Source organism: Tamandua tetradactyla, chromosome 25, assembly GCF_023851605.1.
Source record: "Tamandua tetradactyla isolate mTamTet1 chromosome 25, mTamTet1.pri, whole genome shotgun sequence".
NCBI lineage: Eukaryota > Metazoa > Chordata > Mammalia > Pilosa > Myrmecophagidae > Tamandua > Tamandua tetradactyla.
In genome coordinates, this window is record NC_135351.1 from 2,515,968 (window position 1) to 2,588,056 (window position 72,089).

The 72,089-nt window shown below is 40.4% G+C and overlaps 1 long non-coding RNA gene across 1 annotated transcript; it reads right to left on the reverse strand.

Annotated features, from left to right (window-relative positions):
• Positions 1-29,099: 29,099 nt before the first annotated feature.
• On the reverse strand, positions 29,100-52,407 carry LOC143669322 (uncharacterized). Its single transcript, XR_013168859.1, has 3 exons — positions 51,893-52,407; positions 47,724-47,889; positions 29,100-29,237 (listed from the first exon to the last, which is right to left on the reverse strand). It is a non-coding gene; the product is annotated as an uncharacterized LOC143669322 (long non-coding RNA).
• Positions 52,408-72,089: the final 19,682 nt, after the last annotated feature.

Here is a 72,089-nt window from a genome sequence, read left to right on the forward strand (position 1 = left end):
CACTCACTGGCCTGGGGCTTGTAAAGGAGACTCCATTTGCTCTAGAGCCATGGTTCTCAGTCAGGGGTGATTCCACTGGAGACATTTTTGTTTGTTGCATGGAGAGGTGCTACTAGGCTTAGAGGGTGGAGGCCAAGGATGTTGCCTAACATCCGCCAGGCACAGGACAGCCCCCACAGCAGAGAGTCATCCTACCCCAAATATCAGCAGCCCCCAGGCTGTGGCAGAGGCTTGAGGTAGAAGGTCTCTGCTCTCACCTCCACTTTTCCCACCTTTGTAGGGAAGGGTCATTGAGATAGCATTGCCCATTCAGACATTCAAGTGGGTTAGCCACCTTCCTTTCTTGGTAAAGTCCTCATTTCACTCAAGATTAGGCACAGCCAAGATCCCAGGGGTAGAACCCATGTTCGTGTGGGGAATCTCATGAGCTGGGCTATGGCCCTGTCACCACCTGGCTGAACAACCCTGGCCCTGCCCTCCCCCTCTGGGCCTCGTTTCCTTCTCAGAAAAGCAAGGAAGGGGAATCTGAAGACCCCCTATTGGCTTTAAGAGTCTTTGGGTCTGATTTGGCACCTCTCTTGGGGGCCTTTCTGGGACTGCAGGTGGAACTCAGCTCCCCTCTCTCCCACATCTACCCAGTCATGACTGGTGTGGTAGGTTGAATCATGAACTCCAGAAAAACACATTTTTAATCTTCATCCATTCCTGGGGTGTGAGTGTGTGATCAACAGGACCTTTTGAAGATGTTCTTCTTAGTTAGGATGTAGTAAATGGAATCAGGGTGAATTTCAGTCTAGATTCCCAGAGTCCTTTATAAGCAGAATGAAATTCAGACAGCAAAAGAGAGAGAAAACCACAGGAAGACAAGAAGCTGGACATCCACAGAACCCAGAAGAGAGAGGAAAGGACACCATCATGTGACAGAAAAGCGAAGGATCAAGCGTTACTAGCAGCCAACCCATTGTAACGCACTTGCTTTAGCAACCGGGAAACTAATTCAACTGGGCAGTTGGAACCCTTCACGTTCCTTTACGTGATATTGTCCCCTTTGACAATATCACATAATGACTTGTCCTGGGCTCTTTGGTGGGCAGGTTTTACATATATATTTTATTTTATTTTGTTTTATTATTTATTTTATTTTATTTATTTTATTATTTTATTTTATTTATTTTATTTTATTTTATTTTATATTTTATTTTATTTTATTTTATTTTATTTATTTTATTTTATTTTTCATTTTATTTTATTTATTATTTTATTTTATTTTTATTTTAATTTTATGGAATAGAAAGATAGTGCTTGTAGGCCAAAACCTCCAGCTGTTTCTTCCTTCTGTGTGTGCATAGGTGCCAGGAGGCCACTGGCCCTGACAGATGAGTGCCGTGAATTAGGACTTTCAGTCATCCCAGAATTACTGCTATCAAGCTGAAGCCTGTCCCATTGTAGCTGCTGCCACTTGCCAGAGTTTCTCTTTCTCCTCTCTATATTTCTGATCCTGAAAACAGATGATTCCATGCTAATGCCTGAAAAAGTCTGAAAATGACCCAGGCTGCTGCTAGATTATTTCATAAGTGCCTTGATGAGAGAAAAAGCAGAAGTGAATTCAGAGGCCAATTCAGCATATTTTCACTGCATGACTTGATTTTCCCATGCTTTATTTCCTAATTACAGGGTGCCAGTAAGACATAATTAGGAACATGTTTATCATTTCATATAGGACCTCCTTATGGTTCAGAAAAATGCTTTTATATTTGATCCTCACAACATCATGAGTTAACTGTCATTATAACCTCTTTACAGAAAAGGAGAATGAGACTTAGAGAGATTAAGGGAAACACCCAGCTGTTAACATACCAAGCTCCAAGTCTGCCTCAGGGCCTTTGCACACATTCATTCCTCCAGTCTCAGTTTAAATTTCTCTTCCTCAGGGATGTATTTTTTGAGCGTTGAGTCCAGAATAGCTCAATTATAATACAATCTCTCCATTGATCAGATATACTGCATAACACTCCTTTTCCTTCATGGTATTTTAAAAGATTAGAATTAGGTGATTACTTTTGTAATTGTTTGAAAAATATGCATGCTCTGCACTGGCCTGATTGTTACTGAGGGGGTATTTTGTGGATTTAAAACATTGGCCAGTTGATTGCATCTATGGCTGATTACATCTACAATCAACAAAGGAGACTGCCCTAAGCAATGAGAAAAGTCTCATGCAATCATTTGAAGACCTTAGTGGGAGAACTGATGGTTTCAACAGACAGAATGAAGAATCTCTCTCTGTCCTACAGCCAGCCACTTTCTCCTGGGGATTACAATGTTAGCACTGAGTTTCCAACTTGCAGCCTGCCCTACAGAATTTGTACTTATCAATCCCCACAGTTGCATGAGCCAATTTCTATAACAGATCTCTTAACAATTGTGTGTGTGTGTCCTGTCAGTTCTGTTTCTCTGCAGAACACTAATACAGAGGGCTCTCAGGAACAACACCTGGGAGACAGAGTGGCAGGCAGAAGGGGAATTGAAGTGTGAGGAAGCTGCAGCAGAGGCTTTGGCAGATCTATGGAGAATGCAAAGTACAGGGGAAGCCTCAGAGTTATTCCAAGTCAAAAAATCATTGAATGTGGCCTGCATCATGGAAGACAAGGAAGTTCCCTTCAGTGGAAGACAAGTTACAGAGAAGTACTCAGCATGAGATCTCTGCAGCCAACACTCATGCAACTAAAGGGAGACCCAAGGTGACACCCCACGGTATCCACTACAGTCTGCCCTTTTATCACCTGCATCCATTTGATTACACTAGTGAGCTCAGCCTTCCTAGGAAAAGTTTCTCCAGCATCTGGGATGGTCATTTTTCTTGGGGAAACTTACAAGAGGAAGGTTAGTGTAGCAAAGCACAGATGCTTGGCAGCCTACCTGGTATGGTAGGTAGTCTGCCTGGTGGTGGTCTAGACCTTCACTCCTGGAAGTCCTGAGCTTTAAGCTGTGGCTCCTGAGTTTGCCCATTTATCATCACAATTGGGCAAGGGAGCACCAAAAGCTCAGTGGATCTGTTCTGTATTGAAGGCACTCTTTCCTGCACATTCCATTGAATATGGATGAGAATATACTCCTCCCATTGATGAGAACAGACTACACTGTCAGCATGAAGACTCCTTCCCATGCCTGTTAGTCTCGTGACCCAAGGAGGCAGAGTGACCAAGTGGCAGCTATAGCTGTCGTGTTCCTATTGTGGTGTCTTTTGTGGGAGCAACCAGGAATGCTAGATCCATGGAGCCTAATGTGGGGGCGGAAAGCACGACTCCAGGAGGTCACTAGGAGTGACGGTAAATGGAGTGAAACCTACTTTCATTTCTTAGTTCCCAGGCCCATATATGCTAATTACGCTGATTAGCATGTTCTGGAGATAAGTCTTCTTTCATGCAGGATATCATCTCCAGGATGGTACCTAAATTGTGCCTTCAAAAGATTAGTCCTTGAATCTATTGGGCTGGTGTCTTCTAAGTGAAGTTAGTGATAGGATCTGGAAGCTTCTGGGTGATATAAGAGGTGGTGGGATTGGTGGGATATAGCTACATTATATTGGCTATAAATTGGGTCCATTGATTTATGTCAGTATTATGCCAGATCCTGTATTCGTAGATCAAACAACCTTTTAATCCTTGGATAATGGTGTTAGCCAAGTCTCCTGCCCATCCATGGAATTCACGCTCCTTCTAGTCAAGAAGAATCTATACCCCTTCCTGTGTGGAAGGAGTCTGTGATGGATAGGTCTGTTTGTCAAATTGGCCAGATAATGGTGCCCAGGTTTCTTGTCAGCAAGCACCGGCCTAACCATTACTTTGAGGACATTTCATGGACTTAAATCATCAGTAAGTTGATTGCACCTATAGCTGCTAACATCACCAATAAAATAAGGAGGGTGTCTTCAGCATTGAGAGACATTCAATCCAATCAGTGAAGGGCTGTAAAGATGTGATGACTTCAGCAGTCAGACAAGAGAATTTTCATCTCTATTTCAGCACCCCAGCCTCTTCTGGGGAATTCATAGAAAACCTTCATCAGAGTTGTCAGCATGCAGCCTGTCCTATGGAATTTGGACTTAACCATCCCCTCAGTTGCATGAGACACTTTTATAAAATCTCATCTGTACAGACATCTCCTGTTGGTTCTGTTTCCCTAGAGAACCCTGACTAATAGTGCTTTGGTTCTTGACAAACAAAATCTTAAAAACGGGCATTTGAAAATGAAAAATCGTAAAACTGTAACTCATACTAAATTTAAAAAAAATGTTCTATAACTACTTGTTAAAATGTATTTGGAAATTTATTGCTTTTTTATATTTATATTTCACAATTTAAAACTTTTTTTTAAAAAGGGTCTTTGAAATTGGTTTTCTACTCTGATTAGATTCAAAAGCACTAATGACTCTATTTTCAATAATCAGGATGGCATTGACAGTGTGAGTTGGTTATAGAGATATGCAAAATATCAACATTTGATTCTGCTACTCATATGCTTCTATGAGGTAGGGCTCTGGGTGAGGGTGTTTTTGAGATCTTAACAGTATTGTGGAGTTAAAAGGTATAATGTTGCTGGCTTGCTGTTCCTAAATATGCTAGAAACAGTTATAAAACAAAAGGATGAGCTAAAGCCTTAATTTTGCAACTTAAGTGCTGTTTGAAAGATGTAAAAATTTCTATGTATGCCCCGAAAAAAATCTTATTTCCTGTGACTGCATACTTGTGATCTATGGAAACCAGATCCAGAGTTTCATTGCATATTTAGGTACATATTTACAAAGTAAGTTAATTCTAAAACTTGCAGTATGTCTGCTGTTAAAGTGAGGGCATTGATTGGAAAGGAGTGGGAGCCTGAAAATTGGGATGGGACATTTGAGTTGACAATGATGGCAGTGGGGACATTGAAATCCTAGATTCTGCTGAGTCTTTGCTATGTAAACCTGTAATGATCTGCCCTGAGTAAACAGGGCAGCCTGCAGCCTGCAGCCTGCCCTGAGGAAACAGCTACCCAACCTCTAACCTGCCTTGAAGAAACAGCTTCCCTGTCGTCAGTCCTCCCTGAGGAGTCTGCTGTCCAACCTCTACCAGAGGAGGTTAATCCCTCAGTGCCTGCTAAACCTGTAACCACCTCCCCTGGGGAAAAAGCCCTCACTCCTCTGTTTAAAGAGTTTAATCCAGTTTTCACCTGGTGAAACTGCAATGGAATGCCCTGAGGTCATTGGTTTAAAGACACTTCTGATTCTTTTCATGACCCACCTCCACTACCTCTCTTTCCTTCCAGAATTATAATTAGATAAAAATCCCAACAGCCCCTATAATGTGAGGTACCCATAAAGTATGACCCATAAGGAAGTATGCTACACTCCAGAAGAACTACATGGGTTTTATAATTTATATAGACAGAAATCAGGGAAATGTGTATGAGAATGGATATTAAGGGTATGGGAAAATGGTGGAAGGAATATAAAATTGTATCAGACTAAATTTATTGATATCGGTCCACTAAACAGAGATTCTGGATTCAATGGCTTTGACAGTTTGTTTGGATGGTTGGCCAAAATATGGATCAAAAGGTGCCCAACATTACCTGAGGTTGAAATGCCAGAACTGCTCTGATATAATGTAGAGGAGGGGATCCAAAGACTTAGAGAGATGGGAACGTTAAAGTGGATTTATCATGGCAGGCCTGTTCACACAATCAGGATTGTCCAGAGGACATACCTTTTATCACGACTGTGAGGAATAAATTTGTGAGATTAACTCCATCATCTCTGAAGAGCTCAGTAGTCACCCTTCTCTGTAGGTCAAATATTACTTTGGGAACTGCTGTCGCTGAGCTGGAATTCTTTAAAACAATGGGAATAATTGGATCCCGAGTTGGCAGAAGCCAAATGGCAGCACTGAATTGCCAAAGACAAGGTGGATGTGGCTACCATAATGGATAGCAGGCTCAAAGCAGCAATCAAAGTAATCTGACTAATAGATACCTATGGTGTTGGTTAGTAGATAATGGGGTACCTAGAAGTAAAATAGATGGGCAGTCTACTAAATTCCTACTTGATCTGTATAAGCAGAAGAATTTTAGGTCAAGTAAGCCAAAGTCTAACTTGAATTACAAAAATAAAAAGAATCACAGCTCCCTACTCAATTCTTAGACTTGAGACAGTTTAGACATCCAGAGCCCCTTGAATGCAAGGAATGTCAGATCCACTTGGAGAAGGACTCTAATACATGGCCAACAATTTCCACTGTTGCTCTTTCTCCTAGCCTTCCCCAGGGGACCTATGACCTATGCATGGTGGCAAAGGAAATGAAAAGACATTTCAGGGATTATTAGACACTTGTCAGAGTGTTATCAATTTTGGGTTTTATGGAGGTCAGGAGATTGATGGAGTTTTAGCTCAGATTCATCTCACAGTGGGTACAGTGTGTCCCCAGGCCAATTTTTTGGTTATTTCCTCAGTTCTGGAATGCATAAACAGAATAGACATCAAACCTCCACCAGAGGAGGTTAACCCTTCAGTGCCTGCTAAACCTGTAACCACCTCCCCTGGGGAAAAAGCCCTCACTCCTCTGTTTAAAGAGTTTAATCCAGTTTCACCATGTTAATGCATAATCCAAATAGACATACTCAGTAACTGGCCGAATCCCTACATTGGTTCCCTGACTGGTGGAGTGAGGTCTATTTTGGTAGGAGAAGCCAAGTGGAAGCTGCTAAAACTTGCTCTATCTAGTAAAATAATAAATCAAAAGCAATGCTGGATTCCTGGAAGAATTTCAGAGTTTAGTGCCATCATCAAGGACTTGAGGGATGCAGGGTAGTGATTCCCACTACATCTCCATTCAACTCTCCTATTTGCAGAAAACAAATGGGTTTTGGAGGGTGACTGTGGATTATTGTAAACTTAACTAAGTGATAATTCCAATTGCAGCTGTTGTTCCAGATGTGGTATTATTGCTTGAGCAAATCAACATATCCCCTGGTACCTGGTATGCAGCTATTTATCTGACAAATGCTTTATTTTCAACTGTTTTTAGGAAGGACCACCAAAAACAGTTTGCTTTCAGCTGGCAAGGCCATTAGTATACCTTCACTGTCCTGCTACAGAGGTATATCAACACTCCAGCCTTATGTAATAATCTTATCCACAAGGACCCTGATCATTTCCCCCTCCTACAAGACATTACACACAGATCCATTATATTGATGAAATCATGTTGATTGGACCTATTGAACAAGAACTTGTTCAGTAGACTTTTCATGTCAGAGGATGGGAGATAAATCCAATAAAAATGCAGGGTCCTTCTGCCACAGTGAAATTTCTAGGTGTTCAGTGGTGTGGGGGATGTCAAGATATCCCTTCTAAGGTAAAGGATAAGTTGTTGCATCTGCTCCCTCTTACAACCAAAAGAGAGGCACAATGCCTAGCTGACCTCTTCAGATTTGGAGACAGCATATTCCTCACTTGGCTGTACTATTCCAGCCTGTTCTAGTTTGCTAGCTGCCAGAATGCAATACACCAGAAACAGAATGGCTTTTAAAAAGGAGAATTTAATAAGTTACTAGTTTACAGTTCTAAGGCCAAGAAAATGTCCCAATTACAACAAGTCCATAGAAATGTCCAATTTAAGGCATCCAGGGAAAGATAATATGATTCAAGAAAGCTGATGACCTTCAACGTTTCTCTCTCAGCTGGAAGGGCACATGGTGAACATAGCAGTGTCTGCTAGCTTTCTCTTGGCTTTACAAAAAGGGACTCTCTAAAATGTTCCTCTTTCAAAGGATTCCAGTAAGCAACTCCATCTTCAGTGGGTGAAGACACACCTCCATGGAAATCATCTAATCAAAATTACCATCCACAATTGGATGGTCACATCTCCATGAGAATAATCAAAATGCTCCCACCCAGCAATATTGAATGAGGATTAAAGGACATGTCTTTTCTGGGGTCCACCACAGAGTCAACCCATCACACAGCTCATTTACCAAATGACCAGAAAAGCATCTAAAAAGAGGAGGCTGTGTGACAGGTCCAGGCTGCTGGACCTGCATCATATGATTCTCCAGATCCAATGCTGGTGTAAATGTCAGTGGCAAATAGAGATGCTGTCTGGAGCCTTTGGCAGGTGAATCACAATGCAGGCTCTTGGGATGTTGGAATAAAGCCTATCTTCCTCTGCAGGTGTCTACTCTCCTTTCGAGAAGTCAGCTTTTGACCTGTTACTGGACGTTAGTAGAGACTGAACTTAGTAGATACTTAACCATGGGCCACCAAGTTACCATGAGACCTGAGTTGCCTATCATGAACTGGGTGTTGCCTGATCTGCCAAGCCAAAAAGTTGGGTATGCACAGCAGCACTCCATCATAAAATGGAAACAGTATTTATAAGATAGGGCTTAAGTAGATCCTGAAGGCATAAATAAGCTACATGAGGAAGTGGCCCAAATGCCTATGATTCCAACTCCTGCCACATTACCTTCTATTTCCCAGCCCAAAGCTATAGCCTCTTGGAGAATTCCTTACAATCAGTTGACTGAGGAAGAGAAAGCTCGAGCCTGGTTTACAGGTGGTTCTGTACAATACGCAGGTACCATGAACGTATTCAGCTACAATACGCAGCTGAAAATGAACAGCTGCAGCATTGCAGCCCCTTTCTGGGATGTCCCTGAAGGACAGTGGTGAGGAGAACTCCTCCCAGTGGGCAGAATTTTGAGCAGTGCACCTGGTTGTTCACTTTTCTTGGAAGAACTGGTTGGTGTGTTTGTATACTGACTCAAGGGCTGTAGCTAATGGTTTGCTAAGGACTTGAAAGGAGCAATATTGGAAAATTGGTGACAAAGAGGTCTGGAGAATAGGTCTAGAAAAGAGGTATGTGGATAGATCATTCTGGGTGGGCAAAAAGAATGAAGATATCTGTGTCCCATATGAATGCTCAACAGAGGGTAACTTCAGCAGAGGAAGGTTTTAATAATCAAGTGGATGAGATTATCTGTTCTGTGGCTACCAGTCAGCCTCTTTCTGCAGCCACACTTGTCATTGCCCAATGGACTCATGAACAAAGCGGTCATGATGGTGGGGATGGAGGTTATACATAGCTCAGCAACATGGACTTCCACTCACCAAGGCCAACCTGGCTATAGCTATTGCTGAGTGCCTAATCTGCCAGAAGCAGAGACCCACATCCAGTCCCTGATACAGCATCATTCTCCAAGGTGATCAGCTCGCTACCTGGTGGCAGGTTGAATACATTGGACCACTTCCATCACGGAAGTGGCAGGGATTTGTTCTAACCGGAATAGACACATACTGTAGATATGGGTTTGCCTCTCCTTCTGCCAATACTACCATCCATGGACTTACAGAATGCCATCGTGGTATCCCACACAGCATTGCTTCTGATGAAGGAACCCACTTCACAGCAAATGAAGGGCAGGAATGGACACAAACTCATGGAATTCTCCAGTATTACCATGTTCCCTATAATCCTGAATTAGCTGGATTGTTAGAATGGTGGAATGGCCTTTTAAAGACTCAATTATGGCACCAACTAGGTGGGGACACCTTGCAGGGCTGGGACAATGTACTTCAGAAGTCTGTTTATGCCTTGAATCAACATTCACTCTCTGGTGCTGATTCCTCATACCCAGAATTCACAGGTTCAGGAATCAAGGGGGTGGAAAATGAGAGTGGCATTACTCATGGTCACCCCTAGTTAGCCACTAGAAAAGTTGCTGCTTCCCGTCTTTGCAACCTTAAGCTCTTCTGGTCTACAGATCTTAGTTCCAAAAGATGGAATGCTCCTATCAGGAGATTCACACTAATTCCATCGAATTGGAAGTTAAGACTGCCACCTGGCCACTTTGGGTTTCTCATGCCTCTGAATCAGCAGGTAAGGAAGGGGATCACTGTACTGACCGGGGTGACTGATCCTGGCTATGAAAAGGAAATAGGACTGCAATTACAAAATGGAGGTAAAGAAGCATTTTCCTGGAATACAGGAGATCCCCTATCGTGTCTCCTAATACTACCATGCACTGTGATTAAAGACAATGGAAAACTGCAGTAACTCAATCCAGATAGGACTACCAGTGGCCCAGAAACTTCAGGAATAAAGGTTTGGGTCACGCCACCAGGCAAAAACCATGGCCAGCTGAGACGATTGCTGAGGGTAAAAGTAACATGGAGTAGGTAGTGGAAGAAAGTAGGGATAAATAGGAATTATGAGCACATGACCAGTGTCCTTGTTTGTTAGCTGCCAGAATGTAATATACCAGAAATGGAATGGCTTTTAAAAAGGGGAATTTAGTAGGTTGCTACTTTACAGTTCTAAGGCCGAGAAAATGTCCCAATAAAAACAAGTCAATAGAAACGTCCAATCTAAGGCATCCAGGGAAAGAGACCTTGGTTCAAGAAGGCCAATGAAGTTCAGGGTTTCTCTCTCAAGTTAGAAGGCACATGGCAAACACAGTCAGAGTTTCTCTCTCATCTGGAAAGGCACATGGTGAGCACAGTCAGGGTCCTCTCTCATCTGGAAGGGCACATGGTGAACACGGCATCACCTGCTAGCTTCACCTACTGGCTTCCTGTTTCATTAAGTTCCCCAGAGGTATTTTCCTTCTTCATCTCCAAAGGTCACTGACTGGTGGACTCTGCTTCTCGTGGCTATGTTGTTCTGCTCTGCTCTCTGAATCTCTTTCATTCTCCAAAATGTTCCCTCTTTTATAGGATTCCAGAAACTAATCAAGACCCATCCAAGAGGGTGGAGATATATTTCCCCCAATCCAATTTAACAACCACTCTTGATTAGGTTAATCTCCAGGGAGATGATCCAATTACAGATTCAAACATACAGTATTGAATAGGGATTATTCTGCATTTATGAAATAGGATTTAGATTAAAACATGGCTTTTCTAGGGGACATGCATCCTTTCAAACCAGCACAACCAGTTACAGAAATAATGACTATGATTGTATGAACATTTCTTTCTTGTTCTGTTATGAGTATGTTTGTATTGTACATAAAACCTATGTCTTTGTTTCTTCTCTATCCTTTCCCCTTATCATATAAGTTGCATTGTATATGTCGAAATATTTAATTTATAGGATATCAAGTTTAAGAATGAATATTGGCCAAGGACTTGCACCCTATTCTGGAGAGATTTAGGGTATTTCCGGTTGCACCCAGGACAGCTGAGCGTTGTTAGTCAAAAAAAAAAGTCTGGTTTTTTTTCTTTTTTTTTTTGTATTTAAGAATTACGAATGGCTTAATGTATACTTGCCAAGCTGTCAAGGGTGGTCTGTGATAGATAGGTTTATGCATCAACTTGGCCAGGTAAGGTATCCAGTTGTTCCTAACCATTGCTTTGAGGACATTTCATGGACTTCCATAATCAATTAGTTGATTGCCTCTATGGCTGATTGCATCTACAATAAACTGAGGAGAGTGTCTTCAGCAATGAGAGTCATTTAATAAAATCAGCAGAAGGCTTTAAAAGCAGAGTGATGATTTCAGCAGTCAGAAGAGTATTTTCTTCTCTACTTCAACCAGCCAGCCTCTCCTGGGGAATTCAGGTTGAAAACCTTCGTCACAGCTGCCAGCTTGCAGCCTGCCCTATGAAATTGGGACTCATGCACCCCCACAGTTGCATGAGATTCTTTTATAAAATCTCATATGTACAGATATCTCCTGTTGGTTCTGTTTCCTTAGAGAACACTGACTAACATAGGGTCCAAGAATGGAGCCATGCTGGAGGCTCAACACTGGTCTCTGGTGCTGGCAGGGTGGATGATACGTGTGGCAGTAGCTCGATAACCATTGGTTAGTGGGAGGCCATGCTGCTGGGCAGATGTACAACCACACGTCCACACCTCTGCCGCTATGTCTAAACCATTCACGAACCCGTTGTACCAGCCAGGAGAGGCTTTCCAGCACAGGTGACAGTGCTGCTGCTTATTCCTGGCTGCCCAGGGCCTCTTTCACAGCGGGCGCTTCTGGTGGGAATTAGCAATGCAAAGATGTTTGCACACTGTGTACACTCCATGGGTCTGCCTACATGCACCTTTCCAGACCTCTGTGTTCTCAGGCTTCCAATATTGCTCTTTCCAGGTTCCTGAATGACCAGCCAGGCCATTCAATGTTGCCCATGTAACTGTAGATTCTTACCTCAGGCCACTTCTCCTGTGCGACGTGAACCTCTGTGGATGCCCTTGTGAACCCAGGTATGTGGAGACTACCTCCAGGAATTCTAGTCTGTTGCTCGCCCCAAATGTGACTACAATGCCGGCGAGTAGAACAGCCACCTTTCCAAACTGTGTGCTACCGAGAAAGGCCACCACTCTAACCTCAGTTCAGAGAGCCCACTCACGTGGGGAACAACCCCACAGACAGAGCAGAAGAATTGGGCCATCTCCAGAGTTCTGAAATTATTGTTTTGACCATTTTGCCAACATAACAGCTGCTTTAGGGGAAGCGGATTTATTGACCTCTCCTTCCGTCAAGCTTGACTTGAATCTTCATAGGTATTTTAATAATTATCTGATGGATGCTAAAGTCTGCTCCATGGTAGAAAGGACACACAGACACAGCTGGAATGAGGGACAGTCAGTCTAACGCAGTTCTCCCTTGTCCACAAAATGGGTTTGCGCAAAAACAGGGAAGGCCTATTTGAAGAACACTGCATCCCATAACTCCATCATAAGACCCTATAATTTTATCTCCCCCAGGTGAGATGTGCTGGCATGAGGACGTGCTGCGCTCAGGTGAGATGAGCTTGTATCAATCCTGATTCAGCAATGGGTCTCCTACTTCACCTGTCCTGGGGACAGATTGACAGGCAACACTGAGGCGCCGCCTCAATTTAAGAGAATGGGTGCAGCACCGATCATGCCAGCCCCTCAGCAGCTCTGCCCATCCTCCCATCTCCCCAGATCCAGCCTTCAGAGGAGTCCCATAAAGACTGTCTGTCATCTTAATGACATTAACTCAGAAGCAGGGGATGGCCGTTCAATGCACAGCAGCCATTCCATCTAAAACCCAGTCAGAAGAGGAAGGCTACAAAGTTGAAGATGACGTTTGACTACAGGTAGAAATCATCAGTTAAATATTTCTTAGGCTTAGTTTTGCTGCCCAATATAAAATAATCACCAACCCATCCCTTATACGCTAAAATATACCCAATATCTCACCTAAGCATAGTAAGAGTTAGGTCTTATTGTTCTAAGGGGAAGAATGATAACAGTATTCTGTACAAAATTTTTCCTTTTAATTTTGAGAACTATCTTATCTTTTTAACCCCAGCTGCTAAGGTAAGTAATCCTAAATAGAATTTTTTAAACGTCTATAGAACACAAAGAATATATTGGTAATTTTCAATGTATTTCAGTAAAAGTCTTCCTGATTTTTAAAAGTAATAAAATTGTTTAAATTGCCGTTTTACATCTAATTTAAAATATCTTTAAGCCATTCAGTAGCTTTACACTTTTATCTACCACAACTCTGTAGTTTATCATTATTTGCCAATTATTTTTTATTTTAAACATTCATCAGACATTTAGGACAATATTTCTTTTATGGGCCTCCGTGGCATCTATAATTTATGAAGTTCTAATTATTGCAAGTGAGGCTTTCACTAATAGTGGGTCAAAACTTTCACTATTACTATAGGTGATTTTTTTAATGCGCAGAAAGACAACAAATTTCAGTTGGACAGTCAGGAGTTTCACTTTTGAAGTCGATTGCAACTTTCAAGAATTATAATGTATTAATATAATTCATCTAGTTAGATAGGTTTAATACTCAGAAATCATTTATCTGTTTTAAAATGCTACATTGTTAATAAACAAATATCAAGTTTGTTTATGGCTATACGCAAGGAGGAGGAAAATATTTATGTTCACTGGTACTACTGATAAGTAGATAGGTACTGTCATACCCTCCTCCTGTATGCCATCATCCAAACAGTCACTTCCTGTGAAATCTTATCCAAGCTAAGGAAAAGAAAAGATGTTGGCCATTAAGGTACATTTCTGCTGTCGAATACTTGGCTAAGTCTGGCTGAGCTGGGCATGGCAAACCCTTTGATGGATGCAGAGAACCTAGACGTGAAACAGGGGTCAGCAGCAGCCACAGCAGCAGGACTCACAGGGAGACTGAGGTTCACAGGGAGCGGGGGCTCGGGAGCCCAGAGGGGATGGGGCAGTCTGGAGGAGTGAGCGTCCCCTGCCCAATTTTCAGCACCTTCACCTCCGAGGCTCAATCGTGATGACGTTAAAAATCAAGAATACTGTTCCACCCACTGTTCAGAAATTCTTTAACTCTGGCTTATCATGTCGGATCATGATGATGTGCCTCCCATTGTTTGGAAACATTCAAGTGGAGGACCCAAGCAGACACTATTCACACACTTCCAGCAGAGCTAATGGCAGCCTCCCAGACGTGTTCTTACTTGCTGCAGCAGAGCATTTGCCAAATAGTTTACTTAGAAGGCTGCTGAGCCTTTCAGAGACAGGCTCTTAAAGAACACTAACTGTCATCAAACAGTAAAGGACATTTAAAGCCAAAACAAGCAGACAAATACCCCTCAGTCATTCTGCAGTCAACATGCTTCTCTTTTATTTTTCTTGGTCTCTCAATTGCTCTCTATCTCTCTAGTCATATTTGAAAGGACTTTGGGTTGCAGTCGTCTCAGGCAGTAGCTTATTTTGAAGTAGCATTGTACTGGTTTAAGAAATAACTTGATGACTGACTGTGTTTAGCTGTATTAAAAGTCAAAGTTTTTTGGTTCCTCCATTTTCCTATGAAGAAGGATTCCAGCGTGTAGGTTTAGAGCTCTCTCTGAGGAGACAGGCTTCTGGATGGTGGTGAGGGTAGCGCAGTGTTCGTGATTAATCCCACCAAATGATATATTCAGGAATAGTTGAGGTGGGGAAGTTTATGCTGTATCTATGTTTCTACAATTAAAAAAAAACAGTGAAAGAAAGAGAACTAGAGAGACAATGACAAATTTAGTGCAATGTGGAGTCTAGGACTGGATCTAATAATGGAGGAGAAAAAGCTTGAAAGGACATGATTGTAACATATGAAAATGTTGGAATATAGGCTCTCAGCTTTATATTGAAACTGAATTTCTTGAACTTGATGACTTTACTTAGGGTGGTTGCGAAAGTGAATATCCTTGTTCTTAGGAAATGTACATGGAATTATTATGTGTTCAAGGAGCATCACATGTAAACTCTACTTTCAAATGTTTAGAAAATGATATATTAATAGAATGTAGATGGATAGATGATAGATGGATGATAGATATAGCCAGATAAATGATAGATACAGATAGATATAGAAATAGGTGATGATGAGATCTATAGATAGATGACTGATAGGTGATAGAGATAGAAAAATATAGATGATAGATTAGATATATAGGTGGACGGATATGGATAGATGATTGATAGATGAGATAGATGATACAGATAGATGATAGAGATAGGTAGATAGACAGATAGAATGATAAAGCAGATGTGGCAAAATGTTAAAATTGTTAAATCTGGGTATTGAGGTGGTTGGAAGGTTTGTGGGAGTTCCCTGTAGGGGTTTTGTATTATTTTTTGCAACCTTCTTGCACGTGTGAAATCATTTCAAAAAAATTTTTTTTAAACAGGTCAAGCTTGTAAGTCCAGAGATCAAGGCCCAGTGCTTTAGTAAGCAGAGCACAAGGAGAATATGGGAGAACCATTTCAGTTTCAGCCTATTTCACCTCTGTGGATTTGAGGGTTGACAAAGGAAATTCCAGAGTTAGAAACAGAGACTTTAGAATAAAATCTGGGCAGAATAGAAGTGAGTGTCCTGAAAAGAACACCCCTCCCATCCCTGGGAGATCAGGCTCATGTTTTGATGTCCTCTCATTCCTCTTCTCCTGAACTGCATTTCGAGAGGGAAGTTGCAGGGTCCAATTGCTTTTCCAGAACTCAGACACCCCTGGTGCCGTGGGGCCGTGTTATGACTGCTGGGTGGTGGTGCTTCAGCACACAATTCACTGAGTTTGGGTGATTCTTTCCTCTTGCAGATCCGTCTCTGTTCCTCCAAATCCTAGCAAACCTGGTCCACTGCTCTGCTTGAAGCCTGCAGTCGCTTAGCTCCTTTTGAGAGAAATAAACCATGTGAGAACATCCAGGCTGTCTTTATACTTTATAGCTCCTCCCCCTGGGAGCCTAGGGAACCTGCTTCTGTTGCAGGATACCTAAACACTGAGATAGGAGCGCTGTGTCTAATGTTAAAATAACAAACCCCATCTGAGATTTTAAGCCACCAACAATTTGTGAAAACTATGGGATTTGCATGAACCTTTATTTTATAGGACTTCATGGAATGCCTTTCTGAGAACGTCTGGTGACAAAGGGAAATCAGTCCCTAGAGGAAGCAGAACTCAACCAATACTCTTCCCTCTTGTCTTCCCTCCTTTCTTCCACCTTTTGAGAAATCCACAAATCTGAACCATAGTTATCCATCATTTGACCTTGTGAACATATCTTTTGAAGGTGATATGGATGACACACATTTGCTAGAACAGATGCTTACTCCACAAAGGTGATGTGGTGGCCTGGCCCTGTGAATAAGGACAGAGTCACATTTCCTAGTCATCCCTTGAGCTTCAGCAACACATGCTTTTCATCATTTGTTACAGGGGCAGGTTCCTAAGTGCTTCTGAGAATCACCTTACTTAACCCTCACAATGACACTCTAGATGAACACTGAAATTAGTCCCATTGAAGTGAGGAGACCTAAGTACAGTGTGGTGAAATGGTTGGCCCCAGGTGACATGCAGCCTTCACCTGTCTAACTACTGCTGGATGCAAGGACTAAATAGGACTAGTTTGGGTGTTACAATGAGTTCAACAAGGAGCCGGGAGTCAAGGGGGGTTTCATGGAGGAGGTGAACCTCAGCGTGGCCTTGAAGAATTTGCATTACTTGAAGATGGAAAGCATTCTATGTGGGTGGAACAGAATGGGCAGAACCCTGGAAGTGGTTATGAGCAGGGAACAAAAATATGGGGTGATGAAGGTCAACCACCAACCCACTGGCAAAGGATACACATCGGTGACCAGCAGGCCTTGTCATCAGGTGAGTAGCCACAGGTCAGTGTGGCAGGGCCTTGAAAATAGGAAATGGAGTCTGGATGCAATAGCAGGAGCAATGGCCACCACTTTAGTTTCAGTAATTCATTTATTCAATGATATTTATCTAGGACGTGCTATATACCAGCCACAGCTCTCTATGATAGGGATACAACAGAATAAGTTAGATTAAGTCCTTATCTTATATCCAAGTAAAGAGGGAGAGGCACATTAAGGAAGTCTAATAAATCAACTGAGTTTACCTTTAATTAACATCCTAATTCCAGAAATGTCCCTCTTCCTTTCTAATAGATCTTCAAATGGTGCCTAAGTCTTCAGCCTCAAATGCCTGTGCTTGACTCTACCCGCCCCACATCAAATCCAGTATTTCTCTCAAGCTATAAAGAATCACAATGTATTTGTGATGGGAGGACCCTTAGAAATCCCTCAGTGACCACTGTCCTCACCAAGTGACCTCACTGCCTGCTGCCCCTCGGAGACAGGGTGGCACAGTCACACTGCTTCCAACCTGTTGCTGCAGCTGCCTTTTCTCTCCCTGTGCCCTCCATCTTTCTCTTCTGGGAAATCCACTGTGAAAGGACTTGACTTTCTTTAGCCCTATTCCCACTTCCTAGGGACAGAGCAGAACTCTTGCCTTTCAGGCAGCAGCTGCCATCAAAGACACAGTTTCCTGTCCTTCAGGTGTCCTCCCTGCTGCCCTGGAGATCAAAAAGTGGTTCAATCCAGCCAAGACAGGAGTAAGACAGAGCAGGGAGACTGGGCTCCGACTTCTATTTACAACTACCGAAAATTCCTCCCTAAAGTGGGAGGGTCCTCTGACAAAGTGAATGATCTCTCCACTCATCAGCTTGATAAACAGGGATTTTTATATAGAAAGTTTATCCAGAGGAGCCACAAACAACTCATGTCACATGACTCCACACAACCTCTTGCCTAATGCTTTGGAAATGCACTGAGAAGTCTGGAATAGATCCATGAAAAGCTGGGTGGCAGGAGGGAGCACGTCTCGTCTCGGACATTTAACAAAATCTCACAGACAGCTGAAATCATCCCACCACTCAAATTCAGGAAGGTGTCTGGGTTTTCCATTGTCAGCATGGCAGAAAGGCAGGGGTTTTGCACCAGGACCATGTAAATATGCACTTACCAAAGCGAAGAACCCTTTGGCTTAACTGTTGGCTTGTTCCATCTGACTTATGCAGACCCTTCTCTCTGTTTCCTGGTTTCAGAAAATCAAAGAGGTTTTCCTCCCCAGGGACTGGACCCTCATCAGGATTCTCACAGACTCAGCACCAACCTGTGCTGTGGGGTCAAAAAATATCAGTGAGATTCCAAAATGGACTTGCTTAGTGACCTCCTCTGCCCAAAGAGAGACTGAACTCCATCCCACAAGAACCCAGCCCTGGCATTTGCAAGCTCATAGTTTATGGCTTCTTCTCCAGGCAGCCTGTTGACACATAAATTACAGGGGGAATGAAAACAACATATTGCCCTCAGCAGATTATTCTTTACCAAATAATAAGTCATCTTTTAACACTCCCCGTAAAAAATAGCTTTCTGCTTGTGGATTCTCTTGTTCTGCCGTACCTAAGAAAGCTGCACACATCGCGGCTAAGCCCATGATTTCAGAGGCCCAGAAATGTTTACCTTCTCTAAGCCAATAACATGCGCTTGAGTTTACGCCAAGTCTATACCTGAGGCACCCAGATGATAATGAAGCATGAAATTCAGAATGAGGCAGCTTAGAGCCCATTTAGACCAATCCTTTTCTTTGACAAAGGAATTGTCCAATGCGGGGACATTAAGCGTTTGGCCAAGACACCATGGCTAGTTAAAGGCTAAGGCAGCATTTGAACCTACGTCTTTTTTTTTTTTTTTTTTTCATGAGCAGGCACTGGGAATCAAACCCAGGTTTCCAGCACGGCAGGCAAGAACTCTGCCACTGAGCCCCGATGCCCACCCAATACGAACTCACCTCTTTTGATTTCCAACCTTCTAGCACACCTGCTTATAAGTCATACCCATCTGGATCTTGGAAATTGATACCAACTAAACAGACGTAAAAGCAGAAAAAAATTGTGCAATTGCTGCTCTCCAACAAACACTGGCACGTTTGTCAGACCAATTTTCTTTGCAATTATCCTTAAGTAAATAACAAGGAGCAAATTTTAAATACAGCCCTGTAGTTCTAAAGAATTAGAAGACCTGCCTTAATTACAAGTAGAGTATCTAAGCTAGAAGAAACAACCGTTTCTGGAAGACCTGGGTATGATGTGAAAGCACAAAACTATACTTGGTTATGTTTTTCCTGTCTGAGGAACCTTCGTGATGGAAACTAAGTGCTCCCGGAAAGACATGGGCCGAAATTGATCTCTTCTTTAAGAAAAGGTTGAAATGGGGAAGAATGGGGTGGAGAGAGAAAACCAGAAGAAAGTTTGCTCAGACAGATTCTGAATCTTCTGGTAGGCTTTTCCATTTTAGCCAAGCCCCTCATTTATGGCAGCTTGGTAATGACCTCTCTCTGTGCCGTGGAGGGCATCCCCGGGTGGCTCTGATGAAACAGGATTTCACCGCTGTTGCCTCAGGGACCACAAGCACATCTATGCGGTAGTTTTCTGGGCTGCGAGGACCCAGGCTGGCCAGGGGCTGGGCAGCATGTGCAGGCTCATGAGGCTGCTCCTGGGCGAGGAAGCCCAGAGTCCACCTGCAGACAGTGTTTATAAACCCAGCATCAGGGAACGATTGATCTCACAATGGGGCTGCCCAAGGCAAACACTTCATTCTTCTACAAAGGAACATGCCCAGTGCCACCTGAGGTCCTCCAGGAACAGGTTTGGGAAATTCCATTGTGAAAATGCCATGCAAATAAAAAGAAATAGAATCATGTTCCTGTGAACCAACGATAGCTTTCTAAACTACCCACAGAAAAATGATGTTTTTAACTTCAAGTTTTTTTTGTTTTTTTTTTTGTCATCTCTGAATACGATATGACAAAATTAGGGCAGCTCCCAGAGCTCTGAGATTCAGGGTTAATCTTCTTTCAACAGGGTATCTTGGTAGGTGTGTGACGGTGTGTGTGCACATGTGTGAATGCATGTGTGTGTCCCTTTGGGATTTCCTGACTTGGTAACAGTAATTTTAACAGGACATACCCAGGGAAATGTCAGGAGGTGATAATGCTAGAATGTATAAGTAGAAAGGGAATTAATACTTTCCTTATAATAACAAGTAGAGGAAGTCAAGTATGAGGAAAGAAAAAGAAAGGGAGAAAGTGAAAGAGAGAAAGAAAGAGGGAGAGAGAGAGAATGAGAGAAGGAGAGAAAGAAGAAGGAAGGAAAGGAAATGGAAAAGGAAAGAAGGAAGAATAACTTGATTTCAAAGATAAGCACCAACAAGTACTGTAGTTTCATACCTCCTAAACACTGGCTGGCAGAGTTCATTTTTTGGGAATCAATTCAGTGCTGGTTATGCTGAAGAAACAATCATTTGGACCAGACGTAGTTTGAAAAAATGTTATCTTCTAAACCAAGCTGATGCAAGGACAGCTGAGAAGAGAATTATTCCTAACAGGGCCATGCAAACAGGCCACAAGCCCTTAGCTGCACCCGGTACCTTCAGGAGAGGCGGCTTTAGCTGCATTTTAATTCTTAACTCCCTTAGCTGTGGAGGAGGGACAGGTCTCGGCAAAATGCAATTATCTTGTATTGGGGTATAAACAAACTCCACATGGCATAGAGATTTATGACCTCTGGGATTGCCTGTGGGTGCATGTATAAATTCAAATACTACAAGCTGTTTGCCTGCTGTACCCATAACATGACTACTGCGTGATTACACATCTACAAACTGAAAAATAAACTATTAAAAAGACCTCACTTTCTGTTGCATCAAAGGCTCTGGAATGTCATTTGGAATTGGAAGGTCAAGGATATAGGCTGCTTACTCACAAACAACACCTCTCTTATGCTGGAAATCCCTCTTTTTTTTCCTGTCTCAGAGTTATAATAATAGAGAAGAGTAAGAGTCAATTAAAAGCAGAGAGAAAAAACTTAACTCACACACAAAAAATGTGGTTTTGGTATAAACTTCATTTTGAGACCAGATTATTCAAAACTGTAATTTGATTATACATAGGCTAATGCTTAATCAAATGTGTTTTTGAGAAGACTTGAGATGTAGAAAACAATAGCTAATTTCCAGAGTTTTGGATTGGTAGACATAATGAGACTAAGAATAAGGACAGGCAACTCTGTAAGTGAAATCATTGCCCTCCCCCGTATGTGGGACATGAAATCCAGAGATGAACGTCTCCCAGGCAGCGTGGGAGATGACTCCCAAGGATGAGTCTGGCCCTGGCACCAAGACATCAACAATTCCATCCTGACCAAAAGGGGGAAAGAAGTGTAACAAATAAGGTCTCCGTGGCTGAGAGAGTTCAAATAGAGTCAAGAGGCTATTCTGGAGGTCACTCTTATGCAAGCTTCAGTTAGACATTGCTACCTATCACAACTTGCCAACCCTCAACCAAAACCATTCCACCCAATCCTAAAGAAAACCTAGGGTATTATATAAGATTCCACAAAGGTTCCATGTACTAGGGTAACTTTCCATAAACCTACAACCTCCAGATGGGCCCCTGGTCCAGATAAGTCCTGAAACCTAGAGGCCCAGCCTCTCCAGAACATCAGCAGTTCCATCTCCCTACCCCATATTAGTGACAGCCCTTCCAACATGAAAAGTTAAAGTGAAAATAGCCCAAATATCTCTAAAGAGTGGGAGAAAGATCAAAGGTGGTGGTGAAATTATACAGAGAAGGTAGGGTTTAACAAATGAGTATGATCACTGGATCATTGTATTGATATTTCTTTTAGTGTCTAGTATCTTAGAGCAGCTAGAAGTAAAAACCTAAAATTGTGGAATTGTAGCCTATACCAAACTCTGAAATCTGTTCTACCACTAATTGTTGTGCTGTGCTTTGAAATTTATTGCTTTTTTTCGTATACATGTTATTTTTCACAAAAAAAGAAAAAAGTGATGATAAAAAATATTTATTCCTTCTAGCCTCCTATATTCTGGAGCAGCTAGAAGGAAAAATCTGAGATGATGGAATGGTAGCCCATGACAAACTCTTGAATCTGTCCTGTAACTACTTGTTGAAGAGTACTTTGAAAACTATTGTTTTTTTTTCTTTCTTTACTTTGCATATATGTTATATTATACAATAAAATAAAACCTTAAAAAAAAGGCCATTGCCACACACTCACAAACACACACACACACACACCAAGAATAAGGGCAGGTAGAGGGTTGCATTTGTAGATTGCTGTTGTCTGAACTTTTTTGTTGTTGTTACAAGTGAGGAAAGCATGTTTTTTGTAATTGTACTATTAACTATAGTCTGTGGTTTAATTTAGGATTCACTGTTTGGATTGTGCAGTTCCATGGATTTTAAAAAATATCTATTTATTCTTGTACCATATTTACAACCTAACATTTCCCCTTTTAACTGCATTCAGATGTATAATTCAGTGGTGTTAATTACATTTCCAATGTTGTGCTACCTTCACCATCATTCATTACCAAAGCTTTTCTATCATCCCCAATAGAAATTCTGTACATTTTAAGTCTTCCTACTCCCTTCCCCCACCCTGTCCCTGGTAACCTACATTCTACATTTTTACTTTATGAGTCTGCTTATTCTAAATATTTCTTATCAGTGAAATCAGACAATATTTATCCTTTTGTGTCTGGCTTATTTTGTTCTTGGACATTTATATATTTTCTTTGGAGAAATATCTATTCGAGTATTTTGCCTATTTCTGTTAATGCCTACTTCCATGTTTATTTGTACCATTTTGAGATCTCTCCCATTTCTTACTGAATATACTTTTCATGTATTTCCTTTATGGTTACTGCGGTGTTAAAATTTAACATCCTAACTCTATACTAGTCATATTTGATTTTTGACACCAACTTACCTTCAATAATACACACATATACTGTTCCTAGACTCCTCCATCCTTCCACTGTTTTTGAACTCCATAAGACTGAAATCATCAATTGTATGCATTTTAATTTTAGCATCTGCATGAAGTAAGAAGTGGAGTCTCATAACAAACAATACAATACAATAGTACTGGCATTTATAATTACCCATACGGTTACCTTTGTTTCTTTATGCTGCTTTGAATCACTGTCTCGTGTCCTTTCCATTTAGTCTGGAGAACTACCTTAAGCATTGCTCATAGGACAGTTTTAGTAGTGACATATTCCCTCAGCTTCTTCATGTCCTACTCTCTCCCTCAATTTTAGAAGAAAGTCTTGCTGGATATAAAATTCTTATTTGACAATTGTTTTCTTTCATCATTTCCCATATTTTGTCCATGGCCTTCTTGCCTCCAAGTTTTCTTGTGAGAAATCAGCACTTAATCTTATTGAGACTCTCTTGTGCCAATATATATATATTATTACTGCCCTTTGCAAAAGCTTCCTTAAAGGTCTAGGGGTAAAGGTGAATAATCTCATCTTTTTAGAAGGACTTTTTATCTAGAAAAACATGCAAGTTAATCCTTATAGCCATCAGAATTAAAAATGACTCAGGTATGATTTAATTTATCCTTTTCTCCTAGCTAAAATATCATAGATAGTTACACTGATAAACAAATATTCATGTGTGTCCCATTTGGAATTATCTTCAACATTCTGCTAATTTATTTCTATCAACATATTAATTAATTCAACCACCTCCCCTAAATAAATGGAAGAAGGGCATGCCATGATGGATATGGAAAGCAAAAGCCCTCTAATTTGTTGCAGTCACAATTTAGTAAGGACTATACAGGGCCCCAGGTGGGATATTTACATTGAAATGGGTCTACAGTAGGTGTAAGGAATGCTTCATGCTTAGCTGAATCCAAAGATAATTGTGGATAAATTATGTGGCTCATACATTCTAATCTGGTAGGAGATAAGCCCTGCCATTTCTGACTCTTTATGGAAAAAGAGTTCTGAGAGGACAACTGCACGTTTTCCCAAAGGGTGAGTATTAAGTCTATCACGCTTACAGAACTAATTGAGAAAAAAAAAGCCATCTTTACAGCTTCGGTTATATTCTGTGTAAATACCAATACCTCAAACCCGGATTCCAATTCCTACAGGGCTCTTGGTACCTGGAATTTCTTCTACCTTGATTCAGGGATTATAGGGCAGTTTCAGGCCTCACAACCCAGCAATTACTTTCATGTTAGCACAGGGTTCCCAGCGTGGTACCAGATCAGGCTTCCAGTTCCCCAGGAGGACTAAGCTGGCTTAGGCAGGGAGGGGATAAGAAAAGACATCCAATGATAGGGAAGGACAGAGGGCCATTATCATTCAAGCACCCACATGCTAGGTTTCCAACTGTGCTCAAGAAGGTGGGTGGTAACAATGACCCTACCCCTACAGAGTTCAGGAACTTAGAAAGCAATAAAGAAGGATGTTCTGCAACGCCTTCTGAACAAAAGCAAATAGTTCCTCATAGGGAAATATTTCAGGGGTGACAGAGAAGTGTTTTGTGTGGCTCCTAGCTTCTGCTGTCACTGTGTAGGAATTCCTCTCTGGTACTTCACAAACTATTTCCCTTATAGGGAACTGGCAACAAATGTTGCTGAAACTCATTGCTTTTCCCTTTCAGCTGCCAGAACTCTCTCCTTGCTTTTGGTATTGGGCAGTTTTATTATTATGCGTCTAGGTGCGGTTCTCTTTGAATATATCCTGTTTGGGGTTCCCTGAGATTCTTGAATGTGAATATTCATGTCTTTCATTACATTTGGTAAGTTTTCTAACACTAATTCTTTGAATATTCCTTTTTACCCATTCTCTTTTTCTTCTCCTTCTGAGACTCCCATAATGAGTTTATTGGTATACTTGATTGTATCTCACAGGTTTCTTAGGTTCTGTTTGCTCTTTTTTATTCTTTTATCTTTCTGCTCCTCAACTTGAACCATTTAGCTCTCTTGTCTTCTAGATCATTGATTTTTTCCTCTTCCACCTCCAATCTGCTGTTGAAACTATGTAGGGAATTTTTCATGTCAGGTATTATTGTTTTCCTTATATCCTTTAGTTCCTTCCCTGTGTTTTCCTTTATCTCATTGAGCACATAGAGAATAATTATTTTAAAGTCTAGTCCAAAGTCTGGTCTTCTTCATTGATGATTTCTGGATTTTTATCTTGTTCCCCTGGATGCGCCATCATTTACTGTTTCTGTGTCTTCCAATCTTTTGTTGTTACACATTATACATTTTAATATTTTAAAGTGTTAACAATTAGGTTTAGTCCCAGAACTGTCCCTTAAGTTTGCATGCAGCTAATGATATGACAGAGATTTTCTTGAATTCCAGGAGCTAATCAAAACACTTGCCCATGTTTTAATTGGGTTGCCTTTTTGTGGTTGATTTGAAAGATTTTGTTATATATTCTGGATATTAAGCCCTTACTAGACATGTTATTTCTAAATTTTTTTCCCATTGTGTAGGTTGTTATTTTAATTTCATGACAATGTTCTTTGAGGCATAAAAGTTTCTATTTCCTTTCTATTTCCAAGCATCCAAAGGAAAAAAAAAGTTTTTTTTCCTTTGGATGCTTGCGCTTTAGGTATAAAGTCTAAGAAATCATTGCCTAACACAAGGTCCTGAAGATGTTTCCCTATTTCTTCTAAGAGTTTGATAGTTCTCACTCTTATATTCAGGTCTTTGATCCATTTTGAGTTAATTTTTGTATATGGTGTGAAGTAGGAGTTCACCTTCATTCATTCATTTGCAAATGGCAAATCCAGTTTTCCCAGCACCATTTGTTAAAGAGACTCTTCTTTCCCAGCTGAGAGGTCTTCTGTCCCCTAGTCTAAGGTCAATCGGCTATAAATGTGAGGAATCATTTCTGAGCTCTCATTTCTATTCCATTGGTCTACATATCTGTCTTTGTGCTAGTACTGTGCTGTTTCAGTTACTGTGACTTCATTTTTAGTTTTGGACTGGGAAGTGCACATCCTCCATCCTTTTTTTTCAAAATGGCTTTCTCTTCCATATCAATTTGATGATTGGCTTTTCAATTTCTGTAAAGACTGTTACTGGAATTTTATCTGGGATTGCATTGAATTTGTAAATTGCTTCGGATTGAATTGACATCATAAAATATTTAATCTTCCAATCCATGAACATGGAATATTCTTCCATTTTATTTAGGTCTTCTTTGATTGACTTTTAGCAATGTTTGTAGTTTTATGTCTGTAAGTCCTTTACATTCTTGGTTAGGTTTATTCCCAAATATTTGATTCTTTTAGTTGCTATTGTCAGTGGAAGTTTTTCTTGATTTCTCTTTCTGACTGTCCATTGCTAGTGTGTAGAAACACTACTGATTTTTGAGTGTTGATCTTGTACCCTTCCACTTTGCTGAATTCATTTATTAGTTTTAAGATATTTCTTGTGCATTTTTTTCACATTTTTCTGTACATAGAATCATGTAATTGCAAGTAGAGAATGCTTTACTTCTTTCTTTCTAATTGATGCCTTATTATTTCTTTTTCTTACTTAATTGCTCTGACCTGAACTTTTGGTACAATGTTGAATAACAGTGGTGACAGTGGACATCCTTGTCTTGTTCCTGATCTTAGTAGGAAGGCTTTCAGTCTTTCACAATTAAATATAATGTTTGCTGTGGGTTTTTCATATATTCCCTTTATCATGTTGAGGAAGTTTCCTTTATTCCTAGTTTTCTAAATATTTTTATCAAGAACTTGTGCTGGATTTTGTCAAATGATTTTTCTGCTTCAATTAAGATGATGATATATTTTTTTCTTCATTTTGATAGTGTGGTATATTATATTAATTGTTTTTCTTATGTTGAACCACCTTTGTTTGGGATAAATTCCACTTAATCATGGTGCACCATTCCTTTCATGTGCTGTTGGATTCAGTTTGCTAATATTTTGTTGAGGATTCTGCGTGTATGTTCATAAGCGATATTGGTTTAAAATTTTCTTTTTCTGTGGTGTCTTTATCTACCTTTTAAAGAATAGAGTATAATAAAGTCATAATGTTAAAATTAGGAGAGCTGAGTCAAGTAGGAAGCCAGAGGCTAGTCCAAGTAGGCTGCCAAACCACCGGTGGAGAAACCATCAGTGCTGTGTTTGATGTTGCCTGGAGAAAGCTATGGCAGAAAGAATAAGGTAGACCTTTGGGGAGATACAGATACAAGAGATGAAGTGAGTCTTCTTGGCTTTAAGGTAATGGTTCTTGGTTTTCCTAAGGCTCAACTCATTCTGGAAACCCTGGGCAGAAGAAAGGAGGCTTTCTGGAGTGGAAGCCACAAGTCAGGGAGGTCCTGATTGGGGAAGACTTGGACTTTCTGTCTTTGTAACCCCAGGTTCTACCCCAATGCCAGAAACATGGTAGGAATTCACTAAGTATGTGTTGGATAAATGAACAAATTAATGAATGAACTGAACTGGATATGATGGAGAATACAAAAGAATCATTCAATAGTCATCATAATAGTCAATACAGTTAAGGATCTTACAATCAAGTTGAGGAGAAAGTAACATTACCAAAAAGTTAAGATCAACACAAGCAAATGGAAGTGTCTTCCCTACCCTACCTCTTTCTCAGAAAACTTACACCCAGCTCAAGGTTCTGTTCCTCATCACACTACTTGGCTTCTAAGCCAAGCTCATTGGACTAAGGTTAGGCATTTGGTGAAAAGCTAGGCTGTGGCCTGGCACAAAAGTCTTCTCCCAAAATGGAATAGATGAGATTCTGTTCTCAAGAATTTGATTTGGGAAACACGAAGTCTTTAATTGGTCAACACTTCAGTTCGAAACTGAAAGAGTGCTGAGAAAGGCCACAAACAGGGCAACATCATAACAATTCCATTGTCGAGGGGAAGTATAAACTACACATAAATGGAGTAAATGGTGAGAAAGTATTTAGAAAGTAAGAATATCATTGATCACAGGAAAAGTATGAAAGCACACATGAAGAAAGTGAGACAGTGGTTGAATGTGGTGGTAATATTGTTGCACTAGAGTGATGAGCCAAAAATTCTTGCTTAAGAGGGTCCTAGATCTGCCTTAGGAACCAAATCACCTTCCATGGCCAATCTCCATGAGGCCCAGTTGTGCTATGCCATTTCTCTCCTCAAATTTCAATGGAATGCCAGTTTCCTTATTGCCATGCACAGCCTTACTGCAGACATTTTCTTTAGCTGTGTCTTGTAAGTACAGAAACCTTGTTAACACAAGGAAAGCACTCATGAGGCAGTGCATGAAAATGGTGCACTGAGATGTACGAGCACAGGTTCTCGGCATAGAAAAGATTATTCTAAAATCTGGAATGATCAGGAAAAGAAGTGAATTGGATATTGGAGAGGTAGAATGTGAGAGGACGATGATACCAAACCAGGCCTGCTTCATTAGTATGCACCTAGGACAGATATGAAGTAGCTGTGCTAGTCTTTGCCTTTCTGCCTTCGTATCCAGTCCCCACACTTCTCTGCCCACCATACATCACAGACAAGTATATTTTCTAGTGCTCCTTGCTCTCGGGTTTTCTGGTAGGTTTGGCCAATAGGAAGCATGGTTGGGAGACTAGAGGGCAGGGAGGAGGGAAAAGCCAGGGTATTTTTTCTTTTGTCTCTCTGATTCAGGCAGGATCACCAGTGGCTTCAGCATCTCCTTCTTTGGGCAGGACTGGCTTGGTTGCAGATATACGAGGCAACTCTGGCCACTATATTCTGGGAACCCCTCTCCTTTCTGCATCCTTCTAGCCCTTCATGTTGGTGATAACCCATGGATTGCCTCACTGGCTGCTTTTGGGCTCTTTAGCCATTCCATTCCATTTCTGTGCTACCATGACAAATACCACACAGTGGTTTGGCTTAATAAAAGAAATTTATTAACTCACAGTTTGAGTCTTGCTTCCTTCTGGCATTGGTAGCATTCCGGCTGGCTGGCAATCCTTGGTTACTTTGACTTCCCCCTCATATGCAGAGGTCCTCTCCTGGATTCCATTGACTTTCAGCTTCTATCTCCTTCCTTTGCCTTCTGCCTATAAGGCCACCAGCAAGAGAATTAAGGCCCATACTGCCTCAAATGGCCACACCTTAACTGAAAATAGCATCTTCACAAGGTTCTATTTGAAATGGGTTCACACAGGAATGGAATTAAGATTAAGAATATGATTTTTCCTGGGGTACATAATTCAAAATACTATACCAAGTAACACATTCCCTGTTTATATTATTTCTATTATAAATATCTAGATTGGTTTCTAACCAGACCCAAATGGAAATAGGCTGAAATAGCACTCAATCCTGTAGGAACAGAAGGCTTCAATATAGAAGTGAGTTACAGGAGATAAATTTGGGAAGATATGTTGGAATCAGATGATGAAAGGCCTTATATCCAGTCTCTCATGTTTTCAATTTGTTCTACAGCTCAAAAGTTTTCCAAACTTCTTTGAATTTTCTTGTATTTAAAGAGGGTGCCTGAAGGGTTACTGCAAGGGCAAAAGGAAATTATAGTTTTTTCTCCCTAATCCTAGCTTCCTAAAATAACCTTTAACTTTTTAATATATTTAGCTATAAGTAATTTTTATCTTTCTATGTAATATTTGTTTGAAGGAAATATCCACTGCTAAACCCTATATTTTTGAAAACCAACATTACATTGAAAACGAATATAAGAAACCATTGATGAGACAGCATATTCCACCTGAATAAATCTGGAATACACTGTAAACTAAGGGAAAAAGTTTTAAAAATGTGATAATGCCTAATTTGACATATCAGCTATTAACAAAAGACCTCATAGTTCCAGAATCTGTAAGAATATGGGTAATTATCCCAAGTTGAGAAACAAGCTGACAAATGGAGAAACTATAATAAAGAAAAAAAAAAGATTGGATTTAAAAGGTTAAACAAAATGATAAATACATAAAGACTTCTATAAATTCATATAAAGGACAGCTAACCCAATAAAAAAGATATTAAATATGAAAAGGCAATTTATAGAAAAATATATATGTAATCAGTTTATAAAAAGACATTCAACATAATAGTAAAAATAGAAGCAATTTAATATCAGTTATAATTTTTCAGAAATCAAATGGCTAAAAATCAAAGGTTATCCATTTTCAGAGTTGGTGGAAGGGTGTGGAAAAAGACCCTTGCTTACATTTTGGTGGAAATATGCATTGTTACCATCTTTTTGAAGGGCAACCTAGAGGTATCCATCATAATTTAAGAGTTGTGGTCCTTTTTACCCCAGAAATTAGAAATACAAGAATCAAGAGTCTAGAAAACTATCTCACATATATGCAGTTATATTTCCACCTATGTTCAAGGTTTGCAACAGTGAACAATTACAAACAATATACAGATGTTCATCAGTAGGGGAAGTCATACATAAATTACAATATATGCATAATATAGAACGATTGAATCCTCTGAAAATAATAAAGTAGATTATTTGTATTGACATGGAAAAGGTGATGTCTTATCATATAAAAAAAGCTAAATGCAGATGCAGACTGCACATTGGCAATGTCTGTGACCTCTCTTCATAATTGTGTGTGTATGTAAAGCAGACAGAGTTATTGCCTACCAAATAGCCTCCTTCCCACTAGCATTGCCTTCATGGACACAGGGATCTGTCTCAAATAATCCAGAACAATCACACTAGTACCAGCAACTGGCTCAAGAATGGATTAGTGGCTCCATCTAGCCCAGTGAGTCATTTACTTGGTCTCTCTGAACTTTCATTTTTCATCTTTTCAATGTGATTAGTAATAGTTCCCTGCTCATACTAACAAAGGAGAAGTAAGGCCCAACAAGGTAACTGTGTAAAAGCACTTCAGGAACCACAAAACTCTAGAAAATAGAGGAGGTACCACTATCATCTTCATCAGCAGCATCATCATCATCTTTGGCTCTTTAGAGCCATCATCACCTTAGGAAACGGAATATTGAGTTGCATGGCTCATCGACCCAAATCTAGACTTTCAGTTCAGCGTAAAATTGGACAATGATTGCTCAACATCCCATCCTTCTCTCTGAATAGTGAACCCTTTGTGTCAGGGCACTAAGCCATGGAGTCTTTCACTGAGCAAATGATGCAGCCTAATGCCATTCTGCAGGTTTTTCCATTCAGAAGATCAAGGTTTTTTCCCAACTCATCTTGCACCTGACAGTGGCAACAATTTCTTCCTTGATAAACAGTCTAGGGAGTTAGCTTCATGAGTCCTTCTGCATCTGAGTCACTCAACTCCAGTTTAAATAAATGTTTTTTTTGTGAGAGAAAAGGGTGTCCCTCATTTATGCTTCTTTTTAGTAAGAGTTTAAATTGTTTCTGACTCATGCCAATTAAGCCTGTCTGAAGAAAAGAGTATTAATTTTAAAAAGAAAATTCATATCTACATTCAACTACTACACAATGGAATGAAATTAAACCATCCGAATTTGAGCAAGTGTACGTTGCGTGCCTCTAGGATTCTTTTCCTCTGGCAGATGGTTTGAAGACCACTGAGATGAACAAGATCCGTCACCAAAACACAATGCCAGAAACTTGGGTTTGAATTAAAGCAAACTGGATATGAGTCAAAATCTTGATATGAGTTCTTATCTACAGCTATATTGAGTCCCTGAGGCTCAGGATAGTTTTTGTTTCTCAGACCTGAGTGGATGGTTCAAAGTTGACCCATCCATTGCTTAAGAGTTCTTTATATTATTGGAAGATAACTGAAAAGCCACAGAATTCCTTCCTTCATTCATTTATTATTAAAGTTGATTGTCTGTCTTCTCTGAGCCAGGGCTGTGTGTGAGAAACTGGGAAGGTGAAGTTGTGGGAGACCCATTTAAGAGGTCTTCAATGAGCAGCAAAGGCTAAATAATCAAACAATTAAAATTATAAGATTGGAGGGTGTGAAGTGGAGTTACAAGGGAAGGCTTCACATTTAGTTCAGCCATGAAGAAAAAATATTGTGTGCTGAATAAATCAAAATTATGCAGCAACTGTGCTTAAATCCTTTCTGGAAGGCCCCCTTTTCTCCTTTAACCACTGATGTGATCTCCTCCCAGTTCCAGGTCTGCTAAACCTCCCTGCATCCCGGTGCCCTGGCCTGCTGGCTCTTCCCCTCTGCTCTGGGCATGCCCCACATGTCAATGCATGTTTCATCCCATCTTCCTCATTAAGATTTCCTGGCCCATCTTGCCAATTAAGGGAAGCTCCAGTGATTGCAAAGGTGGGGGTTGAAGGTCAAAGCTTCCCCATTGTTTAGGTCAGGAACCAGGGCATTTATCAGACCACAGTGGTAGGAAGCAGAGCTGATATGTGACAAGCAGAGGTGCTAGTGGTGCTTCAGTTTTTCCTTGGGGAGTGGCATCCTGCGGACCACCTGTCTCTCCTCTCTTCTCCTCTCTGCCCCCTGCTCAGAGCCAATAGGCTGCTTGAACTGGCCCTGACAGCTCAGACTGTCAATTTATCTTTTCTCTCCTTTCCCTTTTATGATTTTTTTTTTTTGACTCACCTCTCCTATGGAAGTTATAGGGGCTGGGGCCTCAGTTTTGGGCCTGGGGCCAGCAAGGCTATGCAGCCTGTTTGTGTCCTACCTCTTCAACCTCCCACTCCTGAGAAAGCCAATGACCCAGAGTATCCAGTCTGATTCACCAGGAGGTGACATCAGTGTTTGGAGCAGACACACAGATGTGCTCTGCATAGTCATTTTAGAAAACCAGCACAATGCTAGGGGCCATAGAGAATTTAGAGATTCAGGATGCTAGGCTCCAATGAAGGACCAACTACACACAGCTGTCCCCTCCTCTGAACTCCCGCACTATTAACTTCTGCAACTTTGCTCATAATTGCTTTGTGGGTGTTAATCTTGTCCCCCAAGGAGGCTGTCAGCTTTGTACAGATGGAAATTGAGTTATCTATTGTTTTGCAACCTCTGCTGCCCCCAGTGAAGTCTAAGGCCGGCAGCAGGTGCTGGGGAAATGCTTGCCAGAGGGAAAGCCTATCTTACCGGGGCTGGTAATGGGGACCTGCAGGCTGCATGGAGCTGAGTCAGAACCTCACGTAGCAACCTTACGTTACTGACCTCACGTCACCACCTCATTTCCCCACTACCTCACACCACCTACCTCATGATACCACCCCACATCATCAACCTCACACCCTGTAGAAGCCAGCCTCATCTCACCAGCTCATGTCACCACCCTTGCAACACCACTCTCATGTCACCATTCCCATGTCAACACCCTTACGTCACCAACCTCATCACTAACCAAGCACACTTCAAATACATCTATCAGGATTTATAAATGCATTTATATATATTCTGGTTTGCTAGCTGCCGGAATGCAATATACCAGAAACAGAATGGCTTTTTAAAAAACGGGAATTCAATGAGTTGCTAGTTGACAATTCTAAGGCCGAGAAAATGACCCAATTAAAACAAGTCTATAGAAATATTCAATCTAAGGCATCCAGAGAAAGATGCCTTGGTTCAGGAAGAACTGATGAAGTTCAGGGTTTCTGTCTCAAGTGGAAGGGCACATGGCAAACATGGCATCCTCTGCTAGCTTCTTTTCCTGGCTTCCTATAGCTCTCCAGGAGGTATTTTCCTTCTTCATCTCCAAAGGTTGCTGACTGGTAGACTCTGCATCTCGTGGCTCTGTCATTCTGCTCTCTCTGAATCTCCCATTCTTCAAAATGTTTCCTCTTTTATAGGACTCCAATAAATCAGTCAAGATCCACCCAAATAGGTGGAGACATATCGTCACCTAATCCAGCTTAACAACCACTCTTGACTAAATCACATCATCCAAGGAGATGATCTGATTACAGTTTCAAACATACAGTGTTGAATAGGGATTATTCTACCTTTATGAAATGGGATTTTGATTAAAACATGGCTTTTCTAGGGGACATGAATCCTTTCAAACCAGCACAATATATATATATCTTTCAAATGTTTCTTTTACTACCACACATAGTGAAAAATATATTTACATCACAACCCATTACATACATTTATAACTGAAACAAAAACCTCATGAAATGAAACATACTATGTGATTTATATTTTATTATATTACAGCTTAGTTTCATCTAATCTTTCTATTCTAATCTATATAATCCTATCCTATCCTGCTTCATTTTTTATTGTTTTTCAATCTTTAAACATGTGAAAACCCTTCTTAGCTCATGGACTGTGGAAAAATAGGCTGAGAGCCAAATTTGGCCCCACAGGTCAATTTGCTGGCCAATGGGACAATATTGACCAATTTTGATCAATACATCCAAGCTAATAGGAATTTTGAAAACAGAAGATATTTAGGCTTCACCAAGAGATTCTCCACTATAGACTCTGGTGGAACCCTGGGATACAGACACATTTAGAAAGCTGTACAGCCAACTCTATCCTAATGTATGAGTGTCTCAGAAAGGCTTTAAAGAGTTGTGGGCAAAAGTTTTCTAAAGAGATTTTTACCTGGAGCAAGAAAAATTTTTAACTACTGTAGCCTTCTAAAAATAAAGGGTTAGGTTATAAATGGAAAGGCTGGCAGAAACTATCCTTCGCTAGTGCTTGTGAGTATAACTCCTTTTAGGATCAAAGAAACAAATCCATCTTTTAAAACCATCAGGTTCAATCTATCATGTAAATTTCTCTAATGCATATCTCTTCACAATAAACAATCACCTTGTTGCACAATGCGTGAAGCCAGTCTTGGCTGTGATGTAAAATGTTCATAACTCAGTAGGCAGCATTTTCAATGAAGTGTTTCATTAGCTAGACCATTCCTTATTAATCTTCAATGCCCAGTGAACATCTGCACGACCCAAATACACTACTATGTGGTCAGTGTTCCAGAATAAGGTACTATACCCTCACACAAGTTGAGATTATTTCCCCCACCCTCCCACTGGGACATAAAGCCATGTGTTTCTTGAGCAGTTAAAGACCTTGGTTGGATAGCCAGACCTGTCTCAGCTACATGTACGACTCAGCCCGCTTCCCTAGTCTTACAAAGAGACAACCAGTCACCCGGGCTCCTGAAGTTCTTTTTCTTTCCTTTACAAAATTAATGCATGTATATTTTTAAAAATCTAGCAATCCAGAAGTATCCAAACTAAATGAATGAGAGACTTTGCCTTACCCCCTCCTCAACTACTTCCACTCCCCCCCACACATTAAAAAAAAAACATTACTGCTGGAAACTTGGCATATCCTTCCAAACACTTTCCTATGTAAAGAAAAACATATGTACATACATGATGTACACATTTGTGCAATTTTTATATTTTTTCATTTATTTTCCATCACTTTGCTTCTTTTATTTAGCCAGTACCTTTAGAAATGCCTCATTCTTCCTTAATAGCTTCACCACGGAGTACAGAGTGTATCTTCTTTACATCTTAACTGTTGAGCATGTTATTTTTATCTTAAAAAATGTAAGTTATTTTCTTCAGAAGAACATGGGCAAACAAGTTAATTGATCATTAATTACTTGTTAGGTTGAGATCCTTACATTCCATCTCTGCCACACCTACAGACGCATAGGTATTTCACATAAAGGCAAATTCCTAAAGTTTAATTGGGAGGGACTTGCTACTAGAGCTTCTTTAGAGAAGCTAGAGTTTCTCTAAAGCTAAAAAACTAGAGCTGAGTTTTTTAAATGCATCTGAAATGCATTTCTTTAAATTAGAGCAGTAACTTTACAGGAAAAACATGCAGAAAGTCCAGGGTTCCCATATACTCCTTTTTCACATACACAGTTTATCTATTGACATTTCACATTAGTGGAGTAACTTTGCTACAATTGGCACAACAATATTTTTATTATAAAACATTTATGTTATTTATGTTAGGGTGCATACTTTCTGTTGCACAGTTCTATGAAGTTCTTTTTGTGGTAAATCATATACAAACTAAAATTAGCCTTTGTGTCCCTTTTTCAATTATACAATTCAGTGCTGTTAATTACATTCATAAAGTTGTGCCTCCATCACTGCCACCCATTACCAAAACGTTTCCACCAACCTAAACAGAAACTCAGTACTAAGTAAACATTAACTATCCATTCCCCTCTCTCACTTGGTCCTTAGTAACCTGTATTCTAGTTTCTAACTTTATGAATTTGCATATTCTACTTATTTCATATAAAAGAGATTCTACTGTACTTTTCCTTATGTGTCTGGCTCATTTCACTCAATGTGATATGGTATCTTCAATGTTCACCCATCTAAGACCATATGTCAGAACTTCATTCCTTTTTTACTGCCGAATATTATTATTCCATTGAATATATATTTATATATATATACACACACCACATTTTTCTTATCTGCTCATCTGTTGATGACACTTGGACTGTTCTACCTTTTGGCTGTTGTGAGTAATGCTGCTATGAACATTAGTGTGCAAATATTTGTTTAAGTCCCTGCTTTCAATTCTTTTGGAAATATACCCAGAAGTGGGATTGCAAGATTGTATGATAATTCTATACTTTCTGAGGGCTTGCCAAACTATTTTCCATAATGGCTGTGCCACCATTTTATTTTCCAACCAAAATGTTTGTGTTCCTATTTCCCTATATCCTATCCAATACCTATAATTTTCTGTTTTTTCAAAGTAGCCATTCTAGTGGGGGTGTGATGGTATCGCACAGTGGTTTTGATTTCCATTTTCCTGATAGTTAGTGATGTTGAGCATCTTTTCACGTATTTGTTGATCATTCATATATACTTTCTTTGAATAAATATCTGTTCAAGTCTTTTGCCCATTTTTAAATTAGGTTGTTTGTACTTGTGTTGTTGAGCTGTGGGAGTTCTTTATATATTCTGGATATTAAGTGAGTAGCAGATCCCTGATTACCAAATATTTTACCTATAGTGTAGGTTATATTCTTATTTTCTTGATATATTCTTTTGTTGTACAAATTTTTAAAATATTTATTAAATTCCATCTCTCTATTTCTTTCTTTAACTCATGTTTTTGGTGTAAAATCTAAGAAACCAATGCTTAACACAGGGTCCTAAAGTTGTTCCTTGTGTTTTCTTTCAAGAGTTTTATAGTCTTTGAATCTTATACTTACCTATTGGTTCATTTTGATTTAATTTTTACTGTGGTGTGAGGTAAGAGTCCACCTTCATTCTTTTGCATATTCTCCCAGAACCATTTATTGAAGAGCTATTCATTCTCCACTGAGTAAACTTAGCACTCTTGTCAAAGATCAATTGAACAATGGAATGGAAGATTTTTTCTATGTTCTCAATCAAATTCAATAGGTCTATATGTCTTTGCCTGTGCCAAAGACATATAAATAACTGTAGCTTTGAAATAAATTTTAAAATTGGGAAGTGTGAGTCCTCCAACTACTTTTTTCTGCTTCAAAATGGTTTTGGCAATTCAGGCCCCTTATCCTTCCATATAAATTTGATGATTGGTGTTTCCATTTCTGCAATGAAGACTGTTGGGAGTTTGATTAGGTTTATGTTGAATTTGAACATTGCTTTGGGTAGAACTGACACCCAAACAATACTTAGTTTTCCAATCCTTGAACACCCAATGTCCTTCCCTTTATTTGGTCTTTGATGGTTTTCAGCAGTTTTTTGTAGTTTCCCTTATACAAATCCTTTACATCTTTTGTTAAATTTATTTCTAGATATATAAATCTTTCTGTTTCTATTGTATACGGATTTTCCCCTTTGATATTCTTTCACAGTATTCATTACTAGTGTATAAAAAACTACTATTTTTTGTCTATTGATCTTCTATACCACCGCTTTTCTGAATTTATTAGCTTTATTAGTAGTGTATTTTCTTTCATTAGGATTTTGTCACCTGCAAATAAATACAGACAGTTTTACTTCTTCCTTTCCCATTTCGATGCCTGTTATTTATTTCTCTTGCCGTGGATAGAAACTCTTAGAGCAATTTCTTTCTCTAATCGCTCTGGATAGAAATTCCAGTATAATGTTGAATAACAGTGGTGACAATGGGCATCCTTGCCTTGTTCCTTAAGTTTGAGGGAGAACTTTCAGTATTTCACCATGGCGTATGTTAGCTGTGGGTTTTTCATAATAGCCTTTCATCATGTTAAGATGTTTCCTTCTATTCCTACTTTTCTTAGTGCTTTTATCAGGAAGTGGTGCTGAATTTTGTCAAATGCCTCTCTGTATTAACTAGTATGATAATGTGATTTTTCCCCCCTTGGTTCTATTAATGGGGTGTATTACATTCATTGATTTTCTTCTGTTGAACCAACCTTGCATACCTAGGCTAAACCATACTTGATCATGGTGTATAACTCTTTTCATGTGCTATTAGATTTGATTTGCTAGCATTTTGTTAAGGATTTTTGCATCTATATTCATAAGAGAAATTGTTCTGTAATTTTCTTTTCTTATAGTATAGTTATCTGGCTTTGTTATTAAGGTAATGCCAGCCTCATAGCATATAATGGAAAGAGTTTAAATAGGATTAGTATTAATTCTTCTTTGACTATTTGACTATACCTGAGTGAAGCCATCTGGTTGGGAGGTTTTGTGGGGTTTCTTTTCCCCTTTATTAGAAAAAGTTATGGGTTTACAAAAAAATCATGCATATAGTATGGGATTCCCATGTACTACCCTATTATTAACACTAGCATTGGTGTGGAACATTTATTACAATAGATGATAGCATCTTTTTATAACTGTACTATTTGTCAGGAGGTTTTTGATTACTGATTCAATCTCTTTACTTTTATTGATCTGGTCTGTTGAAATCTTTTTCCTTCTTAAATCAGTGTAGGTAGTTTGTGTGTTCCTAGGCTTTGTCCATTTTGTGTAGTTATTTAATTAGCTCTTCTTTCTTTTCCTCGAACTGAGGGTTAGGTCTGTAATGAGCTCTAAGTTCTTTAATGTGAACCTTTAGCTCTATAAATGTTTAGATATGTTATGGTTTCATTCTCATCTCAAGATATTTCCTGATATCCCCTGTGATCTCTTCTTTTACTTATTGATTGCTTAACAGAGTTGTTTAACTTCCATATATTTGTGGGTCTTCCAGTTCTCCTTCTTTTGTCTATTTTCATCTTTATTCCATTGTGCACAGAAAAGACCACAATGTATATTTCAATCTTTATAAATTTGCATAATTTTGCATGCCCAGGGCCCGGGCCCTGCCTCCTCCCCTATTTGGAGAACAAGTCACTGCACACATACAGGATGGGGCAGACATTGAAGGTCAAGAGAGCCCTAGGGAGTAAAGAATGTCATTAAAACTCCCTTCCCTAATCAAATCTCACGAGACTCTGCTGAATCTCCGCTGTTACACCCTGTGGACCTAAACCTTTATAAACCATTCCTGTGGCTCTCTTCTCTCTCTTTTTGTGTGGAGCAGTGATTTCCATTCCCTAACTAGCCACATCTGGAAGAATCTTCTCCTGTTCATAAGTTCCTAATTAAACTCATTGGTAACTCCATGGCAGGCATGTTTTTTGTCTTGGGGCTAAGTTGGGTTGGAAAAATAACTGCAATCATTGAAAATGTAGTCTTGTTTTGTGACCCAACATGTGGTCTGCCCTGGAAAATGATCCACAGGCACTTGAGAAGAATGTGTATTCTGCTGTTTGGGAGTATAGTTTTCTGAATACACCTGTTAGGTCTAGTTAATTTATAGTATTGTTTATATAATACTATATATTATAGTATTATATACTATAAAAATGGGAAAAGTGCTCCATTTTCTTATTGGTCTTCTGTTTTGCTAGTGTGTCTATGATTAAAGTGGTTTATTGAAGTCTTCAACTATGATTATAGTGGTATCTATTTCTGACTTCAGTTTTGTCATTGTCTGCCTCATGTATTTTTGGGATTTGCAGTTATGTGCTTAAATAGTTGTGAATATTATTTCTTCTAACTGATTGACCCTTTTACTAATATATAGTGTCCTTCTTTGTCTGCTGTAGCAGTTTTTTACTTTTAAAGTCTATCTCATCTGATTTTAGTATAGCTATTCCACCTCTCTTTCCATGGAATATTTTTTCCATCCTTTCACTTTCAAGCTGTTGGTGTCTTTGGGTTCAAGGTGAGTCTCCTGTAAATGAATGCATATAATTGGAGCATGTTTTTTTTATCCATTCTGTCAATCTGAGTCTTTTGATTGGGAAGTTTAGTCCATTTATATTCAGTGTAATTACTGCTGAGGCAGGACTTAAGCAATTTTGTCCTTTCTTTCTTATATGTCTTATATGTTTTTCATTCCTCTTTTCCTTCACTGCAATCTTATTTTGTATATAGTTGACCTTTTGTAATGTAACTGATTGGTCCTTTTATCATTTCTGTTTCTGTTATATTATAAATACTTTCTTTGCTGTTGCTCTGTGGTTTGTATTAAAGAACCTAAGTCTATAACATTTCGTTTGAAAAGATACCAATTTGACTTTAATAGCATACACAGTCTGTTCTTATGTCTCCTCCATCCCCCCTTTTTATGTTGTTTTGTGTATTTTATTTTGTTTTGTTTTGGGGGGTGGGGTGCATGGCCCAGGAAATGAATCCAGCTTTATGTTTTTGTCACACATTACTTCTTTGTATATTGTGAGTCCATAATATGGAAATATAATTATTTCTTGTTCAATTGTATTCTAAATCTTAGAGTAAATAAAGAGTAGAATTATATACTGAGGATAGAGTACTACTGATTCTCACATTTACCTACATGATTACTTTTACTGGAGGTTTTTCACTTCTTTATACTGTTCCAGGCTAGTATCTCCTGTGCTTTCCTTTCCACCTGAAATCTTTCTTGTAGGGCGTGTCTTTTGGTGACAAACTCTCAGTTTTTGTTTATCTGTGAATATTTTAAACTCTCCTTCATTTTTGAAAGACTATTTTTTTCTCAATACAGATTTCTGGGCTGGCAGTTTTTCTCTTTCAGTACCACAGCACTGCCTTCTACTTAGTCTCATGGAGGATCCTTTGTATGAGATGAATCATTTTTCTCTTGCTGCTTTCAGAATTCTCTTTTTTTATTTGGCATTTGACATTCTGATTATTCTGTGTCTTAGAGTAGATCTATAGGGTTTATTCCATTTAGACCATGTTGTACTTCTTGAACATGTCTATTTCTTTCACAACATCTGAGTAATTTTCAGTGTTTATTTCCTCAAACATTCTTTCTGACCTTTTTTTTTTACTTCTTTCCTTGTGGGATTTCCATAATGTGTATGTTGATGCACTTAATGTTGACCCACAAGTCCCTCAAATTCGGCTCATTTTCTGTCATTTTTTTTCTCTATCTGTTTATACAAATGTATGACTTTGAGTGTCCTTCTAGTTTCCTCATTCTGCCTCTTCAAATCTGTTGATACCTATACCATATTTTTAATTTCCATCACTTTGATTTTCATCCCCATAAATTCTGTTGTGTTCCTTTTTAAACTTTCTAATTCTTCTTTTTGTTCACATATCCTCGTCTTTATTTACTTTATTTCTATATTCATATTTAGCTTATTTTTATCCATAAGCCCCCTTAGCACCTTGAATTTATTTAAGAGATTTGATTGAACACCTCTGATCAGTTGTTCCAGTGGCTAGGTTTCCTCTGAACGTTTTCATTTGTTCCCCTGATTGAGCTATCTCTTCCTGCTTCTTTGTATGGCTTGGGATTTTTCATTGATGTCTGACATTTGATCATTTCGATGTGCTAACTCTGGAAGTCAGTTTCTCCCTCTGGTCCTGGTTTTTAGTGTAGATTGGCCATGTATTAGGGGTCTTCCTCAATGTTTAACTGAACCTTCAGTTAACTTCCTCAATGTTTAAACTGTACCTTCAGAGTAGTCTGAATTTAACTGTTCATGTTTTCTCAGGTCTTTCAGAACTCATGCCCTGAGTATGCACGATAAGTTTTAAGATTATTTTATTATGTGAAACTCCAGGAGAAGGTTTCCTTTCCTTTGTTCCTTGTCTGGAGTCCTGTTCTTTTTGTTTTTATGCAAATTTTCCTCCCCAGCAGAGATGATTTGCTCAGCAACTCTCCTGCTTTCTGGGTTTCCTTTTCATCCAGCTTTCATCCTTGTGTTTTCCCGGCCTTAAAGAAGTTCAGTTTCTCTTTTTCCTGCAGCTATTCTGCCTTCAGTAACTTCCAGATTATGGCATCCGGGTCCTTGGAGCCAGACAAGATCAGTGCTCAAAAACACCTGACATTTTCCTTTAGGGCTTCCAGCAATTAGAGAGTAGGCTGGGTAAGAGGGCAGCTTGCCAATAGTTCTGCCACACGCCTCCCTCTTTTCCCAGAGGCCACTTTGTATGTGTGCTTGCCAAGGGCTAGGACCCCAACTTGTGTTTATGTGGCCTTGAGACCCTCTACCTGAATGTACATGGGACAATAAGTCACTGCTGTCTTTGTGTAGTTGTATGTTTTTCATTTATCTAGGAGTAGAATTGCTGGGCCTTGAGAAAAATCAAATGTATTTGTTAATTAAACAAATGTTAAAATGTTTAACATCTTAATAAACTACCAAATACTTTCCCAAATTGTCTGCACCATTTAAGGTATGTAGTCTTGTTACATGCGTCTAAAAAAAGACCTCAGAATTGTTATCAATTGACCTAAGGTCAACTCAAAATAAATCACTGCACCCTCTTGAGCCTTTCTGAGAGAATAGGCTTTTATTTTCAAGTTGTTATGTAGACAGCCAATTTCATTACAATGGTTTGTAGTAATTTGTAACATCTTGAGGTTTCCATTCACCTTGTATCTGAAATAACAATCATATTCAAGAGACTTCGCCTGATTCTTACCACTTCTATTGCAAATATTGTGTCTGGGTAATTAACGGCAGTTTCCATCAATGGCCCTCTCTTTGTGCACATGCAAGAGACTGAGATCAAGGCAGAGAAGGCAAAGCAACCCAGATGCAAATTTGCTACATAAATAAATGCTTTAATCATCTGAAAATGCTTGTGACCTTTTGTTTTTTAAAACATCTGCTCCAGCATTAGTCATGCTTTTTCCAGTAATAATTAACAAGTGTATTTATATATATCACTCAGGACATGCTCTTGTGATTTTTATATTTCAGTAGGACTTTAAATCACATCTCCTAAGAGACATGCATTTGTCCTTCTTAGAAGCATGCTAAGCGAGTGATGGTGTTCACTAGACTTTCAGAATTACGTGGGAAGTGGTATGATCTATGAATTAAGAATCAGATCTCAATTAGAAAAATAAATCCACATGAATAGTGAGATCTTCACAGCTTGAGACATCATCCATATGACCACTTGCATTCCTGTACCCTGAAAGTCCACTAAGCTTTTGAATCAATTTGGATATACGCAAGTCTATCTCCAGTGTACAGAGACTTCTCAGGGAAGCAGGTCAATCATTTTTTCTGACAACCAACTCCTGCCCCTGGTTGCCCGGAATATCAATACATTCTTCAATGCAACTAACTCAAGTCTATCCCCTTGAGGCTTCAGCCAGCTTACTTTAGTATCTGCCCATGTTCCAGGAGCTGGGCCAAGCCTAGGGTACTGGATAAGTGGAGCAAAGAGAGTGGATAGTGACAATGGGGTGGCAAGTGTCAGATCAAAGAGAGACACATTAAGGATTTTAAACCTCATCCTAAGGGCAAGTGGCTTGGCAGGATACTATTTTAATTTAAAAATGATCTGTCTTGAAAGTCTCCCTGGTGTCATGAGATATGACTCCTAGAGTTGAGCCTGGCTCTGGAACCATGGATTCTACAATGCCTTCCTGACCAAAAGGGGGAAAAGAACTGTAATAAATAAGAAATCAGTGGCTGAAAGAGTTCAAATAGAGTCAAGAGGCTACTTGGAGGCTACTCTTACACAAGTTTCAACTAAACATTGCCACTTATCATAGTTTGCCAAACCCCAATCAAAACCATTTCTGCCAACCCTAAAGAACACCTAAGGCTCTATGTGAGATTCTACAAAGGTTCAATGAACCAGGATTACTTTCCAGAAACCTACAACCTTCAGGTGGTTTCCTAGGCCAGATAAGTCCTGAAACCTTATCTGGTTTCTCCAGAACATCAACTAGTTCCATCCACCTATCCCATATCATCGACAACCCCTCCCAACATGAAAGAGTTAGAATAAGCATAGCCCAAATACCCCTAGAAACTGGGAGAAAGATAAAAGGAGAAGGTGGATTTATAACAGAGAAGATTGGATTTAACAGATGAGTATGATTGCTGAATCATTATATTGATATTTCTTTTAGTCTCCAGTGTCATGGAGCAGCTAGAAGTAAAAACATAAATTATGAAACTATAACCTATCAAACTCTGAAATATGTCCTGCAACTAATTGTTGCCGTGTGTTTTGAAATGTATTGCTTTTTTGTATATATGTTATTTTTCACAATAAAAAATACTGGACACAATCTGCAAAATAAAATGTAGGAAACATGGGTGGATGCTCCAAATGAGAGCTACTGGTGGCTGGTGTCTGGGTAATGGTGACAAGGGAGGGAACGGAGGATTTATGAGATATGTGTGATGGCAGAAACGGCAGAACCTGGTGGCTGATTGGTCACGAATGTGCGGGAATAGGAGCTGTCAAAAATGATTAAAAGTTCCTAACATGAAGGTCTGGGAAGTAACTGTGCTCTTTACTGAGAAGGAAAATGCCTTAAAAAGTGAAGATTTGAGGGAACGATCATGTTTAGATTGACATGCCAATGAGATCTCCCAGTGGAGATATTGGGTGGATTTGAAGCTCAAATTTATGTAGATGTAGCTTTTGGAGTTATTGGAGAATTGATGATAACAAAGTGATGAATGTTCCTGAAACTGCCTAATGAAAGGGTGGTAAGTAAGGAAAGAAAGCCTAAGGCAAATTCCTGATAAACTTCTACCTTTAGAAGTTTGGGAGAAGGAAAAGTAAGGATGAAAAGTTGGGAGAAGAAAAGAAGGACTCCAGTAGCAAAAAAAAAAAAAAAAAAAAAGAAGAAGGGAGGGAGGGAGGATGGAGAGAGGGAGAGAAAGAGAAGAAGAAGAAGAAAAAAAAGAAAAGAAAAAGTGTTTCCTGAAGGATTATGTTAAATAGTGTCTGAGACATAAACTGAGACAGACTTGAGATTCCCACACCGCTGGGTGTAATGATTTTGTACTTTGTTGACAGCAGCCCAGACCCACTGTAGTAAATTAAACAATGAGGACTAATGCCGCCTACCACCTTGAATCAGAGGTAGAAAAAGCAATGTTAAAAGTAGAACCCTGCTTTCTTCAGGCAATGCTCAGTGAAAGGGCTGGAGATAAGAAAGATATCGCCTTTACATTTGTATGCTGTTTGTTAGCTTCGCTTTATATCTTCCATATCAACTACTTTATTTTCTGTCTTCTCTATCATTCCTCCCTCCCTCTGTGGTTCAGAATCAGAAGGGGCTGGGAAGTGTGGTGGAGTGAAGGCTCTTCTATTCCTTTCCCAGACTCTTCCATTCTCTTCCTTCTTCCCCAAGTCAACAATAGTCAAGCCACATTTTCCTGTTATACTCCTGGAAGCACCTTAACATGCCTTTCATTGCTCCCTTCTCCATTTTCACAATGTTTCTTAGTGAGCAGGCCTGCTGGTGCTCCTCGAGCAACCAGCAACCATTTCTGCCTCTTACTCCTGAAGTTTGGAGGTCTGCTCTTTTTCCCTGTCTTTGGAACTTTCGGGCTTACTTTTCCAGAAAGTCTTCTCTGATTAAGAACAAAGTGAAGTGGCCTCACAAATTCAGCAACACATTCCCTCCTTGTTGTCATTTGCCTGGACCTCAGCTTCCAAAGTGCTTCCTCCCACTTTCCTACTCCTTGTCCCTGCCCCTGGAATTCCTCCTGGCACAAAGTGAAAGTGGCAATGTTCCTGCAGAGAGACGTTTTGTCTGCACACTGCACTACAGCAAATGAGGGGCAAGTTTTAAGGATAAAACTTCCTTGTATGCAGGAAGGGACTTTCAGATGGGACCCAGATGCACCCCAGAAGAGGTGGTTGTACTCACTCTTCCCTCTGTCTCTCTGGAGGGTCTCCCAGCATTGAGAGTCATTTCCCTCTATCAGCCCTCCAGTAAATGCCTATCCTATTGTGACTTCAAGACATCGTTCCTCAAGTATTGCACGCCCCCCTCTCTGCTGGAAGAGATGAGTTGGAATAAAGCACCTCATTGGGTCATCCAGTCCTCTCAATCTCCCCGGTACTGATATGGCGTGTGTGAGTTTCTTTACCCTTGGAATAGTTTAAAAGGGAATTATATTGTAGGAAGAAATATGGCAAATTTCTAGTTAACTAAAAGTATGTGAAGTGGGCCCACACATGGACCCAAACCCAAACTTGTCTCACAAGTTATCTGTCCTTCACAAAGAGGAAATCTTCTGTGGACATATCCACAGATAATCCTACTTTCCTGTTCTCAGGTTTGTTCCTGTGCTCCCCAGTCGGAAATCTCATTCCCCTTCCCAAGGGTGGGGAGGAGATGGGTTTGGGGATATCTCTCCCCACAGAAAATCATCTTCCCTCTCCCATCCACCTGCTCAATGCCCCAAATCTCATGAGGGGTTGACGAGTCCCAAACTTAAACCACATAGGAAGTTAAACCTCTAAGTGTCTCCACACCAACCACAGTGGAGCAGGGACCATCTCCCTTGGTCAGGAGGGTGGGACCCTTGGGGGCCTGTCAGGTGAGAAAAGGGACAGGTCCTTCAAACAAGGTTCTTTCCAATATCTCTAGGGTGTGTTTTGGCTCTGTGTCTTCCTTTAACGAGAACAACTTTAAAAAATAAGCAAATATTTCAAGTCCAAGCCCAATGTTTTTGAGACATTGTGCTGGTTTGAAAGGAAGCACGCCCCCTAAGAAAAGCCATGTTTTAATATAAATCCCATTTCATAAGGGTAGAATAATCTCTATTCAATACTGTATGTCTGAAACTGTAATGAGATCATCTCCCTGGATGATGTGATTTAGTCAAGAATGGTTGTTAAACTGGATTAGGGGACGACATGTCTCCACCCATTTGGGTGGGTCTTGATTGGTTTATTGGAGTCCTATAAAAGAGGAAATATTTTGGAGAATGAGAGATTCAGAGAGAGCAGAGAATGCTTCAGCACCATGAAGCAAAGAGTCCAACAGCCAGTGACCTTTGAAGATGAGGAAGGAAAATGCCTCCCGGAGAGCTTCATGAAACCAGAAGCCAGGAGAGAAAACTAGCAGATGATGCCATGTTCACCATGCGCCCTTCCAGCTGAGAGAGAAGCCCTGACTGTGTTTGCCATGTGCCTTCTCACTTGAGAGAGAAACCCTGAACTTCATCGGCCTTCTTGAACCAAGGTATCTTTCCCTAGATGCTTTTGTTTGGACATTTCTTTAGACTTGTTTTAATTGGGACATTTTCTCAGCCTTAGAATTGTAAACCAGCAACTCATTAAATTCCCCCTTTTAAAAGCCATTCCGTTTCTGGTATATTGCATTCTGGCAACTAGCAAACTAGAACAGACATCATGGTGTAAACCCCTAAATTCCTTCATTTAGGAAGGTTACCTTCAATGGCTGCTGGCCTTGCCAGTCAGGGAACAGCCTGGTCAAATAATTTGGGTCTTCTTGAGGAGAGGCATGGAAGCAGTTGCTTCTTTTCACATGGAGATACTGGCACGGAGACAACGACACGCTCATCCTTGATTCCTCACAATGTAATCTTGGACTGGTCCTGGGAAAAATGAGGGTTTAGAGTCAAGGGCAGGGCCTGCTGAAGAGGGGGCCAGGCTCCATATGGTGTCTGGAGGAGAGAGAAAGAGAGGTGAAGTAATGGCAAGTAGAGAGGAAAGATTCATGAGTTTGGCTGCCATCTGACATCCAGGAGTTAGGCAGTCCAAAGTCAGAGTCATCCCATATTTGATGAAAGGGCCTCATCCCATGACCTCCTCATCCGAATGATATATAGCACATAACCCTGCATCCCACTTGTAGGAAGGCAATCTGATGCACAGCACTATCCCCGTGCAGACAACCCTCGGTAGGTAGTGATCAGTTAGGCCACGCAGCTGGAACATGGAACTGAGTGATGCTTCAATTGGAGCAGGAATCCTGGGGAGTCAAAGGTTAACAGCGTCTCTTCAGAAAAACTCACATCCAGGTGTACAGATTCATATACAATTTGGGGGTGCTTCACAGATCTCTACGCCCTAAGATCTAAGTAAAGATCTTTTCCTTAGAATAGTGCTTCACAACCTTTACAAATATTCCCATTTTGGGGAAATGTAGAAATTTCATACATTGTATTAACATTAATTGCAAAATAGACCAAATGTTATGGCTAAAAAAGAGCAAAGCACTGAGTTAATTTTCCCCATGTCAAAACCTTCCCTACAATTCCTAAAGAATCTCTGTCCTATAGATGCATAGGGCAGCAAAGGAGGCAAAGGTGACGGCTGGCTCATAAAAGGAGTAGCTAGTATCCCATGTCACCCATAGTTTACTCCATTCTCTCTCCTTTTAACTTTATAATTTGAATTACTGTCAAACTTACAGGAGAGTTACAAAATTAATACAAATCCCAGGCAAAGAATGCCAGCATGCCCTGATCTCCTCAGATACCCAGGTCCACTGATGTTAACATTTTGCCAAATTTGTTGTATCATTCTATCTGTCTATCTATCTAATCCATCAGTCTATCCGTTTTCTGAACACTCAGTGTGATTTGTATATGTCACGAACCTTGAACACTTAATACTCCCATGCACATTTCCTAAGAACAAGGATATTCACTTATGTACCCAGTTTAAATGCAGTTATCAAGTTTGAAAAATTTAACATTGATAGAAAGCTTACAGTTTATATTCCAATTTTTCCTGTATCCTCATAATGCCCCTTTTCTCCTCCCTTGCTAGACGCAATCCAGGATCATGCATTGCATTTAGCTGCCATTGTCTGCGCTTTCTTTTCTTTTTAATTGTGGGAAAATGCATACAAAATGTACTTCCCAGTCTCAACCACTCCCAAGTATAACACTCAGTGGAATTAATCACAATCGTAATATAGTGGAATGCTTACCACCCATCTCGCCAAACAAAACCCCCCACCCATTAAGCTTCTCGTTTTTCTGCCCTCTCCCCGCCCCCCCCCGCACTGCAGCAACTTGTACTTTATTTTTTTCTCTCTATAAGCATGCATATTCTCTGATATTTTCTTTGCAGTTACCATGGGAGTTAAATTTAACATCCTAAGTCTATAACTATCTCATTTGCTTTGATACCAACTTAACTTTAATGGTATACACAAACTATATTCTAAATCCTTCTGTCCCCCTACTTTATGTAGTTCTTATCACACATTACCTGTTTATACCTTGTGAACCCCAAACCATTGATTTATCTATTTTTTATGTATTCGCTTTTTAGATCCTAGAGGAAGTAAAAAAAAAGTGGAGTTACAAACCGAAAAATCAGTATTACTTTACCCCTGTTACTATCCTAACCAGAGACCTTTATTTCTTCATGCAGCTTAGGCTTAGGTGTATTGTCTATTACCCTTTCTTTCCAACCTGCAGAAATTTCTTTAGCATCTGTTGTAGGACAGGCCTAGTGGTGTTGAATTTCCTCAGAATGTCTTGATCTCCTCCTTTTTAAAAAGCAGATTCCTTAGATATAGAATTCTTGGTTGGCAATTCTGTGCTGTCAGCACTTTAAATGGGCCACCCTACTACCTTTATGCTTCCATGGTTTTGAATGAGAAATCAGCACTTGATCCTGTGGAGGCTTCCCAGGGTGTGACACATTGTTTCTCTCTTGTGGCTTTGAGAATGCTCTACTTTTAGCCTCTGAAAGTCTGAGTATAATACGTCGCAGCATGGGTCAGTTTGGATTTATCCTGTTTGGAGTTGGTTGAACATCTTGGATGTGTAAAGTCATGTCTTTTCGTTAAATTCGGGAACCTTTCAGCCATCATTTCTTTGACTATTCTCTCTGACTCTTTCTTCTCCTGGGACTCCCACGTTGCCCATATTGGTACAGCTGGTGCTCTCCGCCAGGCTCCTCAAGCCCTGTTCACGTCCCATCGCTGTTCCTTCTGATCCACAGACTGAAGGATTTCAATGCTTTCATATTCAAATTCTCTGATTCTCTCTCTTCTGTCAGCTTCAATTGGCTGTTGAACTCCTCTAGATAACTTTTCATTTCTGTTACTGTCATCTTTAGCTCTGTTTAGTTCATTTTCATAAATTTCTTTATTGATGGGATCTCATGTTTTAATCTCCTTTGCATGCACCTCACTTCGTGTTTCTTTGTATGTTTTGTATGTTACTGATACCTGGAAGTTTTGATATTTTAATGGTTTATCACTCAAATTTAGACGCTGAGGTATCTGTTCCTTAAGTTTGTATCCAAACTTATCCAAGCCTTATTACAGAGGTTCCTTTGATTACCAGGACTAACAAAGAAAAAGAAGGAGGAGGAGGAGGGGAAGGAGGAAAAGGAAGAGGAGGAGGAGGGGAAGGAGGAGAAGAAAACATCTTTCCCCGCCCTTGCAGACTGACCTGTGGGAGTGCTCTCCTTCAGGGTTTTTCCATACAATGAATTCAGAGGACAGCTCAAGGTCAAAGTAGAGGGGCTCACTCATCCCTTCTGTGCATATATCTTGCCTTGGGTTGCACATGCAATGCAAAAACCTAAAAATTCCCCTATTCACAGAGTTCTGAATGTCTCTTTATCCTAGGAAATAGTTTCCTCACGGTCCTGGCCACTGCACTGTATGTCCTACAGCCAGCAGTCCCTTGCTCCAGCAGTGACCACACTGCTGTCTCAGCATTCTGTAGAAGAGCTTGGTCAGCCACCGTCTACACAGGAGGCACGTTCTGGGACAGCGGGTCCCTCAGGCTGCCACCAGATAGACGGGGCCAGACGTACATGCTCCAAGTATGTGCACAAGGGTTATTCTGCTACCTCTGGAGTCAGGACCAGGAATTTCAGCACTGGGAGTGTAGGTTAGCTCTGTGTTGAACTGGTGAGCTGTAGGAGCAGCCAGAGCATAAGGAGATCTTACCGCTTTTAAGTGGCTCTATTTTGAGTCAGTTCTCACCTTATCACTGCAGGACTTTAACTGTTTTCTGTAGTTTTGTGAAAGATGTTTCTGCCAGTTCTTGCTGGTTGTTTAAAGCTTCTGGGGGATGAGTGAGGACAGAGTCCTGAAGGATTTCACTCTGCCATCTTGATCAGGACAGGGTCTCTAATCCATTACTGATCTACAATGAGGATTGATCCTTCAACAACCTGTAAGGTTGGTAATATACACAGCAAATAAAAAGAAGTGAGCCTATTTCTTCTGACTTCTAATCCTATGTTCAGGGCACTCTTTCCTTCTTGTGTACTTCATCTTACTGTATCTTTCAAATTTTGCATAACACAAAGTAAACAGAATTCATGTGTAGGTAGACATTCATTCTTTCTCTGGAGAAAGAGACCCAGCAGTTTGGAAAGTTTGAGTGGACCAATTGTCAACAAAATAAACATCTATCAACTTTTTCTTAAATGCATTTAAATAATTTTATCATTTTCTAAAAACAAACAACTTTTCCATTTCCTAGAAAATACTGATTATATACACCTTATCATGATTAATTATGATTACTATGCAATTATCATTTATTAGAATTATCAATATACAATTAATATCAATAGAATTATAAATAAGAGTAAGGAATATTCATTCCCTCCCACCTTGGAACTTGGTGGATGTCTGCCTGGGACAGTTATACTGCAACCCTTTCCCCCATCCAAGGACAGGATGCTGCACGGAGTGTTTGGCTCTCTCTAGGCCTGGAAGAAGAGGAAGTAAGAGAAGACACAGGAAAGAAAAGGGAGGGAAGCAATAGCTTAGGAAGGCTGTGTTCCTGAGCCAGGAAGCCGGGAGAAAGACCATCACTATTTCGCCAAGCATCTTCCTCTGCACAGTTAATTAATCCAGAATCCTGCTATTGCCAATTTATTAATTTAGTCTTCTTCAGTGAGTCTATTTCTTCTGACTTCCAATCTGTAAAAGGAGCCATGAAGCAATAAGAAAGTAAAAAACTAGAAAGTACATTCAGTTGACTTTCTAATGTAAGAAAAGTTCTACCCTGCTTGTCCGACTGTATGACTTTTGACTGATTTGCATCTCTTTTAGCAGGTGAGCAGAGGAAAGAGAATTAAATAAACCTTTCCTACCCCACAGTTTAACACAAATAATAATAAAGTCTAATGAAAAATTTTGGCTTGATTTTGAGTAGTTTGAGGGCAGAGCTTTTTCCTAGGAAACATCAGACTTGAACAAATGTCTTTTCTCTGCAGACCCCACAGTCAGCAAACTCCCTGCCTTAAAATTGTTGTGCAAAAAAATGCTCCAAGGCAGGCCATCGTGGCTCAGCAGGCAGAGTTCTTGCCTGCCACGCCAGAGACCCAGGTTCAATTCCCGGTGCCTGCCCATGCAAAAAAAAAATGCTTCAGAGGACACATGGGAAGTCTCACTTACACTCATCTACTGCTACTGAGCAGGTCCTTGTGGCAAGTAAGCAACTATTGCAGGGTGTTAACCAGATATGGACTGAACCGCTATAACAAAGATCCCCCAAATAAGACACAGTTTATTTATCACTTAGGTAACAGTCCAGAGATGAATGGTCTAAGGTGGGGGGCACTAACCACAGCACCTGCTTTACAAGTTTCCTCCAATCTTCACCATTTCTCAACTAGCAAGAAAGAATTTCCAATAGATGTCTTTGAAAAAAAGATATTACTTATACTCAGTTCATGGGCTCAAACGTGGCCACAACCAGCTGCAAGGCAAACAATGCAATCTGGAGTTGGTTGACCATGTGCCCAACAGCCAACCTGATGATCCAAAAGGGGAAAACGGGAAAAAATAGATGTTGGGGAACGGTTTGTCATCTCTAAGATATCCATGGCTGGTTGGCTCAGCTGGCCTCATGTAGTAAGGCTAAACTCATGGATTTGAGCTGTCAGCCAGATGTGCTAATTATTACCCTGTCCTTGGCTGGCAGGTTGCCCTGTCAGCTCATGCCAGTTTCTTTCCCTTCAGTCATCCCCAGCTGCCACTTCAGTTTTCCTTTAGGCTTCATCTGGAAGTTCATAAGCCAATCCAGACCTGAGCAGCTACACTTGTATGTTTGTGTGCTGCCTAGACAGTTTTCAGGCAGCAACCTCCAGCCTGGGATATTTAACTGTCCATCATTCCCTGGTTGTCTGTATTGACTATCATTTGAGTCTCTTATTTGGTGTCACCTGAAGATGGTTCGTATGATGAATTAGTACCAAGGTGCAGGTGTCCCTTGAGCATGATGTTTGACGTGAGGACTGGGTGTTTGGCATTGTCCACCTCGAGGGTGCCAGGCTTCGCCCTACTTGCCCTAAGGTGCCCCATGATCCAATTTTCCTACTCCAGCTCATCTGATAGCAGGTCAGAGGAGGTAGCACCCGTGGTGACACTACAGCAGAACATAATCAAGTAGAATTTGGAGTGCTCAATGGTCTTTTGGATATGCTTCATTGGTCTACATTACTCTATTAATCCTATAAATTAAAGAATTGCTTTTAAAATTTTTTCATTGATAAAAGCACATAGAAACTAGAGGTAAAACAATTTTTCCTAGATGTCACTGTTGTGGAACCTGAACTGAGGATAGCTATTTATAATATTGGCTTTTAACCTTAGAATCCTATACCTAGGATTCCATCTTAGAGAAATAAACAAACATGTAAGCAAAAAAACTATGCACAGAGCTGTTCATTGCAACAATTGTTGATGGTAGCAAAACATTGGAAACTCCCTGCCCAACAAAAGGAAAATCATTAAGACATTTCTTTCCAGTTATTCATCATTTCTCTGCACTCATAATTATTTTTTACTTTTACTTAACATTGTTCTTTAAATCTACTTTTTTAAAATCTACTTTTAATCAACCCCCCCGCCCCTTTTATTTTACTTAGCCTCACTTTAAGCAATACTATCCATTGATATAACAGAGATATGTGGTGGTTAGATATTTTTCTCTGACACATACCAAATAAATCCATAGCTATTAAAATAAAAATATTTCTCCATATGTTAAAATAATCTTATATATTATCAGGGATGCATCTAGCATAAGTTGATAACTTAAAGTAGGATCATGGCATATCCACACAATGAAATATTACCCAGCTATTAAAATTAATTTTTATGGCATGGGAAAACATTTACATTACAGTGTAGTGTGGAGTGGAAAAAAATCACAAAATACATCATGATATAAGTATATAGAAACTGAATGGAAATACATGAAAATAAGATCAATCATCTCTAGTGTTGTGATTAATTGTGTTTTTACATTACTTTGAAACCAGGGGGAGAAAAGCCTTATCTTCAAGCCTTTGTGTAAGCATCTATTTGGTGAGTCTTTGGGTACCAGAGATGGAGATGAATGTACCATGAGGTAAATGTAAGGCCAAGTATGAATGGAGTGAGTGCAAATGCTGCTCTCAGGGACCCACAAAGGGTGTGTCCTTCCCTTGTGGTGCTGTTCCTGTCTCACGTTTCCTGCATTAGAGTCAGATCGTTTCCTGGTGACTGAAATGGGAGAGAATCAGAATAAACCGCTGCGAGGACAAACAGATGCCAAACAGGACATGTGGATTTTGACTGCATCATCAATTGCTGAGGCTTCCCCCCAGACACCTTACAAGCCGGCCCTCAGGCGTTTTCACAGGGTTCTCCATTTTTACAGATAGGACCTGGCCTGGCCTTTGGCGACTCACAAGAATCAGAAACAGATGCGGAATCATGCCCTGCTCTCACACACGAGAACCACTGGTCCGTTAGAATCTCACAAGGCTCTCTGGGAGGGAAAAAAAATCAACTTGCTGTCTGGAAAAATCAGCTCAGTGATTATGTAGATGATGGACCATGTGATGGGTGATGAAAATACAAATAGCAATAAATTAATATGCCTACTAAGAATAATGACAAAACCCCACCATGACCATGAGGTTTATGCAAGGGGAGTTAGTGTCTAAACTCTGGCCACCAATGATGGGCCAGCCTATGGGTTGAGTCTTGGAACTGAAAAGATAAATGAGGTCAAGTCTTAGGCTTCAGGGAGCTCATGATCGGGGGTGGAGCGAAGTGGGGTGGGGTGGGGTGGGGTGGGGTGGCGGTGAATGGAGTGGAGTGAGTGGAAGGGGGCAGGCAGCAAGTCGTCTGGTCTCCTGGGGTTCTTAGTCAACATGTAGGCTAAAAAAAAGCAATTTTAGTTTTTTATAATCAGATTCTGTTTAGCTTTTGATAAGCTCTCCTCAATCCTATGTAGATACTTTCATTTCAATTCTTCCCATTTGTAAAGTCATAATTACATGTTTCATATCCTAAGTAGCCAGAGTGCTAGGTCAGAATAAACAATCTCCATAAGGAAAAATGCAAGAAGCATAATAAGGGATGATTTCAGTTTAATTCTTTCAAGACAATGACCAGAGTTGAATCATCTTTATGGAGATTTTGATGGAAGACAACGATATATTAAAATTTGTATTGTCATAAAAGAAAAGAAGAAAAAGAATTAGAAAATTTGAATATCCAAATAAACCATCTAAATCTGAACCAAAGTGTTCTGTCCAAAGCCTGGTTCTGGGTACAGAAGATGTGAGGTCTCTAAGGAGCCAGCTCTTGAGAAAGAAGAGTGTCAGAAACTCATGACCCCACTGGACTAGACAGGGACCTCATCACATCCCTAAAGACACACACACCCCAACACAACAAAAATTCAGGCACACCCAGATCATCTTAAATCACCCACAATCCTAATCACAAAGTCCCAGCTGCTGGGATTATGAGGGTCCAAGTGGGTGGCCCAGCACAATCTATGGGGTGATACAAATTAAGGGATCCTCAGGACCCCTGGGCAGACCAGAGGATGCTTTCTTTCCTGTGCAGTCTGCCCTAATGTTGACCTTTAACTCGGGCAGCCTCAACAGCAGAAGACAGATTTTGCTCCTGAAAATTCCCCTTGGTCAAGAAGACATCTGTACTTACCCTCCAGTGCTTTACCTGCTTCCATGTCCCCAAATCAGGCACAATACAAGCAGAGCACAATACAGGCAGACAGAAGTCTAGTATCAGAACTCTTCCAAGTGTCACATCGAAGTGGAGCTTGCCTGGGCTCTAGGAGCCCTGCATTGTCTCTGCCCCAAAGAACAATGTTGACAGATTATGGTCCTATGAGTGCAAAACAGCTGAAAAATCACACTAAAGATGAAGCTGTTCTCTGATTCTCAGTTAAGAATAACACTCTTGGGAGACATGTTGAGATGGGCAGAGCCACCCACCAACCCTAAGCACTTGCTTTTGACCATTAGGAAGAAATGCACCTCATTTTATTACAATCACTATATTTGGGGTCCATCCTTATAACAGCTTGGGCTGTAGCCTAGCTAACTGTTCTAGTTTTCTAGCTGCCAGAATGCTATATACCAGAAACAGAGCAGCTTTTTAAAAGGGGAATTTATTAAAAGTCGCAAGTTTACAGTTCTAAGGCTGTGAAAATGTCCAAATTAAAGCAAAGCTATAGAAATGTTCAATCTAAGGCATCCAGAGAAAGATACCTTGGCTCAAGAAGGCCGATGACATGCAGGGTTTCTCTCTCAGCTTAGCAGGCATATGGCGAGATTTGCTAGCTTTCTCTTCAACAGCTTCTCCAGGGCTTTGTCTGTTCTGTTGGCTCTGTTGGTTTTGGTGGCTCTCATGACTTTCAAGCTTTTTCCAAAATTGTTCTCTCTTAAAGGAGTCCAGTAAGCAATCCCACTGCGACTGAATGGAGATACATCTCCATGGAAAGCATCTAATCAAAAGTTACCACCCACAATTGAGTGGGTTACATCTCCATGGAAACAAGCAAAAAGCTCCCACCCAACAATATTGAATGAGGGTTAAAGAACTTGGCTTTTCTTGGGTACATAACAGATTCAAACCAGCACACTAACTAAAAGGCACAGCTTAATAACAAAAATACCTGTGTATGGGAGGTGAAGGGATGAGTAAATGGAGGCATCAAATGATGGGCAGACAGAGGGAAGGAGATGCAGCATGAGCTCAGGCTTGAAGGAGGGCAGGATTTAAGAGGCAGGAAAAAAACAAGAAGCAGGTTGGGCTCTGCTAAGCGAGAGCTTGCAGTATGGAAATGTAACTGTCACAGCTTGTGGTATAGAGCAGGTACCCTGCAAACAGGTGAATGATGGCCACGTAGGGCTCAGATATTCATCTGAGGGTTCAGGCCTTTATCCTGAGCAACAATTTCTTTAAAGCTATCTCATGGCAAGGTAAAAGTGGTGCTTGAGGACAATTCATGTGCTAAGGTGTGTAGAATTGGATGGGAGTATGAAAAAACTAAAGAAAAATTCTATAAGCTAGGATAGCAGAAGGAAGAGCACATTACCTATCAACCAAACCGGGACACTCTGGAGAGTAGAGGGGTGCTATTAGCAATTACGCAAGGACATCAAGCACAAACTGGGATTTCCTTAGGAAAACCAGGCCTATGGTTAGCTGGAACATACTCCTTAGCTTATACCCCTAACTTCCTTTTCTGACTTTTTATTGTAGAAACATATACAACTCGATACTCTCCATTTTAACCACTTTCAAGGCTACAATTCAGTGTAATTAATTACACCCACAATGTTCACCTACTATCACCAATATTCATTACCCCAACTGTTTCATCACGTTGGAAAGAAACAATACACCCATTAAGTAATAACTGCCCATTCCATTTACCCCTGAGCCTTGGTAATATGTGATCGACTATCTATTTCTCTGAAACTTGCTTATTCTATATATTTCATAGAAAGGAGATCATATGATATTTGTCTTTTGTGTGTCTGGCTTGTTTCCCTCAATGTGACATCTTCAAGATTCATCCATGTTGGAGCATGCATCAGAACATTCTTTTTAACATTTGAATAATACTCATCAGTGTGTATATACAACATTTTGTTCACATTTTGCTTATCAATTCATCTGTTGATGGACACTTGAGCTCCTTTTACTTTTTAGCTATTGTGAATAATGCTGCTATGAATATTGGGTACAAACATCTCTCTGACTCCCTGCTTTTGATTTTTTCAGGTACATACCAAAAATGGGATTACCAGGTTATATGGTAATTCTATATTCAACCTTCGAGGAATGGCCAAACTGTTTCACAGTGGCTGCATCATTGACTAGTCCCATCAGCAATGTATAGGGATTCCAATTTCTCTGCTTCCTTTCAAAACTTATTATTTTCAATTTTTTTTAAAATAATGATCATCCTAATGGGTGTGGAATGCTATCTTATTGTGGTTTGATTTGCATCTCCCTGATGAGCAGTGATTTTGAGCATATTCTTGTGTGTTTATTGGCCATTTGTACATCTTTTGAGAGATATCTATTCAAGTCCTTTGTCCATTTTTAAATTGGGTTATTTTTCTTTTTGTTGTTGGAGTTGTAGCAATTCTTTATTGATTCTGGATTTTAAACCCTTACTGAATATATGGTTAGCGACTATCTTTTCCCATTCTTTAGCTCTAACTTTGACTAGTGGTTTTAACATCTGCCCCACCCAGCACTGCCCATTGAAAACTGTTTCTGTATTGACCCACGTACAGGGCCTATTTCCACACTGGATCACTAGACGGGCTAATTGGGTACTTTATGCTCCCTTGTGTTACACGAAAAAGAAGAGTATCTTCCAAGCACTCTTTCTGATCACTTACTGCTCTTTTGTCTTCATAAAAATTAAATATTGATTATTTTTTAATCACGTCCTTCATTTACCATCCTTTCTGGAGCAATGGGCTTTTTACTTTTATAAAATCGGCTGCAACTAAAATCATGTGTCTGCTTCTTTTTTATTGAGTCCATTCATAGAAATAGACTGAAATTCTTCCACTTGTCTATAAAAGGGAGCAGAAGCAGCAGCATGGGAGTCCTTCTACCATGGAAATCGATAGAAGAGGAAAAAGGGGCATAAGGGGCAATCAAGGAGAAAATCTATGATGAGAATGATGGCCTTATAGGGAGCCCCTTAAGAAACTGTTGCATAGTGTTTACCTCTTTGGGATTAATTCACAACAGTTGTAATTTTTCACCTCTCCTTTTAAAACATATCCTATGCTAACAAGTTTTTAACATTGAATTCTTCAGAAATATCTGAAAGGGATTTATCGAGGTTCATTGTTCTTGCATTACACAGGTTTTTGTGGATTTATCATTTTAGCAAACAACCCCCACTCACTCCTACTCTCACATCTCCTGTAGGAGCAAATTCCAAGACAAGAAGGTAAACAAATCTCTCTCCACTGGCTGCAGCTCCCAGAGCCAGGGAAAGGTGGCCCCACCTCTGGAGGGTGTAAAGTCCTTGGGGAGCTTCCAGACTGGAAGGCAAGTGAGAACACGCTGGAGCTGCCGCCCAAGAATCCAGTATTTACCTGTTGACGCCCAGCGAAGTCAGGTCCATGCATACACCCTGTGACACCTAATGGAATTTTAATGGTTCAAGGCTACAGCCTCCACCTATCCTCAGTCCAAAATGAAAATCACTGTCATACAGAATACAAGCACTACAAGACTCTCAGTCATCATCTACATCAAGCCTGTGATTCTACAAATGTAGAAATGGGACCTGAAAGTTTAAGTGACTCTATTAAGGTTATGTAGAAAGAGTTGGGGGGCAGATTTCAGCTCCCTGGGTACTCTGCTGTCATTTGTTGGAATTCAAGGTACTAAGCTTATGAAACCCTACATCTGACATGTCAGAAGAATTCCCTGGACTTGGAGGGACACAGAGATAAGGGGGGCACTTCTCAGACTTAACGACCTCCAAAGAAGCCAGGAACATATCCGAATGCTGGGCATACAGATAATGTCTTCCATGACCACAAGGAAGCTTGAAATTTATGAAAAATATCTAGTACCCACTTGATTCTAATTTTAAAGCACAAAGGATCAGAATCTTTGCAGAATTTGGATCCTCAAAACCCCTCTGAATGGGAAAAGTTCCACAGAAGTTGTTACTTAATTGGGTGATTTTAAATGGTGGAACAAGTCATTGTGATTTCAAATCTATTGACTTTACCTTCCCATACTTGCTTCTAACTTGCTGATGTCTTTATCAAAGTCTTGTCTTTATCCAGATACTCAATAACAGAAGACTCTCATCGGTTCTGGCATACAGCATCTATTTAATACAAAAGTGTTACTTGAATTGAGACTTCAGAGCAAGTTATCATGCAGATTAGTGGCCAGTTCAGAACTTGGCACCATGTGAAAGGAAAGGGTGTTGGAGCTGTAGGACGTACAGGCTTCCCTTGGTTCTTTTTTCCTTATTTTTTGCATGGGCAGGAACTGGGAATTCCCAACCCGGGTCTCCGGCATGGGAAGCGAGATCCCTGCCATTAAGCCACCATGGCCTGCCTCTTCCTTTGGTTCTCACTGAAGAAGATTACTTCTGTTCTCAGCTCCAGATAGAATCACTATGAGGCAACAGTGTGGGGGGTCATAGCACCCCCTCGAGGCTCAGATCGTGCATGTTTTAGGCGTCCACACCCGTAGGGGCTGGCTCTGTGTACACATATACAGAAGCACACCTGTTATTACACTGTGCGTAATCACCACACAGCATAAAGGAAAACAGACCATGCAAAGACACAGAAGATCAAGGCTTTCAAGGTTTGCCACAAGTAGGTAACAAACCTGGCTGTAGGAATTATAGCAATGAAGCCTAAAAAGAAAATTGTCTTCTACAATGTTTTCATTGTTTGACAATAGAATACATTAGAATATGCAAAGTATAAGGGAGCTTTAAATCATAAGGGGACAAAGATGGAGATTTTTTTAGAGAACTAAACTCAAGTAGGAATTGACCCTTTGGGATCAAGGTGAAAACTGTCCTGTCAACGGGATAGAAGTAAATTTTCGCTCGCTCTGCCCTCCCAGATCTGGAGTTTGGGGATGACTTGGGAAAGAGACCTGGGTGTTTCGGACGGAGAAAAACCCTCACCGTGAGTGTCCATCTGCAATGTTAACAAAAGCCCGTTGGGTTTTCACGCAGGGACCTCTGTGACATTAACAACGCTATGGGCATGCCAAACTGGAGCAAACCATGTCAGAGCCTAGACTCCAGCGGAGTTATGGGCTCTACACATATTGAATCTCTATTTTCTAAATCTTTACTTCCAAAAATATAACAGCACTTAACCAAATTATTTTTACAGAAAAGAGAAATGGAAAAAAAAAAAAGAAAACTATCTAAATCCACATACTCCAGTCAGTCTATTTGACGTTAAATAATAGAAACTGATTCAGGATAACGTATTTTTAAAACAGATTTACTGGGAGGTTATTAGGTAACTACAGAATCAACAGGAATACCAAGAACCAGTCTCGTGAAATTAGCAGGACCGTTCAGCAGCAGAGAACAAAGCCAAGTTCCCATGACTGGAGCCAGCACCAAATACTCCCCTCCGCCGAGACTCCAGTACCAGCACATGGACAGTCTCCAGCTGCCTCTGCTTCTCTGCATCTCTCCCTCCATACCAACATCCCGGGTGAGCCACCCAGTTGGCCAAGCTTTGCCCAATTCCCCATACTAGGGGCAGGAAAAGCACCCTGCCTCCTACTGAGATCGTATGTTGCCCCCCCCCCCACCTACCCATACACACATACACGCTGCCACGTTTAGAAAAGGCGTCCAGACGAGGTGGCCGGGAACACATCTTCAGCAACAGCAGTAGGGACAGAACCCAGCACTTGTGTACTACAAGAAGAACTGATGCAGGGCATGTCTGTGTGAGACTCAGGGATGGAAGGGCATGACAATAGTGCATCAGGATGGGGCTTTACAGGGAGAAGAGACAGTCACATAACAGAGAAAAGGGAGAAGGAAATGAGCATCAGAAGCCAAAGTACCATCATCCCACAATTTCCATAGACCATGTGTAATATTTTTCTGTATCAGGGATTGAAGATTTCCAATAAATGCCCTCAAACTGTAAATGCACAGTGCCTCTAGGTGTGAGAAATGGTGATTTTACTGAATCACTTGTGTAGCTTTATTGTCACATCTTATATAGAATGAGTCTTTGAAAGTGGGTGAAGCCATAAACTATATGTCTTGCAGATACACAGGCTTCAGGGTGTCACTATGAAAGGAATTAAAATGAAAGTGGATGTGTTTCCAAAGTGTTCATTTATATCCCCTTCTGGATATCTTTTTGCATTTATCAAATCTTTTCTACTCTTAAAGACTTTTGCATTGAAAATCCTGTAAAATGAACCAGACATTGTCTCTGCAATGAACTCTCACAAAATGAGGGTTAAGCAACCATATACTACAATTCTAGTTTCAGAACTATTTTATTTCATTTGACTTCTAAGTATCCTCTGGTAGCATACATTTTTGAAAGTTATGCAGTGACAACCCATTTATCAAGATGATTTTGTCCTCCTTGTGTCAAACAGAAGCCAAACACTCATGAAAATGCACGATCACATATTGAGGGTTCCTGATGACCCACAAGTATGACAGGAAATTCAGGTCTTGAGAAGCCACATGGCAGCCTTCTGTGCCAGGAGGGACTGCAGCAACAGCTAATGTCTTGGTTCTTGCCTCATGAAAGCTATGATTGTTATCGTTAGTGCTTTGCCCCCTGCCATACGTTCCCTTTTATAGGAAATGAAAGTATTTTTATAGATATCTTTCTGAAGCACTCCAAATGATATCTTATAGTCTGTAGAGCGGATGACTCTAATAAAAGAGAAGCCTCTCACACACTCCCCACAACATAGCTACCCAGAGTCCACTAATTCTCACCCTGCTCACTGAGCACATGCCTCATCTTCTCCCTTCACACAGTTGATACATCTGGAAAGCATGTTTTCCCAAGCAAACCTGGTCTGGCTCAGGAATCTCAACATTCCATTCAAATGAAAGAACACAGTGTTGGAAACTAGCTGCAGAGAAACAGACCAACAGACATTATGTGACATGCTCCCCTCTAAGAATGTAACTCAGCAGTGGCTGACCACGGGCAGGGGTGCTGTAGAAATGTTGGAGGAAATGCAGACCTTTTAAATAATGTCTAGATATTCATGAAGATATAGATAAAGTATCTATACCAATATACAACGGATCCTTTGAAAGGTTCATGTCCCTTTCATCGTAGGGTTTGATGAAAAACTGTAAAGCCTGGCTTCATACCTTTCAAGTCTGTCAGCTGACTGAAGTGGAAGGCAAGCTTTAGGTGTCCTGAAATTGCATCTACTGCTAACTTCTTCACTTAGACCAGCACAACAAGTAGCTCCAAGTAGGCACATGAGGGCAGAGCTCTGGCCTCAGTTACAGGCAGGCTACTTCATTCCAGGTCCCAAAGGAATGAAATCTGCCAGACTAGAGTCAGGAGACCACTCCAGGGCTGCTCGGTCCTCTGGCAAATGGCAACCTTAGGAGTCCTTGAGCCCTTGGGAGCTCTGGAGGATGGACACAAAGGCACTGCTCTAGCACTTAATTATCCTCTGTTCCCCAAAGCTTACTTACAGCTCAGAGAACTGGCTGAGGTGCTAAAGTTTATTTTCCTGTTTTTCTCAGTTTTCATTTCAAAATTTGATTTCTTGCTAAAACATCTGACCCAAAATGCCAGCGATCAGGTTACTTTTCCTTCCCAACTTCAAATGAAAATGGGCTCAAATGCCTTTGTATCTTTGACTCCAAAGTCACAAGAGAATGGCATGCACAGATCACTTTCTATTTTAGAAGTTTGCTGCCAGGAACTCACTGGCACACTGGGGGCATAAAAGCATCAGTGCATCCACGAGACAGGAAATTGCCTGGCTCTGTACAGAACAGAAGTTGTAAATTCATGGAGTTTGTAGTATAGCCTGAGTTGAAAAATCACTTCTCCTTTGTTTTGCTCTCATTTGCTTATTGACATGTTATTCTCAGTAAGCCACTGGAGAGACCTCCACCTTCACCAATCTATCTATAGAAGGCTGCCTTTGACAATCACTGCAGGTAGAAGTAGGTGCTCCCACCTAGATGGAAACCAACAGATTGGTGCTGCATTGTCCCAGAGGTCCCAGTGAGGCACCTTCAAGCTTCCTGACCTCTGCTATCTGAGCTTTCTGCTACCTGGCTTTTCAACACACTTTTCAATGACACTGATTTCAAATCAATTGTTTTTCAGACTCATATTTAGAACCGTCCTCTGAGGGTTCTCAACCTACCAAGATATTTTGCACAAGCTTTGAGCCTGACTCTTGTAACATCCTCTTGGCCTTACTATATAATCAGAGTTTACAGTTTGTGGAAAGATCTACTGGTTGGCATGGTTTTGTTAGAAATGAAAATGATTTATATATCCACCTGCCTAACAAGCATTTTGTATTCTAGTGGACAAAAGAAGTCCTTGTTGCCATCACTCTGTGTGTCCTTGTTGTTGACCCACTAACCTTCAGTCTGGGCATCCCAACAGAGAGACTGAGGTATGGGACTATCTTTAGCAGGAAGTAAAGCACATCAGAATGGAAAAGACTGGTTTTTAGTTTAGCTGAGGGCCTCACCTTACATCTTCAGGCTACTTAAATGGGGAAATGTCTAATCCCTTGTGTGCTGGCTTGAAAGAACAATGTGCCCTAGAAAAACCATGTTTTAACTCTGATTCAATATTATGGGAGCAACTTTTTCTTTCAATCCCTATTCAGTAATATAGGTGGAATCTCCATGGAGATGTAACACCCCTAATTGTGGGTATTAACTCTTGATTAGATGGAGATGTGACTCCACCCATTCCAGGTAGGTCTTGATTAGTTTACTGAAAGTCTTTAAAAGAGGAAACATTTTGGAGACAGTCCCTTTTAGAGCCACAGCAGAGCCGCGAGAACCCACGCAGCAGAGACCTTGGAGATGAAGAAAATGCCCCTGGGTAAGCTTCATAAAACAAGAAGCCTGTAGAGAAAGCTAGCAGATGTTGCCATGTTCGCCATGTGTCTTTCTGGTTGAGAGAGGGACCCTGAATATCATCGGCCTTCCTGAATGAAGGTATATTTCCCTGGATGTCTTAGATTGGACATTTCCATATCCATGCTTTAATTGGAATATTTTTATAGACTTAGAACTGTAAACTTGTAACTTATTAAATTCCCCTATTTAAAAGCCATTCCAGTTCTGGTATATTACATTCTAGCAGCTAGCAAACTAGAACACCGTGTCACTAAAATAGTAAGTCAAAGGAGCACTTTTTGTAGGGACATGGCAACAAAGGTTCCAATGAACGTATGCCAGGCACTGCGGCAGATGAAACACCCAGCTCCTGCCCTCAGGCACCCACTCTCTTATACACAAGACGCCTGTGGGAAGCACCTTGAGAGAGGATTTGCCAAGGACTGGAAAGAGTGACAGGAACAAAGAATTCTAGCTGCTCCTGGAAAGGGAATGCTGACCTGGCCAGCTCAGCCGGCACAGACTGAAAAGTTGGAGTAGAATCAAGGTAGTTTTGGGTTTGGATATTTGGGGACAAATAAGTGCATTACAGACATGAGTCCTCTTTCATAGGGCTGCTGTCTAGGATATATTAAAGTTCTGCATGACCTCTCCTCCAGTGGTATCTCTGAGAAACCTCGTGAGCTCACTCACATAGACTATCCTGGCCAACTGCTATTCCAACAATCCTTCCCTCAGCCGAGGCTGTCAGCCTCTCTTCCTTTCAATCATTCATTCTCTCTCTCTACCCGCTCCCTCTCATTTTCTTTCTTTCTTGACCCTCTCATTTTCTCCTCTTCCTCTCATTTTCTCCCTCTTTCCCTGGCTCTTACTTTTTGTCCTTCTCTCTGTCTCTCTCCTTTATCCTTTTCATTTCCCCCTCTCTGGCTCTATCTTCCTCTATCTTTTCCTCTCTGTTCCTTTCATTTTCTATATCTCTCCTCTCTCTCTCCCTTTCATTTCTTTTCCTTCTCTGTCTCTGTCCTTCTCTCTACATGTCTCTCTTTCCTTCTCTTATCATTCTCTGTCTTATTCCTCTCCCTTCCCCACTGTCTCTTTATCGCTGTGTCTCCCTCTCCTCTTCTCCTTCTCTCCCTCTCTGTCTCTTCCTTGTCCTCTCTTCTTTCCCTAGACTGTTTGCTGCCTGTCAACATGCCCAGCCCGTTGGTGTCTCAGATGAATTTGACCCAGCCTTCTCTTCTCCTGATCACATGACAACCTTGTGCATTGCTCACAGAGTTCAGAGAAGGCGTGCAAGGCAGAGGCCCCAGAAGCAACTGCTCCCAGCTCTGACATGTAAGCTACAGGCACTGAGCACTAATGAACCATGCAGCCACATATGCTTGATGCTGCAGCCCCCAGCTAAGAGAACACCAAATGAGGAAAGGATGGACTCTTCACCTGAAAATGTCAATTTCCAGTACTGACTTCAGACCTTGACTTGGGGCTGTGTGTGTGCTCTTGATCTTTTAGGGGCCCAGGAGACCCATCTGATCCCTAAAATAGTTTCACTTTGATTCAAAAAATACATTTGCTCTACAATTAGTGGTCCATCTTTTGGGCTTACAAATGAAAGGTGGGAAGTGGACAGTGAGGTGGTCGATCTCCTACTAAAATATAAGCATTCTTGTCTGCCTAATTGGACACTTCATTGTCAGAATGGAAGTACCCCTTTGCTCTTTTACTAAGAGTTGGTTGGGAAGGGAATAGCAGTTGCTCAACATGCATATTTCACAGATAAGGAAATTGATTTTCATAAAGGGACAACAACTGGTTCATGTAGCAAGTGCCGGAGGCCAGGGTCTCAGGGTGCCCAGCCTGGAGCATTTTCTGTTACAGCATGTGATGATTACGTTCATGTGTCAATTGGTCAGGTGATGGTGCCTGGTTGTCTGGTCAAGCAATCACAGTGGTCTAACCGTGGGGACATTTCATGGACTTAAATCATCAGTAAGTTAATTGCATCTAAGGCAACTATATCTATAATCAACTAAGGGGCGTGTCTTCCACAATCAAATGTTTAATCCAATCAAAGGCTTTAAGAAGAGAAGTGATGACTTCAGCAGTCAGAAGAGAGAATTTTCATCTCCACTTCAGCCATCCAGCCTCTCCTGGGGAATTCATCAAAAAGCTTCATTGCAGTTAGCAGCTTGCAACTTGCCCTGCAGAATTCACACTTGTGCATTCCCACAGTTGTGTGAGAAACTTTAATAAAATCTCCTATTTACAGATATCTCCTATTGGTTTTGTTTTCCTAGAAAACACGTACTCAGTGTTAGTAATACACAGCACATAACATCTCATCCTTTAGCACTCTACCTTCTCCCAAAATACAGTGCCAAAAGAAATCAGCTTTGCTGCCCTCATCCCCAAATCCTAGGAAATGTCCTCCTTAAGCTCAGAACAAATAATGGCTGGGCTTTAGAGCCTTTGGAGTTTAGGAGACTGACTTGTTGCAAGCACCCTAAGGGGAAAAATCTACATGAAGTGGAGTATAAGAGCACAAAACACAAACTTCATATCACAATCCTTTACACTTTCAAGACCAATAAGTCAGTTACTGTACAAAATAAGCTTGCTACAGTATTAAGGGAAAAAAGAAAGCTTGTAATTTCTACCATATTGGCTCCCAAACAAGACTCATCTACACTTCAATTTTGTATATTCCAGGGCATATGAGAAAGTCATTATATAGAGTCCATTTTATCTTATCCCAATAGAATTTGAACGGACAAGCTTTGCTCTCACATTTTTCCTCCTCTCTTATTCACAGGAAACTGAGAAATCACTGAAATCTCAGCTCCATAAGAGTACGGTGTTGCTTGTCTTGATCTCTATTTTATCCACAGAGCCCCTGGCACATCATAAAACTTCGATAAATACTTATTGAATTAACAAAATAATGAATGAAAAGTATAAGTAATGAAAACATTGTATTTATGGGGTTCTACTTTGTAGCAAAGATTTTGGCAGGAGATTTCAGTCAGTTATGGGGCTCACCCAATCAAACAGTTTGAGTCCATTTGATTATATATTTAATCAAAATGCATTTATAAATAATTATGCCTAGAAATAGATTTCCCAGATATAAAAATCTCTAAAATCTAGTTTAAAATGTGTAAAATATTTCTGGCTTCTGGTAATCAGCTCAACCATGAACACTGAACAACTGAAAAAAGAAACAACAACCACCTGAAAGCACCGGAAGGCAACCAAAAGTAGACAGAAATAGAAGGAAATCCACACTTGGATGAAAGGAATTACTCAGAGGAGATAGTGTTTGGAATTTCGGTCCAGCCATGTTCACTGTCTGCTAAAATAGAAATGCAATGCTCTTCAGAAAAAAACATAATTCAGTCCCTGCAACAAACTACGCAATGTCCTTTGCTCCAAACCTACACATTTGAAGAAACTCAAGAGAAAAGACAGTCAAAGCAGATGGGTCCCAGTGGACCCAGATTGTAATTAACAATCAAGACTTTTAAAACAACTCTTAGACTATGCTCTAGGACATAAAGGAAAATATGCTTGCAATGATTGAACAACTAGAAGAATTTAGCAGAAAAATACACATTTACAAAGGACCAAATGGAAATAATAAGGTTTGAAAAAATACAATATCTAAAAGAAGAAAAAAAATTTACCAGATGAGCATAACAGGAGAGTGGAGATGAGAAATGCAAGATTCAGTGAATTTGAACATAGATCTACAGAAATTAACCAATCTGCAGAATGATGAACAAAAAAGATGAAAAAAAATGAACAAAACTTCAGTGACAAAACCAAAAGATCTGAAATGCATACAATTAAGCTCCTAGAAGGAAAGGTTAGAAAAAGAGAATGGCACAGAATATTTGAAAATATAACATCTAAAAATTTTCCAAATTTGGTGAAAGACATGTATTTACATATTCAAAAAGCTCAAAAGAGTGCAAAGACTTTAGAGTGATAACGTATAGGATATCTATGTTCAAATACTTATCAATTTTTCTTTCTTTCTGTGTGTGTCATTAGCCACAGACAGTTCTGTGACTGTTTAGCTGTTTATTGCTTCTGATTATGGTTGAGGTTACTACGGAAACCACATTCCGCTTACATCCTCACCCTTCTTCCTCTCGCTCTCAGGTTATATTCGGAATTCTTCCTTCGTAGGGCTCAGCTGTTTCTAAATTGTTGGTTTAATTTAACGGGTATTTTAAAAGTTCTTTTTTAACTGAAATAAAAATTTAAATTTGATGTATTGTTGGACTTAAAAACATGGCATGGATTTGTGAGCAAAGAAAGCAGATCTTTTTTTTTTCATTAGCTTTTAGTTTATCCCCACAAGATAATAAATAGAATAAGCTCTGAAACTTCAAAGCCTTCTTCCTTCCAAAAGGGAGATCTTCATTTTGCAAGCTGAAGCCAGATCAGTTTAATTTTTATGGTTTACTTCGTCATGCTGCTGACATAACAGAGATGAGAGATGTGGCTCCACTCTGCTGTCCTGGGTGCCACAACGAATCCCTGTTGCCTCATCATTACACATGTTACTTTGCTGCGAGGGTATGGCCTCTGAATCAGCACTCGAAAGCCAGGGCATTCCCACAGTACATCAAGAGAATGTAAAATTGCAAAATCACCTATGTTCTTTGGACATCGTTTCTGTAGCCTGTCCAGCTACTGAGCAAACAAAACCTGGTATACAGCTTTCTAGACACTTCTCCCGAACAAAGGGACTAAGACGCTTGCTGAAGGGCCTCATTTTCACTTGCTTGATCGGATTGAGCAGAAACTAGCCTTTCAACTGAGGCCAATTACACACACTTGTCGGCCAACAGCGTGGGCCGTGTGTACGGCCTTGGCTCTTGAGAATTGATCTGCAGTGACAGATGATCCCAAGCCCTTGCTTGCCAACATCAATTCCACTTTTGCAGGCCCCACGCAGAGAACACAAAAGCCAGCCTTTCCCCCTTTCACTAAGTATCTCTATTAGCATGACTGTCATTTGTTAGAGGAATGTTTAAAACGTGCTGTGTTTTGCAAAAAGCTTCAAGCTGCCAAGCGTTACTGCAAGAGATGAAGTTCTAGTTATCTAGCATTGTCAGTTTTTTTTTTTCTTCTTCGTTTTTTTCGTTGACTTTGGCAGAGAGGTCCTTTCTGGCGGAGGAGCATCAGCACGTCAGCTGAGACATGGTATTCACTCGGCATTGCTGCTAGTGCCAACTCCTAGTAAATTAGGTACCTGATTTATTAATAGTGATAAATCCATTAGAGCTGTCAGGCACCTGGCTGTGCCGCCTGGAATTCACTGTGAGTGGTCTGAAATGATGTCGGTGCATGTTCCAAGTCACAGAGTGAGGGGGGATGGTCGCTTCTTTCCAAGTTTTTGCAAAACGGAGAGTTCAGGAATCGAGGAGGCGAAGATGAAGACAGATTTTGAGAATAAGGATCGGAGCTAAAATTAGTAACATTTGTGGTTTGGCACAAAGCCTGAAATGGCTTTCAAAACAGGACATTTAAAAAGAAAAAGCAACCAAATCCTCCAGAGCTTGGCATAATTGGACTCACCCTCTGCCTTTGGGACGCTTTTCCTTAATGGCATGTAGCATTCAAGAAGAAATGCCAGAATCCCACCCTGGCGTGATACCGCCTGTTTTGAAATTTAGTTTATTGACACTACCCCACAAATACTTGAAGGATTTTGCAAAATAATTTAATGTGTTTCAACCCATAGGCACACACTTGCAAAAGACGATGACTGACATTCTAACGGGCCTCAGTGCACCTGGGGCCAGGCACACCAACTGGGTGCGGAGATTTTACAAATAGGTGTTTGGGCAGAGGCACTAATGGCTCTTCCGTTGGTAAACAGTATGGAACTCAGAGCTTGGCTGAGCTAGACTATAAATCCTGTGATGGTAGCTCATTTTTATCTCAAAAAATAGGTCTGGCTTTATTTACAGTGAATGAGATTTTTTTAAATAGTCAACCTCCAGATAAAATCAAGTGTATTAATTACATTACCCCAATTGCAACATCTGGAATTTGAACGAGACCCCAAATGGTCTCCTTAATTGCTGGTATCTCCCCATTCATGGGATATTTAGAAATTTGAGATTACAGAATTTGGGAGGGAGGAAAGTAATTCACTGTAAATGATTCAAAACTGGAAACTTAAATGTTTGCACGTCAGGATGATGCGTAAATGTTTCTCTATTAGTCCAATGTAGTATTACAGTCCCAGTTCCATTAGACATTGGAAACACTCAGCAAAGGAGGAAATGAATGGAAAAATGACTTCTTTAGGATTTATAATGATGGGCTCTATATATTCCCAGACTTGAAAACATAGTCTTGTCATTTGAAGGGGTCAGAAATGACCAAAGTTAGAAAGGAAGTATTTGGAATCAGGAAAGATGTTTTTCAAAGCCCTTAACAGCAAAATAGCTGCTGTACTTCTGCTGTACTATAAATTCCAGCACTCCATGAAACTGGACTTTTTCACACCACGGTTTGCATAGTTGCCTGAAAATAAAAATGTGATCAAGTCTCTTCCATTGCTTAGATAATCACCTCCCCGAGTCCCTACATGAATTATTCTTTCCAGCTGATGACCTCAGAGTGCCCTGTCTTCACCCCCAGCTTTGTAAACAGCATCCACTCATTACCATTTGTTGAATGCAAGTCACCCACTCCTTGTAGTTTCCTGAGAGCAGGTACTAATCTGTTTTGTGCACCCTTATATGCCATTCTTCTATGGTAAGTATTTGCCAAAATACTGGCAATTCTTAAAGATCTAGAACACCAACAGAATGTTTTTCTTTAACCCAGTTTCTTTCATCAGCTTCACTTAGATTGATGAATGCTTATAGCTTGATGCTTCAATTCAGACT